This window comes from Aulonocara stuartgranti (genome assembly GCF_965226115.1).
Source record: "Aulonocara stuartgranti genome assembly, chromosome: 7".
Taxonomy (NCBI): domain Eukaryota; kingdom Metazoa; phylum Chordata; class Actinopteri; order Cichliformes; family Cichlidae; genus Aulonocara; species Aulonocara stuartgranti.
In genome coordinates, this window is record NC_138945.1 from 37,023,533 (window position 1) to 37,085,165 (window position 61,633).

Consider the following 61,633-nt stretch of genomic DNA (forward strand, 5'->3'; position numbering starts at 1 on the left):
CCAACTACTCTGGATCATACGGCCAGTTGGCAGGAATGTTGCTGCAGGAAAACATCCCTGGAGATCACCATCATTGTCAGACTGACTGTGCCTCCTCTGTGCAGTGTCAAGATCCTCTCTAAATGAGTGTGTAAGTTAACATTTTCATTATTTTATTCCCTTTGACAAGACAAGTATCACTGATATTTACATTTACAACTACATATGTTCCCGTTTTCTGCTCTTCTTTTAAAGTCCTCAGCTATCCTGCTTCTGTGCTGCTTGCCACACATCAAACACTGGCCGGATGACAGGGAGGATCCACTCTGAAGTCACTGGACGTGATGAGGATCATATGGGACTTCATAGTTTCACAGAAACATTGTGCTCTGTGATTACAGGTTTTAAATGGACATAATGACTGCCTCTCTCTGATCAACAGGCTAAAGGATTGTTTTCATTGTTAGTGCTCTGTACAATGTATGCTTATTTAATATTTCATCACAGAGCAAACCTTTATTTATTTAACATTTTTTTTATTTTGTTTTAATGTTGAATTAACTGTGGGGATTTTTTTAAGTGGGCACTTGGGATGTCATATGACCAGAAATGTGGTAACTGGAATTCAACAGTATGGAAGAAAAAATCTGCTGAGAACGAAACACATACAAAAACCCCCAAGAAAATTCAAATTCATTCCATGTAATCCAATCTAAAACATTTTAAACTGCTGAACAGCAACACAAACAGTGTTAAAAAACAGTGTTAACAGAATGATTATGATGATTTTGTACCAAAGTTTCAGGTCACATGGCACACCTAGTGTGTAGTGTGGGGTATCAGCTGGTAAGTATAGGTTTTTTCATATTTGTGTACTTAGAGTTTAGATAGATAAAGCCTTGTGTATAATAATTAGTCATAACCACAACTCAAAGTCAGGGACTAACTAAATTTGGGACTTTGTGTCTGAGCCCAGGTTAAAACAATGTGTAAAAAAGCATTTAGTGGCATGGCTGAACAATGCTGTATTGATACTTATTTATCCATGTTCACAAAAAGGACTAATGTGTTTATTTGATTATTTGCATGTGTTAAACTGTGTCACCACCTTAGGCTTTCATTTGAGTTTACTCACAAATCTCTATACAGTTCTCTTTTACCACTGTGTGGACTCTGTTTACATTAAAACATAAAAAAGAATGAGTAATAAAAAGATGTGTAGACAGATCAGAAGATTAAGTAGACCGATAGAAAAAGCTGTTCAGCCATGTTCTAAGAAACCAACACAATTTAAAGGTTCAGGATTGTGGTTTTAAAAGTTGAATTTTCATGTATTTCATATGTTGCTCATTATTTTTTATTTAGTTATTTAATTTAGTTATTTTTCTTTATTCTACCAGTCCTTTTCAGAAAGAAGCTGTAAAATATGACTTAAGATTTTTATGTTATTTTCTATGACATACAAAACAAATTGATGTATGTAATACTATTAAACATGATATACACATGTGTATATGTCTGAAAAACATCATGCTGTATATTAAAGTTTGTATTTTCTGCAGAATGTTTGTTCATCTTTTAAGTTCATTTCAATTAGAAGAATATGAACTTTTAATATTCATTCAGATGTTTTCTGACTCTAAATTTTCTTTTCTCATTACTTAGGTTTTTCTAATTTACATTTAAAACATTTTCAGCTATTTTCCAACTTCTTCTGTGTGGATATCAGCTTTTAGCAGTTCAGCACTTTTGTTTTCAGGTGAAAATTTCTGTATTTTTCATCTCATTCAAAATTTATAACTTAAATTCAGCAATTAATTCATTTCAGTGCATACATTCAGATTCAAGCATTCACACTGCAGTTTCTTCAGAAAATGCACTTTCTAGTTATATTTTATTTTTCCGTACGTTTTTTGAAAGCCTACTCCTTCAAAACCGTTCAACTTAGAAAAACCATTCAAACATCGTTAGATTCCTATTATTTTGGACAACATTGCTTCTATTTTTCTCATTTTTAACATTTATATTTTTAATTTCATTCAACTTTATTCAACAAAAATTTCCCATGTATTTCAATGGGGAGACCCTTCAAATTCTCATTCAACTTACTCATTTTTAAACTCTTACTACTTCAACATACGTTCACATAGAGCCACCATTCAAACTTTAAAACGAAGACAAGACATTCAACTATTCAAGTTGTATTTATCTTTTCAATATCTATTATACTTTTTCTTCAGTGCCAGTTTAAGTTTCATGATGTTTTTTCACCCGTTTCAGAGTTTATAATGGGTGTGTATGGGACGGAATGTTGGGGCTAGAGTGAGAGAGCTCAACTGCTAGAGTGAGAGGAGCAAAAAAATTAATCTTAAAATATTTTTTAAAACTGCTGCTGTGTCCACAGCGTTTGCTCTACAGCCACCATTTTACCCTCAAAACGTAGCCATCGCTGTCCTCTTTCATCCAATGTGTTTACTATTGTCCTAGGTGTTATGGTTCTTTCATAAATGTCACCAATGCACAGCCTCCTCCCTCCAACTCTTCCATAGACTCTAATGTTAAAATGGCTCAGAAGGTTCTTTTGAAAATCAGAAGAGCATGGTGTCTTTCCACTGTCACCACGTCCATATAATAAACTCCACAGGCATGAAAACTGAGAATTCAGTAGACTAGACATTGCTGTCGCTCACGGTGAAAGAATTTTGTCAATACGACTTGTACTTTTCATATGGGAACGATTTGTTTCGGCCTGACTTTTCTGTTCATTTTAAGCAGCAAAAGTGAGGTGCATGTCTGTGTCCGTGTGTATGGAGCCATTGGGTGCGGTCACTATAGCAACCAGGCTCACACCTGCCTGCTTAACGAGCTCTCTCTCTCACTCTGCCAAGATTCATCTTAAACACTTCTCTTTCAACTGCTGCTGTGTCCACAGTGTTAAAGCCATCATTTTACCCTCAAAACGTCGCCATCGTTGTTCTCTTTCCAACATCTTGTCTTTCAAAGCTCAGAGATGTAAACTTTTTAAACTGTGTGGATCCAAGTGGAGGGATCACATTTTAGTCATTCAGTGATTCAAAGAATATGACCTTTTAATATTCTTTCAGATGTTTTCTGACTCTAAATGTTCTTTTCTCATTTCTTAGGTTTTTCTAATTTACAATTAAAACATTTTCAGCTTTTTTCCAACTTCTTCTTCTGTGTAACCTTCAGCTTTTAGCAGTTCAGCACTTTTGTTTTCAGGTTAAATTCAGGTTGTTTTTTTTTTTATCTCATTCAAAATTTTTAACTCAAAATTCAGCAATTAATTCATTTCAGTCCATACATTCAGATTCAAGCATTCACACTGCAGTTTCTTCAGAAAATGCACTTTCTAGTTAGTGTGAATGCTTGAAAAGCATTCACAGTATTGTTGTTGTAATCTTTATTATTATATTTTATTGTGTGGATGCTTTAAGCATCCACACTATTGAGTTCCTGTTTCTCTTTATTCTTTATTATTATTATTATTCTAGTTGCTTCCGTACACTTTTTGGCACTTAACTACTTCCACAATTTTCAGCCGATTTTCACCGTTCAAATTTTAAACTATTCTGCTATTTCTGCTAATTTACGCTACGATTTTTGCTATTTTTAACTATTATACTTTTTAAAATATTAAGCTTTTTTCCTTTAATTTGTCCCATTGAAATGAATGGGAAACTTCTGCAATTCTGCTAAAATTTGCTTGTTTTTGAAACTTAACTACTTCCTCATATTTTCACCTAGAACAACCATTCAAACTTTAAAATGTTCACAAATTATTGGGCTATTCAGGTATGATTCAGCTTTTTCAAATGTTTTACTGTTTCACTTTTATGCCTCTTAAAGTTTTGAGTTGCAAAATTGTGATTTTTCACAAAATACATGCGTTGTTATGGTTGCTATGCTCTTGGCTTCCAGTGTGCCACTGAAGGTTTTGCAATTTTCACTTCATGTCCGAACAACTTCTTGCTACTTGCTCAATTTTCACTCAACTTCCACAAATTATACATCAAAACGTAGGTATTTTTGCTGGCTTTCAGAAAATGTCACTATCATTGTTGTGGGATTTATAGAATTTTTGCAAATCTCCTCAGACCAACACAAGGTCTCAAAACTCTCCATATAAAGTCAATGGAGAGCTTGTTCAAAATCATCGCTGGATTTCTGTAATGAGAGGCATATTCGAATCGTCATATCTCCTTAACGAAGCGACTTTAAGACATGAGGCTTGTCCCCGAATATCTTCAGACACCCCTGACGCTCACAATTCAAGAATTTCTTTCTCACCTATTACCGTTCTGAAATGAGTTGGACTTGTTTGAGGGTAGGAAATTCGTCCTTCGCTCAGATTTCTTCAGATTTAAAACTCTGGAAATGAACCACTTTTTTCTCTCGTCATAATTTTTTTTTGGATTTCCACAGAGACCTGAAAATTTCCATGACTGTTCACCAAAGCCTGCTGTCTCTTACGGTGAAAGAATGATATCGATACTCCAAATAGATTTCGAGTTAGAAAGCGTTGTTTGAGGGCAAGTCAAGGCAGTTTTTGCTTCGCTCTACTCAGTTATGGTGCATTACAAGTCAAATATCTTTAATAATTCATATTTTAATGATAAATTGTAAACACTGGAAGATTCCCCCATCTCTTCTGAACAAAACGGTGTAAGAATGACCGCTCTAGCCCCTACGGTTTGGGAATTATGGTCATTTGTTTGAGGGGAGTCCTCACTATGAGAAATAGGCTGCAATAATCCTGTGCCTCTCTGTGCTGCGTGTGTAAAAAGAGGCACATGTTTTGGCGGGAAAAAGTACACAGGCTCTCTGATTGGTGGATTCAAATTCAGCAGCTCCCAGGCTGACCTAGAAACTTACTTCTCTCTCCCTGTGCATTTTTTTGCTGATTTTTTCATTTAACAAGTATATTTGAGGGACCCTCAGCATGTTCAGCATTTTTTCAGCTGTCCATTTTGCTTTTCCAATTTTTCTGTTTAACTGATTACTATTGTGCTAAATCATACTATTTCTGCTATTTTATAAGATTTGTGCCTAATATAGTATTTCTGCTAAATTACAGTATTTCTGCTTTTTATACTATTTGTGCTAAAACATAGTATTTCTACTAAATGTAGTATTTATGCTTAATCATACTATTTCTGCTTTTTATGGGATTTGTGCCTAATATAGTATTTCTGCTTTTTATAGGATTTTTGCTCAAACATAATATTTCTACTAAATGTAGTGTTTATGCTTAATCATCCTATTTCTGCTTTTTATAGGATTTGTGCTTAATATAGTATTTCTGCTAAATTATAGTATTTCTGCTTTTTATAGTATTTGTGCTAAAACATAGTATTTCTACTAAATGTAGTATTTATGCTTAATCATAGTATTTCTATATATTTCTATATATTTCTGCCAGGTCCCCAGGCAGCCAATCCTCTGTGAGGACTGAGAAATTCAAATTTTCAAATCAGGGCCTGCACGGTTTCCCAGCCAATCATATATGTGTCCTGAGGCATTCAAATTTGCATATTGGGGCCTTCATGGCTTCTAAGCCAGCCAATCATATCTGAGGGCTGAGGAATTCAAATCCACAAATCAGGGCCTGCACAGCTTCCCAGCCAGCCAATCATGTATGTGGGCTCCAGGTATTCAAATTTGCATATTGGGGAATTCGTGGCTTCTAAGTCAACAAGTCATCCATGTCATATATCTCTAAAAATTCATATTTTAATGATAAATTGTCAACACTTGAAGATTCCCCCATCTCTTCTGAACAAAACGGTGTAAGAATGACCGCTCTAGCCCCTATAGTTAGGAAATTATGGTCATTTGTTTGAGGGGAATCCTCACTATGTGAAATAAACTGAAAGAAGCAGGTCTATGTCTCTGTGCTGCGTGTGTAAAAAGATGCACCTGTTTTGGCGGGAAAACGTAAACAGCCTCTCTGATTGGTGGATTCAAATTCAGCAGCTCCCAGGCTGACCTAGAAACTTAGTCCTCTCTCCCTGTGTGTGTGTGTGTGTGTGTGTGTGTGTGTGTGTGTGTGTGTGTGTGTGTGTGTGTGTGTGTTTAGTGGGAGAGAGAGGACCCTGCCCTTATTTGGCAGCATGTCATTGTAGGATTTAAATTGAACATAGTTAGACTGGTTGACTGGATTAGAGCCTGTGTTTGTGTGTCCCTCTGTGCATTTGTGTTTCAATAAGTTATTACTATTCTGCTAAATCATAGTATTTCTGGTACTTTTCGGTACTTGTGCTAAATACAGTATTTCTGCTAAATCATAATATTTCTGCTTTTCATAGGATTTATGCCTAATATAGTATTTCTGCTAAATTATAGTATTTCTGCTTTTTATAGGATTTGTGCCTAACATAGTATTTCTGCTAAATTATAGTATTTCTGCTTTTTATAGGATTTGTGCCTAACATAGTATTTCTGCTAAATTATAGTATTTCTGCTTTTTATACTATTTGTTCTAAATTATAGTATTTCTGCTTTTTATAGGATTTGTGCTTAATATAGTATTTCTGCTAAATTATAGTTTTTCTTCTTTTTATAGTATTTGTGCTAAAACATAGTATTTCTACTAAATGTAGTATTTATGCTTAATAATAGTATTTCTATATATTTCTGCCAGGTCCCCAGGCAGCCAATCCTCTGTGAGGACTGAGACATTCAAATTTTCAAATCAGGGCCTGCACAGTTTCCCAGCCAATCAAATAAGTGTCCTGAGGCATTCAAATTTGCATATTGGGGCCTTCGTGGCTTCTAAGCCAGCCAATCATATCTGAGGGCTGAGGAATTCAAATCCACAAATCAGGGCCTGCACGGCTTCCCAGCCAGCCAATCACATATGTGGTCTCAGGCATTCAAATTTGCATATTGGGGAATTCGTGGCTTCTAAGTCAACAAGTCATCCATGTCATATATCTCTAAAAATTCATATTTTAATATTAAATTGTCAACACTTGAAGATTCCCCCATCTCTTCTGAACAAAACGGTGTAAGAATGACCGTTCTAGCCCCTACGGTTAGGAAATTACGGTCATTTGTTTGAGGGGAGTCGTCACTATGAGAAATAGACTGCAAAAATCCTGTGTCTCTCTGTGCTGCTGCGTGTGTAAACAGATGCACCTGTTTTGGTGGGGAAAAGTGCACAGCCTCTCTGATTGGTGGATTCAAATTCACCAGCTCCCAGGCTGACCTAGAAACTTACTTCTCTCTCCCTGTGTGTGTGTGTGTGTGTGTGTGTGTGTGTGTGTGTGTGTGTGTGTGTGTGTGTGTGTGTGACAGAGAGAGAGAGAGAGAGAAAGCCTTTTAATGGGATGATCCCATTGTAAGATTCAAATTCAATATATTTAGACTGGTTGACTGAATTGGATCTTGTGTGTGTGTCTCTCTGTGCATGTGTGTTTCCTCATGTGTACATATTTGTAATTGTGTGGCAGTCATAAATTTTTTTGCTGATTTTTGTCATTTAACAAGTATATTTGAGGGAACCTCAGCATGTTCAGCATTTTTTCAGCTGTCCATTTTGCTTTTCCAATTTTTCTGTTTAACTTATTACTATTGTGCTAAATCACACTATTTCTGCTATTTTATAAGATTTGTGCTTAATATACTATTTCTGCTTTTATAGGATTTGTGCTTAATATAGTATTTCTGCTTTTTATAAGATTTGTGCTTAATATAGTATTTCTGCTAAATGTAGTATTTATGCTTAATCATACTATTTCTGCTTTTCATAGTATTTGTGCTTAATATAGTATTTCTGCTAAATTTAGTATTTCTGATTAATTATAGTTTTTCTACTAAATCATAGTACAGTATTTCTGCTTTTTATGGGATTTGTGCTAAAACAAAGTATTTCTACTAAATGTAGTATTTGTGCTTAATCATACCATTTCTGCTTTTTATAGGATTTGTGCTTAATATAGTATTTCTGCTAAATTATAGTATTTCTGCCAAATTATAATATTTGTGCTAAAACATAGTCTCAATTTAAAATTACAATATTCATAGTTCATCACAGTGTCTCTGGTAAATCACATTATTTCTGCTCTGTTGTACTATTTTTCTAAATCATAGTGTTTCTGTAATGTTTAAGTATTTTTGGCTAAATATATTCTTTCTGTTATCTTATACTATTTCTCCTAAATTCTTGTATTTTTGAGAAGTTATCATGTTTCTGGTAAGTTACAATATTTCTGCTAAATTCTGCTATGCTATTGTATCTCTGCCAAGTATTATGTTTCCTCTAAGATATTGCAGTTCTGCTAAGTTATTCCATTTTAGCAAACTTCTTTTGCTTCTGCAAAGTTTTTACAATTTCTGCAACTTTTCAGCTTTTTCAGCTAGTTTTTGCATACAGCTTCAGCTTTAAAGCATCCACACTGCATTTTCGCAGGAAATGCAAATTTTTCTAGTTATTATTATTATCTATTCCGTACGTTTTTTGAAAGCCTACTCCTTCAAAACCGTTCAACTTAGAAAAACCATTCAAACACCATTAGATTCCTATTCTTTTGGACAACATTGCTTCTATTTTTTCTCATTTTTAACATTTATATTTTTAATTTTATTCAACTTTTTTCAACAAAAATTTATAATGTATTTCAATGGGGAGACCCTTCAAATTCTCATTCAACTTCCTCCTCTTTAAACTGTATCTACTTCCACATACATTGACATAGAGCCACCATTCAAACTTTAAAACGAAGACAAGACATTCAACTATTCAACTTGTATTTATCTTTTCAATATCTATTATACTTTTTCTTCAGTTCCAGTTTAAGTTTCATGATGTTTTTTCACCCGTTTCAGAGTTTATAATGGGTGTGTATGGGACGGAATGTTGGGGCTAGAGTGAGGCAGCTCAACTGCTAGAGTGAGAGGAGCAAAAAAATTAATCTTAAAATCTTTTTTAAAACTGCTGCTGTGTCCACAGCGTTTGCTCTACAGGTATGATTTTACCCTCAAAACGTAGCCATGGCTGTCCTCTTTCATCCAATGTGTTTACTATTGTCCTAGGTGTTACGGTTCTTTCATAAATGTCACCAATGCACAGCCTCCTCCCTCCAACTCTTCCATAGACTCTAATGTTAAAACGGCTCAGAAGGTTGGTTTGAAAATCAGAAGAGCATGGTGTTTTTACACTGTCACCACGTCCATATAATAAACTCCACAGGCATGAAAACTGAGAATTAGGTAGAGTGGACATTGCTGCCGCTCACGGTGAAAGAATTTCGTCAATACGACCTATACTTTTCATTTGGGAGCGATTTGTTTCGGCCTGACTTTTCTGTTCATTTTAAGCAGCAAAAGTGAGGCGCATGTCTGTGTACGTGTGTATGGAGCCATTGGGTGCAGTCACTATAGCAACCAGGCTCACACCTGCCTGCTTAACGAGCTCTGCCTGCCACTGTCCCAAGATTCATCTTAAGCACTTCTCTTTCAACTGCTGCTGTGTCCACAGTGTTACAGCCATCATTTTACCCTCAAATTGTGCCATTATTGTTCTCTTTCCAACATCTTGTCTTTCAAAGCTCAGGCATTTAAACTTTTTAAACTGTGTGGATCAAAGTGGAGGGATCACATTTGAGTCATTCAGTGATTCAAAGAATATGACCTTTTAATATTCTTTCAGATGTTTTCTGACTCTAAATGTTCTTTTCTCATTTCTTAGGTTTTTCTAATTTACAATTAAAACATTTTCAGCTTTTTTCCAACTTCTTCTTCTGTGTAACCTTCAGCTTTTAGCAGTTCAGCACTTTTGGTTTCACGTTAAATTCGGGATTTTTTTTTTTCTCGTTCAAAATTTTTAACTCAAAATTCAGCAATTAATGCATTTCAGTGCATACATTCAGATTCAAGCATTCACACTGCAGTTTCTTCAGAAAATGCACTTTCTAGTTAGTGTGAATGCTTGAAAAGCATTCACAGTATTGTTCTTCTAATCTTTATTATTATATTTTCTTATTCCGTACGTTTTTTGAAAGCCTACTCCTTCAAAACCGTTCAACTTAGAAAAACCATTCAAACACCATTAGATTCCTATTATTTTGGACATGACTGCTTCTACTTTTCTCATTTTTAACATTTATATTTTTAATTTTATTCAACTTTATTCAACAAAAATTTCCCATGTATTTCAATGGGGAGACCCTTCAAATTCTCATTCAACTTACTCATTTTTAAACTCTTACTACTTCCACATACATTGACATAGAGCCACCATTCAAACTTTAAAACGAAGACAAGACATTCAACTATTCAACTTGTATTTATCTTTTCAATATCTATTATACTTTTTCTTCAGTTCCAGTTTAAGTTTCATGATGTTTTTTCACCTGTTTCAGAGTTTATAATGGGTGTGTATGGGACGGAATGTTGGGGCTAGAGTGAGGCAGCTCAACTGCTAGAGTGAGAGGAGCAAAAAAATTAATCTTAAAATCTTTTTTAAAACTGCTGCTGTGTCCGCAGCGTTTGCTCTACAGGTATGATTTTACCCTCAAAACGTAGCCATGGCTGTCCTCTTTCATCCAATGTGTTTACTATTGTCCTAGGTGTTATGGTTCTTTCGTAAATGTCACCAATGCACAGCCTCCTCCCTCCAACTCTTCCATAGACTCTAATGTTAAAATGGCTCAGAAGGTTCGTTTGAAAATCAGAAGAGCATGGTGTCTTTCCACTGTCACCACGTCCATATAATAAGCTCCACAGGCATGAAAACTGAGAATTAGGTAGAGTAGACATTGCTGTCGCTCACGGTGAAAGAATTTTGTCAATACGACTTTTACTTTTCATTTGGGAACGATTTGTTTCGGCCTGACTTTTCTGTTCATTTTAAGCAGCAAAAGTGAGGCGCATGTCTGTGTACGTGTGTATGGAGCCCTTGGGTGCAGTCACTATAGCAACCAGGCTCACACCTGCCTGCTTAACGAGCTCTGCCTGCCACTGTACCAAGATTCATCTTAAGCACTTCTCTTTCAACTGCTGCTGTGTCCACAGTGTTACAGCCATCATTTTACCCTCAAATTGTCGCCATTATTGTTCTCTTTCCAACACCGTATCTTTCAAAGCTCAGGCATTTAAACTTTTTAAACTGTGTGGATCAAAGTGGAGGGATCACATTTGAGTCATTCAGTGATTCAAAGAATATGACCTTTTAATATTCATTCAGATGTTTTCTGACTCTACATGTTCTTTTCTCATTTCTTAGGGTTTTCTAATTTACATTTAAAACATTTTCAGTTTTTTTCCAACTCCTTCTTCTGTGTAACCTTCAGCTTTTAGCAGTTCAGCACCTTTGTTTTCAGGTTAAATTCGGGGTTTTTTTTTTGTTTTTTTTTTAAATCTCATTCAATATTTTTAACTCAAAATTCAGCAATTAATTCATTTCAGTGCATACATTCAGATTCAAGCATTCACACTGCAGTTTCTTCAGAAAATGCACTTTCTAGTTAGTGTGAATGCTTGAAAAGCATTCACAGTATTGTTCTTCTAATCTTTATTATTATATTTTATCTATTCCGTACGTTTTTTGAAAGCCTACTCCTTCAAAACCGTTCAACTTAGAAAAACCATTCAAACATCGTTAGATTCCTATTCTTTTGGACAACATTGCTTCTATTTTTCTCATTTTTAACATTTATATTTTTAATTTTATTCAACTTTATTCAACAAAAATTTCCCATGTATTTCAATGGGGAGACCCTTCAAATTCTCATTCAAATTCCTACTCTTTAAACTATATCTACTTCCACATACATTGACATAGAGCCACCATTCAAACTTTAAAACGAAGACAAGACATTCAACTATTCAACTTGTATTTATCTTTTCAATATCTATTATACTTTTCCTTCAGTTCCAGTTTAAGTTTCATGATGTTTTTTCACCCGTTTCAGAGTTTATAATGGGTGTGTATGGGACGGAATGTTGGGGCTAGAGTGAGGCAGCTCAACTGCTAGAGTGAGAGGAGCAAAAAAATTTATCTTAAAATCTTTTTTAAAACTGCTGCTGTGTCCGCAGCGTTTGCTCTACAGGTATGATTTTACCCTCAAAACGTAGCCATGGCTGTCCTCTTTCATCCAATGTGTTTACTATTGTACTAGGTGTTATGGTTCTTTCATAAATGTCACCAATGCACAGCCTCCTCCCTCCAACTCTTCCATAGACTCTAATGTTAAAATGGCTCAGAAGGTTCGTTTGAAAATCAGAAGAGCATGGTGTCTTTACACTGTCACCACGTCCATATAATAAACTCCACAGGCATGAAAACTGAGAATTTGGTAGACTAGACATGGCTGTCGCTCACGGTGAAAGAATTTTGTCAGTACGACATGTACTTTTCATTTGGGAACGATTTGTTTCGGCCTGACTTTTCTGTTCATTTTAAGCAGCAAAAGTGAGGTGCATGTCTGTGTCGTGTGTATGGAGCCATTGGGTGCAGTCACTATAGCAACCAGGCTCACACCTGCCTGCTTAACGAGCTCTCTCTGCCACTCTGCCAAAATTAATCTTAAACACTTCTCTTTCAACTGCTGCTGTGTCCACAGTGTTAAAGCCATCATTTTACCCTCAAAACGTCGCCATCGTTGTTCTCTTTCCAACATCTTGTCTTTCAAAGCTCAGAGATGTCAACTTTTTAAACTGTGTGGATCCAAGTGGAGGGATCACATTTGAGTCATTCAGTGATTCAAAGAATATGACCTTTTAATATTCTTTCAGATGTTTTCTGACTCTAAATGTTCTTTTCTCATTTCTTAGGTTTTTCTAATTTACAATTAAAACATTTTCAGCTTTTTTCCAACTTCTTCTTCTGTGTAACCTTCAGCTTTTAGCAGTTCAGCACTGTTGTTTTCAGGTTAAATTCAGGTTGTTTTTTTTGTTTTTTTATCTCATTCAAAATTTTTAACTCAAAATTCAGCAATTAATTCATTTCAGTCCACATGTCTGTGTCCGTGTGTATGGAGCCCTTGGGTGCAGTCACTATAGCAACCAGGCTCACACCTGCCTGCTTAACGAGCTCTGTCTCTCACTCTGCCAAGATTAAATCAAAAATGTGTGTTACATCTAAGCAGTTGTAGTAAGATTAACTTTTTCAATAGGTACAATAAGACAGGTTTGACAGGCTTTTGCCACAGATTAACAGTATGTCAGTAGTTAATATAGGCTAACTGAATAGAGCCCTGAATTATTGCCCTGTTAAATTCAAGTTGATTGTGTATTGGTGGACTTGTCTTCTCCACACAGGTTTTTCATACCTCGGCAGTTTTAGTCAGTTGATGACTTTAAAATAATCTTTTCTGACTGGATAATTAAAGCTCACAGCATCTACCTGTCTGTAGTGTATTTTCCCACATTTTAAATAATCGAATCTCATTTAATGTCTCTGTTTTTAGTCTGTATAGTTTATCTCCCCACGAATACGCTCAAAGTAGTCTTAAAATAAAATCCATAAAACAGTTCAAGATGACATACTTTTTATTTGCTAATTTAATGCCAGTTGCCCTCTTTCCTGAGTATAAGCGAATGAGTGACATAAAGAGAAAAAGTACCAATTTGTATGCTGGTGAGTCTTGTGTATTTTTTTCTCTGTCTCTCTATGACAGAGAAATATATATGCTCATTATTGATGTTCAAACTGATGCTCAAATTTCCAAGCACCACCTGAACGCCTCATCAGTCTTTAACTAATCACTGCACCAACTGCCGTCATTCCGCTTTGCTCTCTGCTGTGGTAAGTACAATACACTCAGTACAGCACGGTTTTAATTTTATGATGGTAAAAATACATGTTTGACATTTAAACTCACATATCAAGTCTTTTTAAAGTTCAACAGAGTTCAAAGAATAAAGAAAGCAAAAAAAGAATAACCTTTGCTACCATTTATATAGGTTTATGACTTTTGCTGTTAGCAGCAGTGCTAACGCTAGCTTCAATGCTAATGCTAGCTATAGTGCTAACACTAGCCTTAGCAGTTGTTAACTGACAAAAAGAATATTCTTGTGATATTCCTGTGATATTTATTGGCGGTCAGTGAGACAAAAGTAACAAATGAGATTTATTATTGCCATTGTGCCTCAGTTTTAACAGTAAGAGTACTTTATGACTTTTGCTGTTAGTAGCAGTGCTAATGCTAGCTTCGATGCTAATGCTAGCATCAATGCTAACGCTAGCTATAGTGCCAACACTAGCCTTAGCAGTTTTTAACTGACAAAAAGAATATTCCTGTGATATTCCTGTGATATTTATTGGCGGTCAGTGAGACAAAAGTAACAAATGAGCTTTATTATTGCCATTGTGCCTCAGTTTTAACAGTAAGAGTGCTAGTTCTACCAGCAGTGCTAACACTAACTGAAGTGCTAACGCTAGCAGGAATGCTAGCGTTAGCAGTGATGCTAAGGCTAGTAACAGTCTAACAGTAGCCTTATATAAGTACTTAAATAAATACTTCAGTTAATTAGTTTGAATTATAAAATGGCTGCTGTATCAGCTGGTGTGCTATATTACTCTATAATTACCCTGCTGACTATAAGTTCAGTGTATCATGTCGTGTGGGCTTTGTTTTTTTGTTAGTCTGATAACACTGTACAGACAACTAACATGTTATTTCTTGTCTTACACTTTCAGGAACTTGACTCACATCTGTGCTTTGCCTGGTAGGTGTGCACATACTGTTAGAGAAGTACACCAAATTTTTAAAAAAAGAGTCTGACTAATATAAGCTTTAAAGTGATGGGTTCAAACTTTGTGCTAGACCTTTTAAACACATTTTTATAATAAATACACATAAGTTCAGCTTAACAATTGGGCTAAAATATTTTTTTCGTACATTTTTGCACATTACATGTGATTAGTTAACAATTCACTCAATCATATTTGTATTTAAAAATATTATTGCTGAATTTAATTAAATATTTATTCTTTTAAAAAGTGCCAAATTGTGCAACTTTTTGCACATGGCAGCCGACAACAGTTTAGCTTGAATATTTGTTTTGTCCTTTTTCAGTAGTCACAATTAGTTCATACAATTACCATGTGATATAATTTTATTAAAATTATTTTTTTTCTTGTTTTTTGTTCACAGTGTGCAGAAGAAGAACAAGGACCAGATCTCCAGTCTTCTATCTCACATCCCAACCCCCCAACCCCTCTATCTTCTGTCCTACTCCACCTGTTGTCTCTGCCTTCTTTCCATCTGTATTTCACCCTGTGGTTTGTGAGAAATTTTGCCAAACCAAGAATCTTATTGCGGTTTGATTTAAAGCCGCGTCTCTCCTGCTCTGTCTGTTCTCTCTGCTAAATTTTCTCTCTACCTGTTTTTCACTCTTTGGCTTGCTGCTGAAAAATGCACAAGCCAATAAAACAATAAAGAGTGCATATTTTGCCTCAACCTGAGAACAAACTGAACAAACAAAGAAAACTCTGCGGTTTGATTTAAAGCCGTGTCTCTCCTGCTCTGTCTGTTCTCTCTGCTAAATTTTCTCTCTACCTGTTTTTCACTCTTGGCTTGCTGCTGAAAAATGCCAAGCCATTAAAGCAATAAAGAGTGCATATTGCCTCTACCTGAGAACAAACTGAACAAATAAAGAAAACTCTAATTCACGGTTTGATTGTGATTTCCCAGCCGTGTTTCTCCTGCTCTGTCTGTTCTCTCTTCTAAATTTTCTCTCTAGCTGTTTTTCACTTTGCGCTTGCTGCTAAGTTGTGCCAAGCCAATAAAGAGAGTGCATATTATTCTCTCGACTGACAAACTGTCAAACAAACAAAGACATCTGTTTCTGAGAAATAAAAACTGAAATATAAAGACAAAGAAAACATCTCCTGCTCTGTGCCACTCTTATTTTATAAACATATTTTCTAAAGACTAAGAGAAACACTTGTGTAAAAATGCCAAGGAAGCAGAAAAAGTCACAAGCTGCAAAACAACGCTGGAAGAAGTTCCATGAGTTTCATGAAGTACCAACATGTGAACAAGCTGAGTGTGATTTTCCTCAGAGCTCTGCAGAAGACTTTGTGTCTGCAAAGACCAATGCTGATGGTGTCAAACAGGCAGGTCAACATGTTCCTGCACATGTACAACAGGTATCCTATGCAGATGCTGTAAAGATTGGATTGCAGCATGAATTTAATGATCATCAGGTAAACCATAGAGACCAACCTGAGGTGTCAAGTGCCCCACAGGTGGGTTATGCTGATATTGTAAAAAGAGGCCGTCACAGTGATGTGGCAGGACCATCTCATGCAGAAAGAGTGAACTTTGAAAACCAGCCCTCTGTTACACATATCTGTGCATCTCACAGCCAGGCTCATCCCAAATATGGAGACTCCAGAAACAAGCAGTGCACATGTAACTCACTCACATTTCTTGCTTTCCTTCATGAGAATGATAACATGACTACAGCTGACCTTAATCTGGTCTTGGATAAAGGTGATGTGATGTACAAAGAGGCCAAGAAAAGATTTCCTAAAAATATTCATTTGGCAACCGATGAGCTGCCAGACAAAGTTGATGCTCGCTGGTCTATGTATGATGTCGACATGACACAGCCTTCCCGGTATGGGACATTTGAAGAACCTCCAGAGGAAGCAGTAGATACCTTTCTCAGCTTAGAAGCAGGACTGAGCTGCCTGTTGTCAGATGTGCAGTATGCCTTATTGATTATGAGTGGATTGTGTATTGCAGTGTTCAGATCCACATCAGGCAAATATGGTTTCTTTGATCCACACTCCAGAACACCCAGTGGTCTTCCTCTACTACTACAGTCACGTAATCGTGGTACAGCAGTGATGCTGAAATTCACACTCCTCAGTGACATGATTAAGAGGATCCAAGATTCTTATGAAATGATGGAGATATCACCCTCTTGTAACTATGAACTGAAGCCTGTGCAGTTCTACAGTATGAGCACAGTCAACCTGAGTGATACTATCACAGACACAGTCTGCAGACCAACAGCTGCCACTGCTGTGGCATCTACTCACTCTGATACAACTGTTGATGAAGCAAACCCCTCTACTCCAAGGAGAAACACAACGACTGATCTGACTGAGAACATCTTTTGTCAAATGTCCATTTGTATGCCACCGGTGAAACAAAAAGAAGTCCACGTGACTCAGTTCACATCATATGAAGATCAGAATGAACCTCCTAATATACCAACTGAAGAACTATGCAGTGAATTAAGTTTCCTTCCATCAAGTGATGCTTTTTCATGTCAATCAAATGCTGCCATAACAAATGTTGCTGCCTGTGACCTTTCTGATATAGTTTTACAAAAAGTGAAAAAAGTTAATAAACAACAAAGGCAAAAAATGAGAAGAAGATTAATGGCATCAGAGAAACCCAGAAATCAGAGAAAAGAAAACCAAAAAAGGAAAGAACGACAAAAGTATGCTTCAAACAAAGAGTACAAAGAAAAGAAAAAGTCTTGCACAAGCGAGGCATTTAAAAAGAACCCTGAAGTTAAACGGAAGCAACAACAGTATATGAAAAGACGTTACTGTGAGAATGATGAATTCAGAAAGAAACAAAAACAATATGTTAAAAAACGTTTTTCTGAGAATGCTACAGTTAGAAAGAAACAACAACAATATATTAAAAGACGCTACTGTGAGAACGATGAATTCAGACAAAAACAAAAAAACTATATAACTAAAAGGTATCAAGAAAACCCTGAATTCAGAGAGAGACAGAGATCTCGAGTGACTCAGCGTTATGCACGTGACAATGCATTCAGAGTAAGACACAGACAACTAATGAAACAACTAATGCGAGACAGGTATCAAAGTAATCTTGCATTCAGGATTATGCACAACATGAGATGTGCAATGAAAATAAAAAGGAAATACAGATGGGTGAACAGACAAACCCAAGAGAGTGACAACAGTGTGATCAACGAGGCCATATCTGTGTTCAAATCACAAATCAAAGCTGGACCATCATACCCATGTACTGTATGCTTCAAGGCTTCATTTCCAAACCAAGTGCGACCCTGCACAAGGTCAAAGTATGTCAAAAACCCACATGTAGTTGCAACATGTTTGACAGGAAAGTTTGTTCATGTTTGTGATGAAAACTGCAGAAATGAGCAGTGCAAAGTGCCTGATGAGAGAAAGAGAGAGTGGATATGTCACACCTGCCACGATCATCTTAAAAATGGATCCATGCCAGCACTTGCTGTTGCCAATAAGTTGGATCTTGCTGATATTCCAGCTGAACTTTCTGATCTCAACATACTGGAGAGACATCTCATAGCCAAGTGCATACCATTTGCCAAGATCATTCCTCTTCCCAAAGGCAGACAAAGAGCAATTAGAGGAAATGTGGTCTGTGTCCCATCAGAGGTACAGGAAACTGTTGAAACACTACCTCGATTGAGAATTAATTCTCAGGTGATCAGAGTAAAGCTGAAGAGACGCTTGTCTTACAAAGGTCATCAGCTGTTTCAGACTGTAAGCTGGTCTAAACTTGTGCAAGCACTGCATAAACTCAAGCAGATTCATCCACAGTATAAGGATGTGAGCATCAGAGATGATGCTGAGCTGTGTGATCCAACTCTTCCTGATGAAGATGATGAGGATGATGATGATGAAAACATGAATGAGGACGATTATGATGAGGCTGATTTAATGGAAATTGACAGCTGTGAGAAAAATGCACTGAGTGAAGCACAAAATATAAATGAACAGGACATTGACATGTTACCCTGTGATGGTGAACAATCGCATGAACAGATGAGAGATGATTCAGAGCAAGCAGATGGACTGACTAATGGTGGTTTTGCACTCGAGTCCTGTTTGCAGCCCCCTGATGTGGCTGAGGAGATATTATGTTTCAGTGAAGGAATCTACTCTGTTGCTCCTGCAGAGAGAAACAATCCAATAAGTTTTTTCAAAACACCTAAACTGGAGGCCATGGCCTTCCCTGTGCAGTTTCCTACAGGCCAAAACACACTTGATGAAAGAAGGCTGATCAAAGTATCCCCCAGTGGGTATTTCAAATCAAGACTTTTCTGCATTGATGATCGTTTTGCCAAAGACACAAACTATTTATTCTTTGCACAGTTTGTGACTGAAATACACTTGGCTACATCCAGCATGACAGTACAGTTAAGGAAGGCAAAGCCTCTGACCAGAGATGGTAGAAAAATAACCTCAGGCATGTTACAAGATAAACATGAGGTGGAGAAACTGGTGCGAAATAAAGATGCAGTGAGATTCATGCAGCCTCTGAGAGGAACCCCAGCCTATTGGGAGAAAACAACAAGAGATCTTTTTGCCATGATCAGACAGTTGGGAACTCCCACGTTCTTTTGCACATTTTCAGCTGCTGAAATGCGCTGGCCTGAAGTGATCGAGGCAATAACAAGGCAGCAAGGTGAACAAGTGAATTTTGAAGGACTCGACTGGTCAGCAAAGTGTGACATCCTGAGAAGCAATCCTGTCACAACAATGCGCATGTTTGACAAGAGAGTTGAAGCATTATTCAGAGATTTACTCTTATCTCCCGCAGAGCCACTTGGCAAAGTCATTGACTACTTTTACAGAGTTGAGTTTCAGCACAGAGGAAGCCCACACATACACTGCCTCCTGTGGGTAGAAGGTGCTCCTGTGTTTGAGGAGGATGATGAGCAAACTGTTGTTGATTTTATAAACAAATACATCACAGCTCAGCTGCCTGATCCACATAAACAACCTGAACTGTACAAAAAAGTAACAGAAGTGCAAAAACACAGTAAGAACCACACAAAGACGTGCTTTAGGAGTTTAAGCTCCGGGTGCCGTTTTGGTTTTCCCAAACCACCCTGCAATGAGACAATGATCACAAGACCCAGTGAGGATGATGCACTGGAAGTAGAAACGGCAAAGAACAAGCTCAGACCACTGAACCAGCTGCTGAATGAACCTGAAACTGCTTCCATGAGTTTAGAGCAGCTCTTGGAAAGATGCAAGTTGACACATGCAGAATATCAGAGATACCTGAATAAAATGAACATGAGGAGTACGATCATACTAAAGCGTGATCCAAAAGACTCTTGGATAAACGGCTATAATCCACATCTGCTTGAAGCCTGGAACAGTAATATTGACATAAGCTTTGTTTTAGATGCTTTTGGTGCTGCAAATTATTTAATGAAATATATATCAAAAAAAGAGGGCGGGCTATCTGAGTACCTGAAAACTGTCATTGAGAACTCCCATAAGGACAGTGTAAATGAGTGCGATGAAATGAGAGCCGTCATGCAGGCATATTCAAAGAAGCGAGAGATCAGTGCACAGGAGTGTGTTGCTCGTGCATGTGGTCTTCACATGAAGCAATGCTCACGTGCTGTAATATTCATTCCAACTGATGATAATCCTGTGAAAATGAGTCGTCCCCTGTCAGTTCTGGACAACACAACACCTGAGTCTTCCAATGTTTGGATGACATCTTTGAATGACAAATACAAAGCCAGACCTGAAACACCAGAGTATGAGGAGATGTGCATGGCAGACTTTGCTGCTACTTGCAGGATTGTCTATGGCCAACAGAAAAAAGGTAAAGATGTTTTGCCCCTTCTCAATGAGATGGGGTTTGTGCAAAGGCGCAAAAACAATAAGCCTGCTATCATCAGATTTCACCGCTGCTCACAAGAAAAACATCCAGAGCAATATTACGGAAGACTGCTTAAACTGTACCTTCCTCATCGTTCAGACCACGAACTGAAAACACCATCGTTGCCAACCTATCAGGCTTTCTATGGTGCTGGCTGTGTACAGCTGCCAGGTACTGACCGTCTTGAGTACGTGCAACACATTGTCAAAAGAAACAGAGAAAAATATGAGAAAAACAGTGAGGAGATCGAGAGCGCTGTTGAGGAATATGAGCAGAACAGAGGTGTGACTGACGAATGGTGTAATCTGGCACCTGAATCAGATCTCGTAAGGTTGCCACTTGTTGAACAAGAAAGAGAGCGAGACAATGAAAATGAACAGGAAGATGTGCCCGACTACAGCCGTCAGGCTGATGCTTCAACAGAAGTCAGAGCCATCAGGGAACCCCCTGCTATTGATCCCACATTGTTACGTCAGATGTTTCAGAATCTGAACAAGAAGCAAGCCTGCATATTTTATGCAGTTAGAGACTGGTGCATTAAAAGAGTCTGTGCTCTAAATCCAGAGCAGTTTTTCTTTTATATTAATGGTGGTGCTGGAACAGGAAAATCACATCTTATCAAATGCATCTACTCAGAAGCATCTAAGATACTGAGCAAAGTGCCCAGATATGCAGACGACGTTGACATATCAAAACCCACTGTCCTGTTAACTGCTTTCACTGGGACTGCAGCTTTTAACATTTCTGGAACAACACTGCATTCTCTTCTCAAGCTGCCTAGAAGCTTAAAACCTCCCATTCAGGGACTTGGCAATCAGCTGGATGAAGTCAGATCAGAACTTTTGAATGCTGAAATAATCGTCATTGACGAAGTGTCTATGGTGTCAAGACATCTGTTTGCATATGTAGATGCAAGACTCAAACAGATCAAAGGGACTCGGAGACCCTTTGGAGGCATGTCAGTCATTGCTGTCGGAGACTTCTATCAGCTACCCCCAGTGCGACAGTCTAAACCTCTCTGTGTGCACGACCCGTCTGAGATCGACCTGTGGCGGGAGCATTTTCAGATGATCACTCTGACTGAGATTATGCGTCAGAAAGATGATGTTGTCTTTGCAGAGATGCTGAACAGAATTCGTGTGAAAGGAAAGTTGGATGAGCTTTGCGAAGCAGATAGAAATTTGTTGTCACAGGCCATAACTGAACCAGCCCATTGTCCAACTGATGCGTTGCACATTTTTGCAACTAATAAAGAAGTGGATGCACACAACTCTGCAACACTGGCTCTGCTCCACACTCATATCATTGACATCCATGCAGATGATTATAGAAAAGATCCTAGAACTGGCAGAATGGCACTTCAAGACAGACCGTTGAAAGGAGGTAAAAACGAGTTACCAGACACACTGAAAGTTGCAGAAGGAGCTCGTGTCATGCTCACCAGAAACATTGACATACAAAATGGTTTGGTTAATGGAGCTTTTGGAATACTACTTAGAGTAGTTCACTCTGAAAACGACCAACACATCATCAAGCTTGGACTTAAAATGGATAATGAGACATCTGGAAAGAATAACCGCACACCAGCAGACGACATGGTGTACATTGAGAGAGCAGAGGAGAATCTGAAGCAGAAAGGAGTGGTACGAAGACAGTTCCCAGTGAAGCTGGCCTTTGCATGTACAATACATAAGGTACAGGGTATGACAACTACATCAGCTGTTGTCTCTCTTAAGAGCATTTTTGAGCCCGGCATGGCCTACGTAGCTGTCAGTAGAGTGACGTCTCTCAGTGGACTGTATCTTCTTGATATGGAAGAGAAAAAAATATTCACCAACCCAGAAATCACTGCAGCGCTTGAGAACATGAGACAAGCCAACCTTGATGACATGATGCCTCTTCTACACGTGAGGCAAACACTGAGCAGGTCAGAGGTTTTCACCATTGTTCATCATAATACAGAGGGACTGCCAGCTCACATTAATGACATCAAAAGTCACCATGAATTGTGTCTAGCAGATGTTTTGTGCCTAACAGAAACACACCTGCGGGGCTCTTTTGTCGCAGAGAGTCTCCACTTGGAAAATTACAATTTGTTCAAACGCAACAGACACCTGTCCTACACAAACTTTCCCCAGATGGCAAACAGAAGTGGTGGTGGAGTTGCTGTTTATGTGAAAAGTGACATTCAAGTGCATGAAAAACAGTACATCCATAATGTAACTGACCTTGAATTTCTGGCTTTAAAGGTTGAAGCACCAGTCAGTGCTCTGATTGCAGTTGTATACAGACCTCCAGACTACACTCTGAGGCCATTCCTGAAAAACCTGGTAAGCCTATTAGACTCATTGGAGATCATGGACTGTCATCCCATCATAGTTTGTGGTGATTTTAATGAGAATGTTTTATCCAGTGCAAACAAACCAATCCTGGAGCTGTTTGAGTCTAGGGGATACGCACAGGTCATCACTGCCCCTACCACAGAGAAGAACACACTGCTTGACCTAATTTTCATTTCTCAGTCAGATCGATGTCTCCATTCTGGAGTCATGAAGACATACCATAGTTACCATGACCCAGTATACTGTGTATTGTCCTGTGATGATTCATGATCTAGATCTTTGAATACAGTAAGTAATTTCTATATTTTTGAATGACTTAAGAAAGTAGAGCGATATTTAAAAGTTGACGCCCTGCATTGCAGTATAATGTTTGAATTGTTTACATAAAATACAATTACATGAATTAAGTAATGATATCAGTAAAAGATGACAATTTTATTTATCACAGAAAATCTAAAATTCACTAACAGTAACCTATAAATGTCAGAAAAATCAAATATAGCAGTTTAAAATGAATAGTGTAGGCATATCCTCTCTGCAGCCAGGCTTCAACATCCTGCCAGGCTGCCCCAGTCTCACTGTGGCTGGGAGGGAGGGAGGGTGGACCAGAGGATTGCCTACACAACACAAATGTTCAACAGCTTCTTCATTGTTTCTGAGAGAACAACAATGACTAAAGGTTGCTTTTTAAAAAAACAAACAAACCTAATTACAGCAATAATGACAGTTAAGCCACTTTATGTGTGCCTCTATTTTGAAATACTATTTACAAAAATGTTATTATTTTGGTTTGTTATAAACTTTAAACTTTTTCAAAAGTATACGATTATATTTTTGGACAAATTTTTCTATGAAACATAAATTTTTATGAGCTTTTATCATGTTTCTGGCCAGTGCAATCATCAGGGTGGGTCTGGGTTGATAACTGCACATTTCTGGCCAGAAATGTTTCAGCAGTGTTACATAAGTAGTACATATGTAACACTTGCTTTCTGTTACCAGCTGATACCCTACATTTGTATAGACATTGGATAGTGTGAGGTTGGGGAGTTGAGTGGGGGGGGGGGGGTTTGGTTTCCTTTTTTCTTTTTCTTTTTTAAGAGAGACACAGTCCTCCTGTGTCTTCTCCAAGCTTCACATGTAAGATCCAACAATGTGAAGCACATAGCAGCTAGAAACTGTAATGCCACAGATCAGAGAGGCTTCATCATCACCATCTTCATCGCCGTACGATCAGAGCGTGAGACTTCACATCTGGAGCACAGGAGACATTCTGTGATAAGTCCTCCTTCTAGCTTGTCCCACAAGCAGTCGGTGAGATTTACTCACAACAAAAAGGGTTAATGACATTATTTCCATGAAAACATGTATTCATTCTTTGTGAAGTGTTTAAATTGTGTTTTCACTTGACCTTAGGAGTGTTAGAGTGTATTGTAATGTCTGTACTCAGGTGTTTCCCTCTGTGATCCATCCCCATCAGAGCTGAGACACTCAGGACTGAACAGACTGCACAGTTTCTGTGACTGAGCCTCCAAAACACCTTCTTTGAAACCACTCATGATAGAAGGGCTTCATATTTGCAGCAGCACTACTACAGGTATTCAGTTTATTACAGGATGTGTTTGTTTCTTAGGACCAGCTCTGAGTGCACACTACCTAACATATACACCTTTCTGTTCATTACAAACCAACTACTCTGGATCATACGGCCAGTTGGCAGGAATGTTGCTGCAGGAAAGCATCCCTGGAGATCACCATCATTGTCAGACTGACTGTGCCTCCTCTGTGCAGTGTCAAGATCCTCTCTAAATGAGTGTGTAAGTTAACATTTTCATTATTTTATTCCCTTTGACAAGACAAGTATCACTGATATTTACATTTACAACTACATATGTTCCCGTTTTCTGCTCTTCTTTTAAAGTCCTCAGCTATCCTGCTTCTGTGCTGCTTGCCACACATCAAACACTGGCCGGATGACAGGGAGGATCCACTCTGAAGTCACTGGACGTGATGAGGATCATATGGGACTTCATAGTTTCACAGAAACATTGTGCTCTGTGATTACAGGTTTTAAATGGACATAATGACTGCCTCTCTCTGATCAACAGGCTAAAGGATTGTTTTCATTGTTAGTGCTCTGTACAATGTATGCTTATTTAATATTTCATCACAGAGCAAACCTTTATTTATTTAACATTTTTTTTATTTTGTTTTAATGTTGAATTAACTGTGGGGATTTTTTTAAGTGGGCACTTGGGATGTCATATGACCAGAAATGTGGTAACTGGAATTCAACAGTATGGAAGAAAAAATCTGCTGAGAACGAAACACATACAAAAACCCCCCAAGAAAATTCAAATTCATTCCATGTAATCCAATCTAAAACATTTTAAACTGCTGAACAGCAACACAAACAGTGTTAAAAAACAGTGTTAACAGAATGATTATGATGATTTTGTACCAAAGTTTCAGGTCACATGGCACACCTAGTGTGTAGTGTGGGGTATCAGCTGGTAAGTATAGGTTTTTTCATATTTGTGTCCTTAGAGTTTAGATAGATAAAGCCTTGTGTATAATAATTAGTCATAACCACAACTCAAAGTCAGGGACTAACTAAATTTGGGACTTTGTGTCTGAGCCCAGGTTAAAACAATGTGTAAAAAAGCATTTAGTGGCATGGCTGAACAATGCTGTATTGATACTTATTTATCCATGTTCACAAAAAGGACTAATGTGTTTATTTGATTATTTGCATGTGTTAAACTGTGTCACCACCTTAGGCTTTCATTTGAGTTTACTCACAAATCTCTATACAGTTCTCTTTTACCACTGTGTGGACTCTGTTTACATTAAAACATAAAAAAGAATGAGTAATAAAAAGATGTGTAGACAGATCAGAAGATTAAGTAGACCGATAGAAAAAGCTGTTCAGCCATGTTCTAAGAAACCAACACAATTTAAAGGTTCAGGATTGTGGTTTTAAAAGTTGAATTTTCATGTATTTCATATGTTGCTCATTATTTTTTATTTAGTTATTTAATTTAGTTATTTTTCTTTATTCTACCAGTCCTTTTCAGAAAGAAGCTGTAAAATATGACTTAAGATTTTTATGTTATTTTCTATGACATACAAAACAAATTGATGTTTGTAATACTATTAAACATGATATACACATGTGTATATGTCTGAAAAACATCATGCTGTATATTAAAGTTTGTATTTTCTGCAGAATGTTTGTTCATCTTTTAAGTTCATTTCAATTAGAAGAATATGAACTTTTAATATTCATTCAGAGGTTTTCTGACTCTAAATTTTCTTTTGTCATTACTCATCTTTTTATTATTTACATTTTAAACATGCTTAGCTTTTTCCAACTTCTTCTGTGTAAACATCAGCTTTCAAAAGTTCTGCACTTTTATTTTCAGGTTAAAAATTCTGTATTTTCCAGCTCATTCAGATTTTTAACTTAACATTCAGCAATTAATTCATTTCAGTGCATACATTCAGATTCAAGCATTCACACTGCAGTTTCTTCAGAAAATGCACTTTCTAGTTATTATTATCTATTCCGTACGTTTTTTGAAAGCCTACTCCTTCAAAACCATTCAACTTAGAAAAACCATTCAAACACCGTTAGATTCCTATTCTTTTGGACATGATTGCTTGTATTTTTCTCATTTTTAACATTTATATTTTTAATTTTATTCAACTTTATTCAACAAAAATTTCCCATGTATTTCAATGGGGAGACCCTTCAAATTCTCATTCAACTTACTCATTTTTAAACTCTTACTACTTCAACATACGTTCACATAGAGCCACCATTCAAACTTTAAAACGAAGACAAGACATTCAACTATTCAACTTGTATTTATCTTTTCAATATCTATTATACTTTTTCTTCAGTTCCAGTTTAAGTTTCATGATGTTTTTTCACCCGTTTCAGAGTTTATAATGGGTGTGTATGGGACGGAATGTTGGGGCTAGAGTGAGGCAGCTCAACTGCTAGAGTGAGAGGAGCAAAAAAAATAATCTTAAAATCTTTTTTAAAACTGCTGCTGTGTCCGCAGCGTTTGCTCTACAGGTATGATTTTACCCTCAAAACGTAGCCATGGCTGTCCTCTTTCATCCAATGTGTTTACTATTGTACTAGATGTTATGGTTCTTTCATAAATGTCACCAATGCACAGCCTCCTCCCTCCAACTCTTCCATAGACTCTAATGTTAAAATGGCTCAGAAGGTTCGTTTGAAAATCAGAAGAGCATGGTGTCTTTCCACTGTCACCACGTCCATATAATAAACTCCACAGACATGAAAACTGAGAATTTGGTAGACTAGACATTGCTGTCGCTCACAGTGAAAGAATTTTGTCAATACGACTTTTACTTTTCATTTGGGAACGATTTGTTTCGGCCTGACTTTTCTGTTCATTTTAAGCAGCAAAAGTGAGGTGCATGTCTGTGTCCGTGTGTATGGAGCCATTGGGTGCGGTCACTATAGCAACCAGGCTCACACCTGCCTGCTTAACGAGCTCTCTCTGCCACTCTGCCAAAATTCATCTTAAACACTTCTCTTTCAACTGCTGCTGTGTCCACAGTGTTAAAGCCATCATTTTACCCTCAAAACGTCGCCATCGTTGTTCTTTTTCCAACATCTTGTCTTTCAAAGCTCAGAGATGTCAACTTTTTAAACTGTGTGGGTCCAAGTGGAGGGATCACATTTTAGTCATTCAGTGATTCAAAGAATATGACCTTTTAATATTCTTTCAGATGTTTTCTGACTCTAAATGTTCTTTTCTCATTTCTTAGGTTTTTCTAATTTACAATTAAAACATTTTCAGCTTTTTTCCAACTTCTTCTTCTGTGTAACCTTCAGCTTTTAGCAGTTCAGCACTTTTGTTTTCAGGTTAAATTCGGGGTTTTTTTTTTTTTATCTCATTCAAAATTTTTAACTTAAATTCAGTAATTATTTCATTTCAATGCATACATTCAGATTCAAGCATTCACACTGCAGTTTCTTCAGAAAATGCACTTTCTAGTTGTTCTCTGTACTCCATTATTAAGTGTCCTTGGGTGTCTTGAAAGGCATTTTTAAATAAAATCTTTTTTATATGAAGCAGTAATTGAGAAACTAAGGAGCTTTAATGTGAGAAAAAAAATCCACTATTGTTAAATAGTAACCAGCATCATAATTCTGTGTTTCTTAGTGATGTCATGAGAATCCAAACTAGGAACACTGCCAATGCAGTAAAGTTTTATTGTCATGTACAGATAAACAGTGTAGCCACATTTACCCGTAATGAAACTCGTGCTCCTCAGCTTTACATGAACATGTAGAAGTATGCAGTTATATTAAAGAAGATAACAATAATAATAATAAAATCATAAAGTATTAAATATTAAGAGAATTTAAGACAATTGTTTAATATTTACAGTTTCGTTTTTTTCGGGGGGTTTTACAGTTGTGCAAAAACCTGTGCAGTGAGGATTTAAAGTGATTTAAAGTGGCAGTGTGTAGAGTCCAGTAGTTGTAGTGAGTGTGTAATGGTGTGTATAGAATGTAAACAGTTCCAAAGCCTGATGGCTTGTGAGTAGAAACTGTCTCTGTGTCTGCTAGTGCTGTCCATATTGATCCTGCACGGCTGGCAGTTCAGTCCTGGTGATGCCCTAGGATCTCACAGGGGGTGTGATCTCACCACCCTGTGCAAAGCTTTGCGGTCCAGAGCGTTACATCTGCCATACCTGGTTGTGATGCAGCCAGTAAGAATACTTTTAATGGTGCATCGGTGGAAGTTTGTAAGTATTCTGGAGTTCATGCTGAATCTTCTCAGGCGCCGCAAGACGAAGAGCTGCTGTCTTGCTGCTTTTGTGTGACCAACGCAGATGGTCGCTGATGTTGATGCCCAGGAATCTGAAGCAGCTGACTCTCTCCACCTCTGCTCCATCGATGTGGATGGGGGTGCGGCCTCCTATCTGCAGTCTCTTGTAATCCACGATGAGCTCCTTGTTTTTGCTGACGTTAAGCAGCAGGTTGTTATCGCAGCAGGTTGTTATCGCAGCACCATGATGTCAGGGTTCTCACCTCTGCCCTGTATGCTATCACATCTCCATCACAATGCAGCTGATGGTGGTGGTGTCATCTGCAAATGTAATGATGGTGTTGGAGCTGTGTGTTGCTTTACAGTCATGGGTGAACAGGGCTGAGCACACATCCCTGGGGGCCGCCTGTGCTGAGTGTGAGTGTGGATGAGGTGATGCTGCTGATCCTAACCACCTGAGGTCTGTCTGTCAGGAAGTCCAGGATCCAGCTGCACAGGGAGGAGCTGATGTTCAGATCACGGAGTTTCATTCTGGATGATATGATGGTGCTGAAGGCGGAGCTATAGTCTATGAACAGCATCCGCACATATGTGTTTTTCTGGTCCAGGTGGCAGAGGGGAGTGTGAAGTGCAATTTCTATTGCATCGTCTGTACATCTGTTTGGCATGTAGGCAAACTGGAGCGGATCAAGTGAGGCAGGGAGTAAGGATGTGATGTGAAGAAGGTGTTCAGCTCCATCAGGTAGAGAAGCAGTTACCTCCCTCAATCTGACGCTGTTTCCCCTTGTAATCTGTGATGGTCTTCAAACCACTCACATGTTCCTGGTGTATAACACAAAATGCAACACCATCATTCATGAATAGCCCTGTTTAAATGCTAACACAGATCACTTTGAGTTTAATGAGTGTGTGCATCTGCTGTATTTTTATTCTGCTAGGAACATAATTACCAAGATGGATAAATACATTCTTTAGAATTCATTTCAAAATGTTAGTTTGCTTTTAAAGTTTTAAATGGCCTGGCTCCTTCTTACCTGTCACATCTTCTACACCGATACACTCCACAAAGGTCTCTCAGGTCAACTGACCAGTCACTCCTTGCTGTCCCCATGTCGAGACTGAAACACTGGGGGGGGACTGAGCTTTTGCTGTTGTTCTGTTCCTTTCTTGAAGAAAGATTAAAAGAAATTGGTTCAAGAGACTTTTAAATGATCTGTTTTGTGCCCATTTTAATGAATCAGTTCTTTTGGCCACTTAGGATCCCATGGGAACATGTGTGACCAACACTTACACATGTGCTTAACAATCATTAATAATCTTCGACTGCTTTTTCATTGCACAAAGATCCTTCACTCAACATAATGTTAAATGTTTAGTGCTTCTGTTTCACAGTAGAATATTTAGATTATTTCAACATAAAGGAAATAAAGACATAAAAAGAGCTTTGTCAGTTCATAGCTGATGAACAATCTTACAACATCTTATTTTCAATTTCACATTTTTTTAAAACTCTGATGTAATGCATAATCTCAGTCTTTCAGGTTTTTTCTTCTTTACATCAGACTTTTCATGCTGACAGTTTCTGTTTAATAGTTTCTACATTTTTCTGTTTCAGGTCTCTTTATTGTTTCTTTGTGTTGTACACTAAGGTTAGAGCAGTAAAGCTAACAATAAAGCATACAGGCACAGTGATGTGATTAGCAGTTACTTATTTGTGTCTGCGTGCCTCAAACAGCCAGCCAGGTTGTAGATTATATTCATTCCTGAACAGGAATGACCTTTAGACATCTATGGATGTAAGTATCATCATCTCATTAAATTATCCTTTTGAAAATTTGTTGAGTATGAATATAATATGAAAAATATGATAAAATATTATACTATGTGAAAATAAAGGAAATAGGCACCCATTTAGAAATGGATTATTTAATACAGCCCTGCCAGAACAAAGCCAAGTTTTTATGAACTCAGCTGTGCGATGTTGGTGAAACTCGATGTCAGACTCAGACATGTAATTTTAGTTTTAGTTTCTCGTTTGTGTGCACAAATAGTGTTCGGGTTAATGATGAAAATTTCTTGTTATGTTTCTAAAATGTAATCGGTTTTAACTTAAAGATAAAAACATTACAATTGACAACTGAATTTCATTTCATTTATTGGGATTCATCTTAACACATTTCAGTGGCAAGTATTTGATTTTTGTTCAGCCAAATGAGAAAAAGACGTCCTCCTTACATTTATTTTTAAAGAGACTAATTTCAGGCATCTTTACACTTTGTTTCAAGATGTTCTCAGGTTTTCAGGGACATCTTCCTGACAGCATAGCCATCATTGGTATTTTTTTCCATGATTCCGTCTGTACTGCAGCACTTGTGATTAGCTGTGGCACTGAACGTTGGGCAGCAGTAAGCAGTCCAAAAGTACTCAGGAACAGTCACCCTGTTATTGATCTTGGGTTCATCTTTCTCATAAGGCATGACTCCAGTGATAACATACATTTTTGGCATGCAGACATTAAACCTTTCTAACATCTTCTCTTCCTGTAGACTCCAGGGGCCATTATTGAACTTTTCCATTTGAGGAACAATATTTGTCAGGGTGAATGTAGCCTCTTTGTCTTCTTCTGTCTGTTGGTGACCACTGGGGGCGAGGTGGCCTCTGGTATAACCAGAGTGTTTATAGTCTTCATTGACTGCCTGGCTGTTCTTCACATTTTGGTCAGGATGTTTTTGGTACTCCATTCCTGTGTTGACTTTGTCTTTGTCACTCAGCTGGTATCAGACAGACTTTTTATGTCTTTAGAAGCTACAAAGATTATTTATCATTCATGTTGTGTGAGCAAATTGTCCTTTACTGCAGGTTTCAGAATCAGAATACTTTATTGATCCCTGGGGGAAATTATTTTTTGTTACAGTGCTCCATTTTAAACCAACATTAAGACAAGACAGACAATACGCTAACTAAGAATAGTACAATATATACATATATATACATACATACATACATACATAAGTCACTTATAAATAAATAGTTGGAAAAGAAACATGTGTAGTTGTAGCAGCAAACAGTGTGTTAAGTGGATGCGTTGTACAGGGAGATGGCCACAGGCAGGAATGATTTCCTGTGTCGTTCAGTGGTGCTTTTCGGTAATCTCAGTCTCTCACTGAACGAGCTCCTGTGACTGACCAACATGTCATGGAGTGGGTGGGAGGTGTTATCCAACATTGTCTTTATCTTGGACAGCATCCGCCTCTCCGACACCACCTTGAGGGAGTCCAGCTCCATCCCCACAACATTGCTGGCCTTACGGATCAGTTTATTAAGTCTGTTGGCATCTGCGACCCTCAGCCTGCTCCCCCAGCATGCAACAGCATAGAGGATCGCACTGGCCACCACAGACTCATAGAAAATCCTCAGCATTTTCTGGCAGATGTTGAAGGACCTCAGTCGCCTCAAAAAATAGAGACGACTCTGGCCCTTCCTGTAAAGTGCTGTGGTGTTTTTAGCCCAGTCCAGTTTATTGTCAATGTGTACTCCAAGGTATTTATAGTCCTCCACAATGTCAACACTGACCCCCTGGATTGAAACAGGGGTCAAGTGTTTCCTGGTCTTCCTGAAGTCCACGATCAGTTCCTTGGTCTTTGCCACGTTGAGCTGCAGATGATTCTGCTCACACCACGTGACAAAGGAGTCGACCACAGCCCGGTACTCTGTCTCATCATCCCTGCTGATGCATCCAACCACCACAGGTTTGTGGGGATGTGTAACATTGAGAGCATACTGTTGGGCTTAGTTGTGTAATATTTAAATGTGAGCAAGCCAGTCAAATCCTACATGCCTTTTTTAATCATCATTTTATTAAAGATCATCTTATTTTGTGTATTTTTTCTTCTTTATCATGTCCTGTTATTTATTCATTTATATTTGGGTTGTTTCAGTTATAGTTATATAGTTCATTATATTCTATTGTAGAGGCTAAGCCTACGCTTGAAGCCACTGAGGTGGTCGTTAACGGGGGTGACGCGATGTCACTGGTATGCATGAATTAAGTTCAGTCCAATAAATCCAGCAGTATGTATCTTGTCCTTTTTGGTCTTTATTCCGTATCGACTTAGCATAACAGCGCAACGGTCACAAACTGTTTGCCTTCTCAATGACACACCTGACGCCGATTACGTGCGTCTACCTTAAATACCTTTACATTACATAATCAAAACAGAAAAAGGTGACCTCTAGTGACCACATAAGGTATTAACCCAAGAATGGCTCCTACACCCCGGCCCCTAATTGAAATGGCTATCAGACATGGCAATTCTAATCACAAAGAAAATAAGGAGCCACTAATACAGTCTACTTTAGACCTATATATTCACATAAATAAACATAAGTAACACACTTTTAACCTTGAAATGGGAAAGCATTTGCAAATCACTGAGCCAACTTTTCCACTTTTGCAACATGGTTTGGGGTATTGGTTCATCCCATCCCAGTTTCCTTTTGCAAAGCTCCTGCTGCACTCCTTTGGCAGGCAGCAGGACTGGTGCAAGAAACCCCAATCGATCGTAAATGGAACTTGATATTGATAACATTCCACGCCTAGTACAGGATTTTTGAGGGATATCCATTTTGAAGTGGAATGTATCAGTTTCCACACACCACTGCAAGCCCAGAGCTCTTTCTACCGGAAGTTTGTCTCTGTCAAGATTTAATTCTTTCAAGTCTTTAGCCCTTTGCTCCTCAGAGATACTTTGCAACAGGGTGCGATTGTTACTGACCCACTTGGTCAGTGTAAATCCTCCCCTTTGACAGAGTGCTGAAAGATCTTTGACCAAATCGACAGCATCTGAGGTGGAGGCCACACTCTTTAAACAGTCGTCCACATAGAAGTTCTCTTTCAGCATTTCACATACCTTGTCTAGGAATTCAGTTTTATTGTCCTCAGCCGTTTTTCTCAAAGCGAAACTGGCGCAGCTCGGGGAAGATACTGCACCGAACAGATGAACAGTCATGCGAAACTCAATTATGTCCTTGCTCAGATCTCCATCTGGCCACCATAAAAAAACGCAGAAAGTCTCTGTCCTCTTTGGCAACTTTAACTTGATAAAACATTGCCTTTATGTCACCCATAAATGCGACAGGATCCTGTCGAAATCCAAGCAAAACCCCAAGCAATGCGCTTGTGAGATTAGGACCTTGTAAGAGCTGCTTGTTTAATGATGTCCCCTGGAATGATGCCCCACAGTCAAATACAATTCTTATAGATCGTTTTCTGGGATGGTAAACTGCGTGATGAGGAATGTACCACTTCTTTCCATTTTCGCAAGACAGCTGCTGTGAAGGTATTTGCTCTGCATATCCATTACTTATTATCTCATCCATAAAGTTTTTATATTCTTTATGCAACTGTTCATTGTTGAGAAGTTTTCGTTGTAGACTTTGCAATCTTTGTTTAACTATGGAGAAATTGTTTGGCATCTTTATGTTATCCTTTTTAAAAGGTAACTTCAAACAGTAGTGTCCATCTTCCATTGTTGCAGATTTTTCCATGATCTTCATGAACTTAAGGTCCTCCCTTGACAAACCCTTTTCCTCTGTAACCCTTTCATTAAAGTCATAGTTATATTGACTTTTCAACATCTCCTCCAGCTTACAAACAGATATCCTATTTACAACTGTTGGTGGGTGCTCGCTGTCCAAGTTGCTTTTACCATCTTCCATGGGCCCATTTATGACCCAGCCCAATGCTGTTCTTATAGCATATGGGCCATTCCCCTGGCTATGAATGACCTCCCATGGTTCCAATAACTTGGGAGTGTTGCATCCAATCAACAGGTCAACATTAGCCATTATGTGGGGAATTTGAACCTTTGACAGATATGGCCACCTGATCAGATCTTCTTCCTTTACAAAGTTATCCGTGGTGACAGGCATCCTTTCCTGTATTAGAATTTCTGGAAGTTCATAGAAGGCATTGCTGCCTAAACCAGAAACTTCAAGACCAGTAAGTGAGTGGGCAGAGACTACCTTTTCTTGACCCATCGTTTGTAACAGGAAGTGAGTTCTTTTGCCCACAAGATTTAGCTTTTGCATGAGGTGCTCTGAACAGAAGCTAGCTGAACTGCCAGGATCTAAAAAAAATAAAATAAAAAAAAAGCATATGTCTGTATGACATGACTACCTTTAACAGACTTTATTTGAATTGGCAGAATGGAAAGCAAACCGCTTTCTCTTCCGGCCCCTGTATGACCACAAGTTTTTACATTCTTTGAAGAGGAGGGCTCTCCATAGCATTCAGGGCTTACACCATCGTTATCAATATGGAGGACAGTGGGATGACCTTTACCACACGTTCTACATATCAAACGCTTAGCACAGTCCTTGCTTATGTGCCCAGCACCTAAGCAACCAAAACACAGCCCTTTCTCCTTTAGAAAAAGCATTTTGTCTCTGTGCTTCTTCCGCTGAAACTGTTGACACTCCTCCAGTGTGTGTCGTTGAGTAGAGCAGACACAAGATGGCTTTACTGTAAAGTCATGGCTTGTTGTAGTAATCAGCCTTTCCGTGCTGTAGGTTTTATTCATGTTCATGGGTGTGACTGTAGCAGCAAAGCTGTTCCCTTTAATTTGTTTGCTTGGTTGTGACTTCAGTCTGTTGTCAACCTTTGAGACAGGGATTGTTGACGTTACATTCTGAATGTCCCCAAACAAAGGATCTGAAAGAATTTTCACCTGCTTTTCAATAAATGCAACCAAATCTTCAAACCGAGCTCTGTGTTTAGAGGTTTCCAATATATCATATGCAAACGCTCTCCATTTCTCTCTCATTTTATATGGCAACTTGCACAAAATGATTTTCATGTTCACTGGCATGTCCAGTTCCTGCATATGTTGCAATGTTTCCATGACATTACAACTCCCACATAAGAAAAGGGAATATGCTTGCAATGATTTCACATCTTCATTTTTAATTGCAGGCCAATATAATGCCTTGTCAATGTAAGCAGTTGCAATTTTATATTCATTTCCGAAGCTGGTTATCTAGATCATACTCACAAACTCTTTCTTCAGGCAAAGTTAATTAAATTCCAGGATCTGGTTAATTACAATACATCCATAATTTTGTATAAAGCTTTTACTAAACTTTTACCGGCAAATTTACAAACTAGATTTGAAATTCGAGAAAAGGTTTATAATGTGAGAGGCTTTGGAGAATTCAAATTACCTAGAACTCGAACAACCCGTAAAGGTTTTTGTGTGTCTGTATGTGGTGTGAAAATCTGGAACAGTCTGAGTTTACAATTGAAACAATGCAAAAATATTCATAGATTTAAATTTCTCTACAAACAGTTGGTCTGGTCACAGTATACTCAATGATGGTTTTAGTGTGCTCTGTAATGTCTGTTCTCTTACCATTGCTGGTATGGATTCCAAAAAAAATAAAATAAAAAATGTGTGCGTATGTATGTATATGTATGTGTGTTTGTTACTTGTAGTTATTACTGCCTGTTACCTGTGGTAATGCAATTTATAATTTATATATTCTGTATTCAGTTATGAAGGCTCTAATTGTTGTTTGCGAGCTGCCGTTTAGATGCTTGTATGTGCCCGGGGCTGTTGATGGGTCTGTATGCAATGATGGGCGTAGCTGCGGGAAGTTTATTGTTTTTTTTTTTTGTTGTTGATGAGTGAGTATAGGGGTGGGATTTAATAAGTTTTCTTCGTCTCACTCCTTTTTCAGGCAATTTTTGTTTTTTTGTTTTGTGTATTTTATGTTCAATATAGGTATTTGTTGTGCCTGAAAATGAACAAATAAATGAATGAATGAAGTGTTCTTTGAGCAGTTGCTTTGCTTGTATATAGCCTTGTCCTGCAGCCATATGTTGACAACTGCGTACCAGCTCTCTCGGCTGTCCTGTTGTAAACTGCTCCAAATAATACAAGCAGTCCCTCTTATTGGCCTTTTCTTCCACTCCTTGTTCAAACGCATTAATGAAAGAGATGTACTGAAGAGGATCACCATCGAATACAGGTATTTTCCTGGATGGTAATGACAATGCACGCTGATGCTGAACAAGGGTTGCAGTTATTTCATTTTGTCTTTGTAAAATGGTACAAATGTCCTCCGACCGTCCTTCTGCCGCTGTAGGAATTGACCTGGGCGATGGAGGATCCACATTGTGAAATTGCATTGTGATGACCGTTTGAGCTTGTGGCTCACTTTCAATTTCCGTTCCTGGCAGGATCATTGCAGATATGTTGCTTTCTGTCTGTACTATTTGCACTGCAGGTTTATCTTCATTGACTGGTGTACTAGGCTTGACTGTGGCTGAAGCAGCTGTTTTCTTGATTTCCCTTTCATAATATGAATTCATAGCATTGGACGATATGTTAGATATACTTTGAACTTCAGCAGCTTGGAGAACAGCTAACTTTGCAGAAGAGGCAGAAAGCAACGCTTCAAGCTCAAGTTGTTCACGTTTCCTCCTTAGCTTTAGCTCTTCCTCCTCCAAAGCATGCTTCTCTTTTAGGACTGCCATACAAGCGAGTAATGCTGCCTTTTCTGCTTTTGCTTTGATTTTGGCAGAAGAAGTTGTGCTCACCTTACCACTAGATGAGCCTTTAGTGACTGAAGATTTACCAACAATATTTGAAACACTGTCCTCTGGCTTAACACCATCATCAACACCATGATCACCCTTTAAATGTAAATGTTCGCAACCTGATAACCATTCTTTCACTTCATAAGTAAACTCATCATAATGCATTATTTTTGCTTTAAACCATGTTTCATGCTTTTCTTTTTCATCATCTGGTAACAAACACATCAATGAACCATGAATTGTTTTTGCTTCATTACACAAACCAACAAAATCATTGAATGATGCTTGAATCATAGAAGTTTCATTTTTTTTCCATTGAGACCCTTATACTCTCTTTTAAATTATTAGCTTTATTTAATTTAGCCTTTCTATCACGTTGCAGTCTGTCTAGTCTCTCTGCAAGTGCCTTAGCAGTCAATTTCACCACTCGTTTTTCCTTTTCTGGATGCGTCTCAGCCTTGCTGGCGTTGCTACCTTGCACAGCTGATTCTGCAGCAGGCTCCGGGGGCCTGTCAGCAGCTTTATTTGTGTCCATAGTTCAAATGTTCCAAAACTCAAATATTTATCAAGGGTTTATGCGCACATGCGAAAGTTTGTTTATAAATCAGTTTTATTTGGGTTGACCACCAATGCATTGGAATTACGTCTTCTTAAATAAGTGTGCACACTTTTATCAATGGCCATTTATTAGTAGCGCTACTCATACCTTGCGTTGGGCGCCGTACTGATTCCGATGAAGAATTCTAAGTCCTCTCCAACATCCACGGAACAATCGCCAAGCATTCCACGTCGTCAGCTGACAGACCGCTAGTCCGGCTGTCCGCTCCTCGTGAAACCTCCACGGTAACTTTTCCAAACGGCATTCAGCTCTCCGCGGCAATCGATCACTCAGACTTTAATTGTCCTGTTTGCGCCGAGTCTCCAAAACACCGCGGCGAAGTTGGCACAAACTTTTCCCCAAAGAAAAGCAGTTTGTGACTCTAGTGTAGAGGCTAAGCCTACGCTTGAAGCCACTGAGGTGGTCGTTAACGGGGGTGACGCGATGTCACTGGTATGTATGAATTAAGTTCAGTCCAATAAATCCAGCAGTATGTATCTTGTCCTTTTTGGTCTTTATTCCGTATCGACTTAGCATAACAGCGCAACGGTCACAAACTGTTTGCCTTCTCAATGACACACCTGACGCCGATTACGTGCGTCTACCTTAAATACCTTTACATTACATAATCAAAACAGAAAAAGGTGACCTCTAGTGACCACATAAGGTATTAACCCAAGAATGGCTCCTACAGTTATTACATTATATTACATTACACATCATTGTAAGATGTGGTCTAAGGCAGGACAGAGAGGTCAGGATTTGTAGAAGGTTCTTAGTCCCTCAAATCGATCGTGTCATCCTTCTGCTGACCTGTCAGTAAAATCAACCAAACACAAGGTTAGCGTGAACACACTGTTAGCTTTAATATTTCCTGCTGTAGACTAACCTATGAAGAAATGTAATGGGAAGCCTCCACACTGCAATATTTAGTAGAAGACTGGTCCAAATGTCAGTTTATCACAGCAAAATCCACCACCAGTGCCAGATAAACTGATGGGATCTCGTGGGACTTTAAACACAACCATCTCCAGGATTTACAGAGAATGATGCTGTCAGCTAAGAACAGGAAACTATTCACGCTCACTGAAAATAGAGCATGAATAGTTTCACGAGACAATCAAATAAAAGTTATTTAAACTAAAATACTGCTTTGAAACAATTTACCTCACGCTCCATGGATGAAATATTCCCCCCAAAACATAATCCACACTAAACAACATCAGCAGACAGGAAGCTGTTTTGGCATCACATGACATTAAGTTTTATTTTTGAGATGTTTTACAATCAAATCTGTTACACATACAATATAGAAATGAATTGAATATTGAAATGAAATGCAAACAAAAATATCCAGGAATTTTGTGATCATCTTCAATTATCAGAAGTCTGTCACAAATCAGAAAAGATTTAAAAATATGCTTTAGTATGTTTAGAGAAATGAAGCTTTATTGTACAAAATGTGCTATTTTCTAAGATTGAACTTGCCAGTTTTTACTACTTACAACTTAGAACATGAAAATGTATAAAACAAAGACATTTTACCTTCAAATAAGTGAGTATCTTGTTTATGAAGCTTCTTTACTTTTTGTTGCATAAGATAATGATTTTATGAATTTTATCGTTTTAACATAAAAGCTCACAGATTTCAGCGCTACCACCGTATACACCGAGCCCAACAAGGAATGAGCAAGTGTTACCGGTAGCGACTCTGTGGAGGAGAGTCATGGTTCGAGTGCTTTCAGAGACGCTGTAGAAGGACAGATAAGTGCAACTATATGAACTCCTTTTAAAATGATTCAGGAACACTCCAATTCTCGAGGACTGTGGACCTTTAATGAAAGTGCTCCAGTTGTTATTTCTGAATGTATAACCGCCACTGAAACACTCCAGCGCCCATGAACCGTTATTGTTTCCAAAAAGACTCTCTCTTCCTGATCTGCTTATGTTTTTGTAAGCTAATGCTATAAAGACATCGTCCCCGCTCCACTCCACCTCCCAGTAAGAAGGTCCTGTGAAAATCTCTCTGCTCAACACCTGAGGCCAGTCAGTGAATCTGTCGGCGTGATCATAGCGCCTGATTGTCTGAGTATGACTATATTTTGCTTTTAAGCCAGGCCCAAGCACAACACGCTGGTGTGCTGTGTTTGGGTTAAATGTGATTTCACATTTATATTTTAGGAATTCAGCTCTGGTCTTGGGCTCTGACTCAAAGTTTGAAACATTACCCTGAGTTTCTTCAACAGCAGTTATGGTCCATTCAACATTGTCCTGCAGTTTCTCTCTGGTCTCTGACACAGCTGCTGCCACATCCTCGGTGTAGCTCTCAGGATGAATATTGATGCTGGCTGAGTCTGGAGCTTCACTGAGACATGACAGCAAGGTGTAGTTGTGTAGAAACTGGGTGGGGTCCTCTGTGTGAGAGAGCTGCTCCAGCTCAGCTTTTCTCCTCCTCAGCTCAGAGATCTCCTGCTGCAGGACCTTCAAGCTTTTCTCTTTCTCTTTAATTTTCCTCTCGATGTCCATCTCTCTCTCTTTGAGCTCTCTCTGCTTCTCGCTCATTTCTGCTGCAGTTGAAACTGTGTCATGGCCTTTATGTTCATCCATGGAGCACAGATAACAGATACACTGCTGATCAGTGCGGCAGAAGATCTTCATCACCTCATTGTGGCGAGGGCACATGATCTCCTGGAGCTTCTGGGAGGGGTCCACCAGCTTGTGTTTCTTTAATGCTGCTACTTCATAGTGAGGCTGGAGGTGCTGCTCACAGTAAGAGACCAGACACTGCAGACAGGACTTGACAGCTTTCAGCTTTGTCTCAGTGCAGAAATCACAGCTCACATCTTCATGTTCAGCATGACAGAGATCAGCTTTAGCAGCTTGGAGTCCAGTCTTCTTTGTTTCCTCCACTAAATCTGCTATCACGGTGTTTCTCACCAGAGCAGGCCTCGGTGTGAAGGTCTGTCTGCACTGAGGACAGCTGTGGGTTTCCTTCTGATCCTCTTCATCCCAGTAGCTTTTAACACACTTCATACAGTAGCTGTGTCCACAGGGAATAGTCACCGGATCCTTCAGGAGATCCAAACAGATCGAGCAGCAGAGTTTGTCTCGGTTCACCTGGTTTTCTTGCTGCGCCATTTCCGGAATAAATTCCATCCAACTCATTTCAAACACTCGATGTCGGTTGGAAGAACACAGGAAAGCTTTATTCCTTTATTCTGCGAGGATAATAAGCAGGTCAAACTCACAAGTCTTCTTGCTGGATGATATAAAACTGGAGAAGTTTGACTGTCTGGAAATCTGAAAGTTAGTTTAAGTAATCCAGCGAGGGTTGGTCTCTTAAAGCAACAGTACGTGGTTAACACAAAGGCCTTTTTACGCCGAGGAAGCGCTAAGTTCCTCCTCTTTATGTGAGCATGAAGAAGGTACAGAAGCGTAGAGCTGCCACCCAGGCAAAAGAAAAATACAAGTGTATCACGTTGTAACGTGAAAAGTTTATTGTTCTAACAAGATACTTTTCACGTTTGAATAACATAATATCACGTTATTACAATATACATAATTATCACGTTCATACAATATAAATATTATATTGTGCGAACGTGATAATTACATTGTTTGAACAAAAAAGTTTTCACGTTATAACATATCTTTTATTGTTCGAGCATGATATATTGCCGTAAAACATCGTGAAGTGGGTGACAGTGCAGATCAGAGTGTGAGAAAATGGCTCGTTTATTGGAATTAATTAAGTTCTATTTTATGCTTGGATTGAGGCATGGGGAGATTTGGCTGTTATTGGGCAGTTTGGACAGTATTGTGATAAGCATGCGGACACTTAGAAGAAACCTAAAACGCATGGGACTGTACAGGAGAAAGAATGAGTCCGATTGAGGTGGCAGGATTTCTTATTGATCAACTGGAGGAACACGGGAGGCTCCATGGATACAAACTACACCACATTCAGGCAGGTTATGTTGTCACGCAGAGTACTGTGAGACATTTACTGAAATATCTTGGCCCTTACGGTGTTGAGCAACGACGCAGAAATCGCCTAATGCGATGTATGTAACACGTATGTAAATCCTGGACCAAATTTTATGTGGCATATTGACTCCTATGACAAACTGAAGCCTTTTGGAATCTGTATAAATGGAGCTATTGATGGCCTAATCAAGAGTTATGATTTGGCTTCATGCCTATTCAACAAACAATGATCCCAAGGTCATTGCTGGCTATTTCATAGCAGAAGTTGAAAAGAGGATGGGAACACCTGCTAGGATTCGCTCTGATTTGGGAACAGAAAATGTCATAATGGCGGAGATGCAACGATTCTTGCGATGGACTATGGATCAGAACGTCAGAAACTGTTTTATTACTGGGTCCAGCCAGGGCCCCGGCCCGTGCCATAGGCCGTATAGGCAAATGCTATGGGCGCCGTCCATCAGGGGGCGCCACGCCAGTGCCACAAATGTTGAAAAAAAAATTGGTACTATTATTTCTAAATACAAAAAATAATCCCACGTTAATTAAAATGCAAAGTAAAGCTTACTTAATAGAAATATTATTTGTTACAACATTACGCCCCCTCAAATGGACCAATATGGCAAGGCCATGATGATCCACTTGGTAAAATAAATCCGCTTGGCATCTTTCTTGGCCTTAAGACAACAATTCTGATGGCTATAGATCCAAACGGGACAAAAACAAACAAACAAACAAACAAAAAAAAACAATAACGAGCGACTGTAAAATGATACCCACTGCAACAGCATAGTAACTTTTTGTATGTGTGTGTGGTTCTGGCTTTGCTGAGGATAGTTACAAGCACAACAGCACTGGATGCTCAGAAATGGCTGTGCACTTCATCCTCTTCTCTCCGACAGAATCGTCTGTTGTATTATTAGGATTTATTCACGTCTTGTTGCTATGCATTGTGTGTTTTTTGTACTGATGTTCACGCTGTGCTTATCTCCTCCTGGTGATAAATACCGGGGTGATGGAGAAATGAGAACACAATGTACCTATCCTTCTCTATTGCCTGTGGTGCTGGAAAAATACAGCTTGGTTAAGTGACCCTTTAATCCAGAAGGGGGCAGCACTACATCGTGTCAAACTGGTTTAATATGAACTTTAGCCAGCCTAAATCCTGTTTGTCTGTGTGAGCATGTGGAAATAACTGGTGTTAAGTTTAAAAGGAGAGAAGTGAAAATAAGATTTAATAATCAATGAAAAAGTGGACTTACATGGTAATGTTAATGAAGTTGTCAGCCCACTGATATGGATGGAAATATTTTGCTTTTAATATAAGGTTTTAAAAGAGAAAGAAAGAAAGAAAGTGGATTCATTTTGTTGTTTTATTGTGTATCAGTATAAGCGTGTGCCAGAAACACACCACAGAATTTATAGTCTTAGCTTATTTGCAAAGGCCCGTGGCCTTTAAAATACATGAAACTCAACCACAAACACAGAGGTAGTACAACACACAGTCTGCACAATACAGCTCACAACTGAACAACAGCAAAGTTGGCAAGTCACAAGAAAACCATTGAATAGAGAGCAGCAGATCATCCATAATTGCATTGCTCAGAGTTTCAGGTGTAAATGATCTCAGTCAAAATCCAGACAAACAGCGGTTTGCCGAAATGGGGATTTACATAGAGCCCTTTATACTCCTCACTGGTTGCTCATCATGTTTCTGAGTACAGTCATCTTAAGGGTAACTAAGCACCTGAGGAGCCTGATCATGTGATAATTTGCATACCCTGCATCCTATTTAAAGCATTAAATTTTGGCTCCTGAGCTTAGCTGTGCAGTATGATTCTCAATGGCATAGATGAAGTTGCTTGAAACATTCCTTAGAGATTTTGCTCCATATTAACATCATAGCAACCACTAATGCAAATCTCCCATTTCACACCATCCCGAGGGTGCTCAGTGGACTGCAATGGTTACTGTGGAGACCACTTGAGTACAATGAGTAAATGGTCTGGTTCTTATATAGCGCTTTTCTACTCTTCTGAGCACTCAAAGCACTTTACACAACTTGTGCATTCACCCATTCGCACAAGCACATTTTTCCTAGGTGCTTTCTAACTGACATTCACACACATTCATACTCCGATGAATGCATCGGAGAGCAATGTCGGGTTAGTATCTTGCCCAAGGATATTTGGCATGCAGACTAGGGGAAGCCAGGAATCGAACCACCAACCTTCCAATCAGTAGATGACCTGCTCTACCACCTGAGCTACAGCCACCCTGTCAGTTTGCTGTCATGTTCAAAAAAAATAGTTACAAATGATCTGACCTTTATGACATAGTGTAATCCTGGTTGAAGCAGCCATCAGACAGTACACAGTACTTTATGACCACAGTGCACTGTGGTCTGTAACAATACTCAGGCGGGCTGTGGTGCTTAAATGATGCTCAGTTGGTATGAAGAGGCCCAAAGTGTTCCCCACCACCATTACAGGGTGACCGTGGCTCAGGGGGTTGGGAATCGCATCTGTAACTGGAAGGTCGCCGGTTCGATCCCTGGGCTCTCTGTCCTGGTCATTGTGTCCTTGGGCAAGACACTTTACCCTACTTGCCTACTGGTGTTGGCCAGAGGGGCCGATGGCGCGATATGGCAGCCTCGCTTCTGTCAGTCTGCCCCAGGGCAGCTGTGGCTACAACTGTAGCTTGCCTCCACCAGTGTGTGAATGTGAGAGTGAATGAATAGTGGTATTGTAAAGCACTTTGGGTGCCTAGAAAAGCGCTATATAAATCCAATCCATTATTATTATTATCAACAAGCTGAACTGTTGATACAAGTTGTTTACACCAAATTGTGACTCTCTTCTGCTGCTGTAGCCACCTGCTTCAAGGTTCAGTGTGATGTGCATTTAGAGATGCTCTTCTGCATACCTTGGTTATAACAAGTGGTTATTTGAGCTACTGTTGTATTCCTATGAGGTCAAAGCCGTCCGTAAAACCTATTCTGAGATTGATATGTGAGGAAAATCCCAGTAGATCAGCAGTTTCTGTAATATTCAGACCAGCTGGTCTGGCAGCAACAACTATTCCATGTTCAGAGTCACTTAAATCACCTTTTTTGCCTATTCTGATGCTCAATTTGAACTGCAACATGCCTAAATGCAGCTCTGTGGCTGATGTTAGAGTCCTAATCTATGCTTTTTTTACACATGACCTTTGAATTTCTTTATTTCCAGATAAAGAGTGGGGTAATGACAGATTAAAAATCAAGATAAAGGCTAATCGATCAGGAAATAAGTGACTAATCATCCAAGATTTAATTTGAAGAAGTTTAACATAAGTTTTAATATAAGAATGAGCGTTATCAAAAAATAAACGAAAAAGAGGCTATGGTTAGAACTGGAGGATCAATTGCTGGAGTAAAATAAAAAGTATATGTAAAAGGACATGGGTACAGTGTCCATTTATCCAACATCAAATGCAATAAATCACAATAAGAAGGCACACCGCGTTGTAAGCACGTGGATGATTTTATTTACAATATTTTCTTGTGCAGCTGCCTTGTCCCATTACAGCACACTGCTCTCCTGTTAGACCCCAGCATCCTACTGAAGCAGGGAAGGCGTGACCAGGTAATGGGGAACAGCTGTGTGGGTCAGCCTGCTCTAACACCACACCCTGAACTAGCTGCTCCACCCCTTCCCCTAGAGCTGAGCTACAAACCACACCCCACCACAGTGGGTCCATATAGTAGAATAAACAACCATGACAAATATACCAGTTAAGGTTAATTTACCCATAAGTTCCATTCCAAACAGTTCAACAGGCTCAGTTGCCTATCTGGGGGAAGAGGACAGTGTTGCATTACTATTAATGTATTTGAAAACTGTTCCAAGTGTTTGATTTCCTTCTATTGGAATAGATCTTTTCTCCTCAATTCACCTCAATCCACTAATGTTGACACTGAGCTCTCAGCTTATCTCTTGATTGCAAACCTTTCCCTGCTGACTGTCTGGTCAGAATAGCAGATTTGTTTAAACTCAAGAAGATCCCACAAAGTTTCTGGAGAACCCCTAGCCACTTATCTAAGAGTTAGTGCAACGTGACTGTATCACCAAATGTCTGGAAATCTAATTGTACTTTACAAAGCTTCACTTGTCCTTACTTTTACATTTTAGAGATGCCTTTTTGAATGAGAGTGGTTGCTGATCAATGGGCATGAGAATTTGCATAATTATGATGAATAAACTGGCTTCTCAGCCCATTGTTCCTTCAGTGGGCTGGTTTCAGTCATTATGCAAATCTCCAAAAGTTGATTCTGTTCATCTGGACGTAGCGTTTTGTGGGAGAAACGTTTCGTCACTCATCCAAGTGACTTCTTCGGTCTCAGCTGACTGCAGGTTTCCCCAATCTTATAAACAGTACATTTGCATAATGACTGAAACCAGCCCACTGAAGGAACAAAGGGCTGGGAGGTCGACCGTTTAAATATTTTGTTACTCTGAAAATATGGCAGTATGAAGCTAAACCTTTAGCTTGACGGCTAAAGCAATGCTAAGATTTCCACGGAAACGATCAGCGGACATCGTTAAAGTACTATTGGTCTACATTCTTCTTCTATGGTAGCAGCCTGGGCAGAGTAACAGCCAACTTTAAACTGCGCCATCTGTTGGCACAAATTACAATAGAAAACATTATTGCGACAACACGTTTTTGGGGAAAATAACAGAGATTGAAACTTTATTGATAATTTGTCCAAGTTGAAAAATGCCCTCCTCCAAAAATATCACGTGACAACCTCATTGCCTTACAGAATTATGACGTCACACACATGTAGAATCTTACCACCATTCTGATCCTTTGATCCTTTGATCCAAAAACCTATAAATAGCGGTGAAGAGCAACGACTTTTAGTCCGTTTCTCGCAGCATTGATGTGTGCAGCATTGAACCGTTCGCCAAAAAAGCCTTTTGAAATATTTGGATCCTTTGCAATTCTAACTGTATCCAGACACAACATGTCTCAAACAAATCCAAAGGGACAAGAAGTTGACCCCTACACTCTTCCCTGGGATGAGCCACTAGACTCTTCCCTTTCCTCTCTTCCTTGGTGTGACCAAGTGGAACTAGAGGAAAAGCGTTTGGAAGAAATGGAGGATGAAGCGCTCAGAAACACAGAGAAGATGAAGTTCTTGATGGAGGAAAATGAGCAAAAGAGCGCTCAACTAAAAAAGTTGTCATGCCAGCTTCAAGAAAAGGAAGCTATTATTGAGGAGAAACAACAAGATCTCCATGACATGGACAAAAAGAACCAGGAGCTCCAAGGAAAGCTTGATGAAGCCCTGCAACAAAATAAAAAACTTGTCCAAGAGAAGAAACAAGACGCCACGAAGAAGAGAGGGCTGCACAGCAATCTCCAAGAAATGGAGCTAATGTACAGTGTATACAAAAAAAAGCTTGATCACACACTGCAAGAAAATGAAAAGCTTCTGCAAGAGAAAAGGCAACAGGAGTTAAAAGAGAGAGAAATGCATTCCAAGCTTCAGAGTATCAAGCAACACAATGAAAGCTTGCAAGGAAAGCTTCATGAAGCTCTGCAACAAAATAGAAAACTCCTCCAAGAGAAGAAAGAAGATGGCATGAAGAAGAGAGGGCTGCACTCCAATCTCCGAGACATGGAGCTAATGTACAGTGTTGACAAAAAAAGGCTTGATCGCACAGAGCAAGCAAATGAGAAGCTCCTCGAAGAGAAAAGGGAACAAGAAATCAAACAAAAAGAAATGGATTCCAATCTGCAGAGCATCAAGCAACAAAATGAAAGCTTGCAAGGAAAGCTCGATGAAGCTCTGCGACAAAATAAAGCAATCCTTCAAGAGAAAGAGCAGCTGGACAGAAAGCAGGGAGACATGGAGTGCCAACTCCAGCTCATGGAGGGAAACGACAGGATGCTGCAGGTAAAGTTGGATGAGACACTGCACAAATATCAAGACCTGCTTCAAGAGAGAGAACAGCTGGTCAGTAAGCAGAGAGAAGAAAAACTTCTTCTCCAGGAGTTTGAGAAGAAAAACCTAAACCTGCAAGAACTTTACAACAAAATGAAGTTCAAAGCATCTGAGCTGGAAGGAGAAAATGAAAAACTACAAAAACAGGAGGCAACATCTAAAGTGCTGAAAGAAAGGTTGGAAGAAAAACAAGCCGAAAAAGAAGAAGTGGTGAAAAAATGCAACAAGCTGCAGAAGCAAAACACTGAAAAAATCGAGGAGCTGATCCTCATCCTCGAGAAAAAGCAGAAAAAGAAAAAACGCTTCTTCTGGAGGAAGAACACTCCTTCTTTCACTACTGCCAATGTCACCTCTTCTTCCCCCACCTCTATTCCAGCTTAATTCCCCCCCCCCCCCTTAACTACTAACACCTCTCCCATCTCCCCCATCTCCCTCCCCTCTCTTCACAGTCACCCCCCAACCAGTCCCGACAGTTGACTGCCCCCTCTAGAGCCTGGTTCTGTCATAGGTTTCTTCCTTTAAAGGGAGTTTTTCCTATCCACTGTCGCCTCGTGCTTGCTCAGAGGGGATTGTTGGGGTTTTCTCTCCTCTCTCCCTTTACATCCCACCCACCCCCACCTTTTCTTTTTTCTTAATAATTGAACAATAAAAACAATTGGCCGCTAATTAAATGTGTCAAATCAATGTCTTTATTCAAGAATACAAGAAATGGGTAATAGCTGCATGTGTGTTTGTGTGTGTGCATAATATGCATACTTTACGTGTTGGATCCAAATCCCACAAGGAATTAAATAAAACAAGAAGACAAACAAAAACAAATATTTCTCTCCCTTCCCAGGTCAGGAATCAGGATGAGGAAGAAATGAGGTCAGATCAGTGCAGGTTTTTGCACTACTGACATAAAGTTTCTGCTGATTAAAAAAAAGTATGTCGATATTTCTGAAATACATTTGCAAACAAATAACTTTGACAACTTGTGTTTTTTCATAAAAGAAAAATCAGAGAGCAGAGCTGGTAAAACAGCTTAGCTCCGCAGGTTACAGGAGATCAGATGCCAAATACTTTTCATGACAGTCTTCGTTATTGCATAAATCTCCCCTTTTATCATTGATCAGTAAATCACTGCATATACATTCATCTAACCGTTATAATTTCATGAGGAAAGATTCTCAGATGACTGAATGGCGGTTTTAGTAAATGTTGAACTTTATTGTGATTTCTATTTTTAGAATCAATAGCACACATTTTGATTTAGTTTTGCAAGCTGCTGATTTCACACAGATCCACTGCCCAAACGTGCCTTTGAGTTTTTCATCATTTAACAAGAATAGGCTCAGGCAATCATTGTGTAATTAGGCTTTGGGAAGGTCTGGGGACAGGTATGATGGTGGTGGTTTTAAAGCACTGTGGCACAACCGCTTGACTCAGGGAGATGTTAAAGATGCCTGCTAGGACATCAGTCAGCTGGTCAGCACGGGCTCTGAGCACGCGTCCAGGTATATTGTCTGGTCCAGCAGCTTTGTGTGGGTTGACTTTAGTGAGAGTCCTTCTCACACTGGCCGTGGACAGGGACAGCACTTGGTTGTCTGGCAAGGGGGTGGCCCTCTATAGTCCGTCTTGCGTCCCATTTAAACAAGTGCGTGTTCACACTGCCCCTGGATGTCCTGGCCTCTGAGGTTAAGGTGTACGGCTCCTGGTTGTCAACTGACCAATTTATCATGGCAAAGCCTGTGGTGGACAAAAGATAAGAGGCTGATGATAAAAATGATCCATGCACGCCTTATGACCTACAGCATGTGCAGTTAACACAGCTAAATGGCTGTGAAATTGTAAAATTACTTTTGAAATAAAGCTATTCAAAGTCAATTAACTGTGACTATAATAATAGCAATGTTAGCCAGCAAACACAACGTTAGCACTAATTAAAATAAGCTGCTAGGTGATGTTACTGTTTCAAGTTCTCTCATTGTTTGACATGTAGGGCAGATATTTTGGTGACACTGAGATTAACCAGACACTAAACAGCAGTGTAATATCAACGCTAGATTAGATGTTTTCTAATCCGATAAAATGACATTATTCCTGTTTATAGAAGATGTTTGTCGTCTGTTTGTTTGACTGACAGGAACAGGAAATAGTGGTTGGAAATTACTGTTGGTGTTACATGAGGGTAAAGAAGGGCTTTAAGCACCTGGGTAAAAACTGGACCCATGATGAAACACTACAACAAGTACAACATATTCTCCAGTTTTAATATGTGACCATACTGTGCAGACTGCTGATGAGTTACACGGTTACATTTCATTAATCATTGTTAAACTAAAGTGGTAAGCAGTTACTTTATCCTTTCACTTAAAACTTCCAGGAAAAACACTACCTTGGCTACTTTTGTGCTTACATTTGATCTATGCTGGGTCACTACTTTTGCACTATAATGCTGCTGCTGACACCTTGGTTCACACTGACAATTAGAAAAAAGCTGATAGGAAAAGAAGGATGGAAAATGCCTGGAATTTAGTTACACTTGCAAATACTGCTTCCTCCAAACTGCAAGCATCAATAAAATGTTACAGTATTGTTTTCTATATCTGTGCATATATCCTTATTGGTAGTTTTCTCGAAATAGAAGATCTTCATTTAAAAAAAAAAAAAATCTCTGATAACATTGCTGAAGCTAGCGCCCACCCCTACTGCACGTACTGCAAATATAAAACTGATATATACTTACATCATGAAGCAGTTGATGTCTTGTTTCTGACAAATACAGTAAAGAGGTGCGTTCTCCCCCTCCATACCAGTGTTCTCAGGCACTGGTACATGGTCAGTGTCAGACACTTCACTGTCCTACAACATACCACATAGGACCACATTAGAAATGACATGTATGTAGACATGCTAATTATACCTGGCTAAATGGATGCAGTAACAAAATGTTACTTAACTACTCTAGTTATTAGTTTCCAGATGTGTGCAGTTGCTCCAGTCTTACTGACAGTATACTGTTTCAAACACCAGTGCCAACATTTTATTTTTTAAATCTTAGTATGATTCTGCACCAAGACTTGTGGCCTGTTGCTCGGTAACTTATTGTCTGACTACATTAACTACAGTTCATAAACATCATTCATTTTCTCCTACTTATTTTATTCAGGTTGTATTCCAGCTGTCATAGGGCAAAAGTACACCCTGGACAGGTCGCCAGTCTGTTGGAGGGTTATTAGAGAGACTCAGACAACCACTCACACCAACAGCCAACTAACCTAACCCCGCGCATGTCTTTGGAGTTCAACACCAGACTGGCCGAATCACAGATAAGCAGGGTGTCTGTGCTGCAGAGCACAGCTGTGTCAGAGACTCTCGACATCAATGTAGCGTTAAGGATGCGGAGCGATGGGTGCACTAACGTAATGAAATTATGAGAGTGATCGTCATTGTCTCTATGCTGTTGCGCTCTTATTCGTATTACTGAAACCATATATCTATTCTAGCTCACCCTAAAACTGTGGAGAAAATTGATCTGTTAATAAACGTGGTCAATTATTTGGGAATGTTCTGGCAAGAACGTCGCATTCTTCCGGTGGGGAAACTAATCATAATACATAATAATTATAATAATAATAATAATAATAATAATGACAACAATAATAAATATAATCACCGGTAAAGTCAGTTAGCGAACACTACTGGCATGTAATGCCAATGACGACCATTTCACAAACTGTCGAAAATGCTCAAAATGTTGTCGGCACCAAAAGTGAAGGGCTGACAGTTGTGTTTATATACGAACCGTAAGCGCTAATGTTGGTTAGCATCAGCTAAAGCGAGGAAGTTTGACACTTGCAGAGGCAGTGAACACAGAGAGAGCTTAAAAACGCATTGTGGGGTTTTTTAGTCTTTGCTTCGTTGCTTTGGGATTTTTTTTTTTTTTTTTTTTTTTTTGCATTAAGACGTTGCCCACAAAATTACAGATATAACGGTGATTTAGCTGCTCGTTGGATAAACCCATGGACCTTAGAAAAGATCAACACTACTCGGATGTAAGCACCCGTGTATAACACAATAGGCAAAATTACGCTTGCTAACCTTTCCACATCACAGGCTTCACATTAAATAAACATTTTTCAAATACTCACCATGATCTGAGACCGTTTAAATATTTTGTTACTCTGAAAATATGGCAGTATGAAGCTAAACCTTTAGCTTGACGGCTAAAGCAATGCTAAGATTTCCACGGAAACGATCAGCGGACATCGTTAAAGTACTATTGGTCTACATTCTTCTTCTATGGTAGCAGCCTGGGCAGAGTAACAGCCAACTTTAAACTGCGCCATCTGTTGGCACAAATTACAATAGAAAACATTATTGCGACAACACGTTTTTGGGGAAAATAACAGAGATTGAAACTTTATTGATAATTTGTCCAAGTTGAAAAATGCCCTCCTCCAAAAATATCATGTGACAACCTCATTGCCTTACAGAATTATGACGTCACACACATGTAGAATCTTACCACCATTCTGATCCTTTGATCCTTTGATCCAAAAATCTATAAATAGCGGTGAAGAGCAACGACTTTTAGTCCGTTTCTCGCAGCATTGATGTGTGCAGCATTGAACCGTTCGCCAAAAAAGCCTTTTGAAATATTTGGATCCTTTGCAATTCTAACTGTATCCAGACCCAACATGTCTCAAACAAATCTAAAGGGACAAGAAGTTGACCCCTACACTCTTCCCTGGGATGAGCCACTAGACTCTTCCCTTTCCTCCCTTCCTTGGTGTGACCAAGTGGAACTAGAGGAAAAGCGTTTGGAAGAAATGGAGGCTGAAGCGCTCAGAAACACAGAGAAGATGAAGTTCTTGATGGAGGAAAATGAGCAAAAGAGCGCTCAACTAAAAAAGTTGTCATGCCAGCTTCAAGAAAAGGAAGCTATTATTGAGGAGAAACAACAAGATCTCCATGACATGGACAAAAAGAACCAGGAGCTCCAAGGAAAGCTTGATGAAGCCCTGCAACAAAATAAAAAACTTGTCCAAGAGAAGAAACAAGACGCCACGAAGAAGAGAGGGCTGCACAGCAATCTCCAAGAAATGGAGCTAATGTACAGTGTATACAAAAAAAAGCTTGATCACACACTGCAAGAAAATGAAAAGCTTCTGCAAGAGAAAAGGCAACAGGAGTTAAAAGAGAGAGAAATGCATTCCAAGCTTCAGAGTATCAAGCAACACAATGAAAGCTTGCAAGGAAAGCTTCATGAAGCTCTGCAACAAAATAGAAAACTCCTCCAAGAGAAGAAAGAAGATGGCATGAAGAAGAGAGGGCTGCACTCCAATCTCCGAGACATGGAGCTAATGTACAGTGTTGACAAAAAAAGGCTTGATCGCACAGAGCAAGCAAATGAGAAGCTCCTCGAAGAGAAAAGGGAACAAGAAATCAAACAAAAAGAAATGGATTCCAATCTGCAGAGCATCAAGCAACAAAATGAAAGCTTGCAAGGAAAGCTTGATGAAGCTCTGCTACAAAATAAAGAAATCCTGCAAGAGAAAGAGCAGCTGGACAGAAAGCAGGGAGACATGGAGTGCCAACTCCAGCTCATGGAGGGAAACGACAGGATGCTGCAGGTAAAGTTGGATGAGACACTGCACAAATATCAAGACCTGCTTCAAGAGAGAGAACAGCTGGTCAGTAAGCAGAGAGAAGAAAAACTTCTTCTCCAGGAGTTTGAGAAGAAAAAACAAAACCTGCAAGAACTTTACAACAAAATGAAGTTCAAAGCATCTGAGCTGGAAGGAGAAAATGAAAAACTACAAAAACAGGAGGCAACATCTAAAGTGCTGAAAGAAAGGTTGGAAGAAAAACAAGCCGAAAAAGAAGAAGTGGTGAAAAAATGCAACAAGCTGCAGAAGCAAAACACTGAAAAAATCGAGGAGCTGATCCTCATCCTCGAGAAAAAGCAGAAAAAGAAAAAACGCTTCTTCTGGAGGAAGAACACTCCTTCTTTCACTACTGCCAATGTCACCTCTTCTTCCCCCACCTCTATTCCAGCTTAATTCCCCCCCCCCCCCCTTAACTACTAACACCTCTCCCATCTCCCCCATCTCCCTCCCCTCTCTTCACAGTCACCCCCCAACCAGTCCCGACAGTTGACTGCCCCCTCTAGAGCCTGGTTCTGTCATAGGTTTCTTCCTTTAAAGGGAGTTTTTCCTATCCACTGTCGCCTCGTGCTTGCTCAGAGGGGATTGTTGGGGTTTTCTCTCCTCTCTCCCTTTACATCCCACCCACCCCCACCTTTTCTTTTTTCTTAATAATTGAACAATAAAAACAATTGGCCGCTAATTAAATGTGTCAAATCAATGTCTTTATTCAAGAATACAAGAAATGGGTAATAGCTGCATGTGTGTTTGTGTGTGTGCATAATATGCATACTTTACGTGTTGGATCCAAATCCCACAAGGAATTAAATAAAACAAGAAGACAAACAAAAACAAATATTTCTCTCCCTTCCCAGGTCAGGAATCAGGATGAGGAAGAAATGAGGTCAGATCAGTGCAGGTTTTTGCACTACTGACATAAAGTTTCTGCTGATTAAAAAAAAGTATGTCGATATTTCTGAAATACATTTGCAAACAAATAACTTTGACAACTTGTGTTTTTTCATAAAAGAAAAATCAGAGAGCAGAGCTGGTAAAACAGCTTAGCTCCGCAGGTTACAGGAGATCAGATGCCAAATACTTTTCATGACAGTCTTCGTTATTGCATAAATCTCCCCTTTTATCATTGATCAGTAAATCACTGCATATACATTCATCTAACCGTTATAATTTCATGAGGAAAGATTCTCAGATGACTGAATGGCGGTTTTAGTAAATGTTGAACTTTATTGTGATTTCTATTTTTAGAATCAATAGCACACATTTTGATTTAGTTTTGCAAGCTGCTGATTTCACACAGATCCACTGCCCAAACGTGCCTTTGAGTTTTTCATCATTTAACAAGAATAGGCTCAGGCAATCATTGTGTAATTAGGCTTTGGGAAGGTCTGGGGACAGGTATGATGGTGGTGGTTTTAAAGCACTGTGGCACAACCGCTTGACTCAGGGAGATGTTAAAGATGCCTGCTAGGACATCAGTCAGCTGGTCAGCACGGGCTCTGAGCACGCGTCCAGGTATATTGTCTGGTCCAGCAGCTTTGTGTGGGTTGACTTTAGTGAGAGTCCTTCTCACACTGGCCGTGGACAGGGACAGCACTTGGTTGTCTGGCAAGGGGGTGGCCCTCTATAGTCCGTCTTGCGTCCCATTTAAACAAGTGCGTGTTCACACTGCCCCTGGATGTCCTGGCCTCTGAGGTTAAGGTGTACGGCTCCTGGTTGTCAACTGACCAATTTATCATGGCAAAGCCTGTGGTGGACAAAAGATAAGAGGCTGATGATAAAAATGATCCATGCACGCCTTATGACCTACAGCATGTGCAGTTAACACAGCTAAATGGCTGTGAAATTGTAAAATTACTTTTGAAATAAAGCTATTCAAAGTCAATTAACTGTGACTATAATAATAGCAATGTTAGCCAGCAAACACAACGTTAGCACTAATTAAAATAAGCTGCTAGGTGATGTTACTGTTTCAAGTTCTCTCATTGTTTGACATGTAGGGCAGATATTTTGGTGACACTGAGATTAGCCAGACACTAAACAGCAGTGTAATATCAACGCTAGATTAGATGTTTTCTAATCCGATAAAATGACATTATTCCTGTTTATAGAAGATGTTTGTCGTCTGTTTGTTTGACTGACAGGAACAGGAAATAGTGGTTGGAAATTACTGTTGGTGTTACATGAGGGTAAAGAAGGGCTTTAAGCACCTGGGTAAAAACTGGACCCATGATGAAACACTACAACAAGTACAACATATTCTCCAGTTTTAATATGTGACCATACTGTGCAGACTGCTGATGAGTTACACGGTTACATTTCATTAATCATTGTTAAACTAAAGTGGTAAGCAGTTACTTTATCCTTTCACTTAAAACTTCCAGGAAAAACACTACCTTGGCTACTTTTGTGCTTACATTTGATCTATGCTGGGTCACTACTTTTGCACTATAATGCTGCTGCTGACACCTTGGTTCACACTGACAATTAGAAAAAAGCTGATAGGAAAAGAAGGATGGAAAATGCCTGGAATTTAGTTACACTTGCAAATACTGCTTCCTCCAAACTGCAAGCATCAATAAAATGTTACAGTATTGTTTTCTATATCTGTGCATATATCCTTATTGGTAGTTTTCTCGAAATAGAAGATCTTCATTTAAAAAAAAAAAAAATCTCTGATAACATTGCTGAAGCTAGCGCCCACCCCTACTGCACGTACTGCAAATATAAAACTGATATATACTTACATCATGAAGCAGTTGATGTCTTGTTTCTGACAAATACAGTAAAGAGGTGCGTTCTCCCCCTCCATACCAGTGTTCTCAGGCACTGGTACATGGTCAGTGTCAGACACTTCACTGTCCTACAACATACCACATAGGACCACATTAGAAATGACATGTATGTAGACATGCTAATTATACCTGGCTAAATGGATGCAGTAACAAAATGTTACTTAACTACTCTAGTTATTAGTTTCCAGATGTGTGCAGTTGCTCCAGTCTTACTGACAGTATACTGTTTCAAACACCAGTGCCAACATTTTATTTTTTAAATCTTAGTATGATTCTGCACCAAGACTTGTGGCCTGTTGCTCGGTAACTTATTGTCTGACTACATTAACTACAGTTCATAAACATCATTCATTTTCTCCTACTTATTTTATTCAGGTTGTATTCCAGCTGTCATAGGGCAAAAGTACACCCTGGACAGGTCGCCAGTCTGTTGGAGGGTTATTAGAGAGACTCAGACAACCACTCACACCAACAGCCAACTAACCTAACCCCGCGCATGTCTTTGGAGTTCAACACCAGACTGGCCGAATCACAGATAAGCAGGGTGTCTGTGCTGCAGAGCACAGCTGTGTCAGAGACTCTCGACATCAATGTAGCGTTAAGGATGCGGAGCGATGGGTGCACTAACGTAATGAAATTATGAGAGTGATCGTCATTGTCTCTATGCTGTTGCGCTCTTATTCGTATTACTGAAACCATATATCTATTCTAGCTCACCCTAAAACTGTGGAGAAAATTGATCTGTTAATAAACGTGGTCAATTATTTGGGAATGTTCTGGCAAGAACGTCGCATTCTTCCGGTGGGGAAACTAATCATAATACATAATAATTATAATAATAATAATAATAATAATAATAATGACAACAATAATAAATATAATCACCGGTAAAGTCAGTTAGCGAACACTACTGGCATGTAATGCCAATGACGACCATTTCACAAACTGTCGAAAATGCTCAAAATGTTGTCGGCACCAAAAGTGAAGGGCTGACAGTTGTGTTTATATACGAACCGTAAGCGCTAATGTTGGTTAGCATCAGCTAAAGCGAGGAAGTTTGACACTTGCAGAGGCAGTGAACACAGAGAGAGCTTAAAAACGCATTGTGGGGTTTTTTAGTCTTTGCTTCGTTGCTTTGGGATTTTTTTTTTTTTTTTTTTTTTTTTTTGCATTAAGACGTTGCCCACAAAATTACAGATATAACGGTGATTTAGCTGCTCGTTGGATAAACCCATGGACCTTAGAAAAGATCAACACTACTCGGATGTAAGCACCCGTGTATAACACAATAGGCAAAATTACGCTTGCTAACCTTTCCACATCACAGGCTTCACATTAAATAAACATTTTTCAAATACTCACCATGATCTGAGACCGTTTAAATATTTTGTTACTCTGAAAATATGGCAGTATGAAGCTAAACCTTTAGCTTGACGGCTAAAGCAATGCTAAGATTTCCACGGAAACGATCAGCGGACATCGTTAAAGTACTATTGGTCTACATTCTTCTTCTATGGTAGCAGCCTGGGCAGAGTAACAGCCAACTTTAAACTGCGCCATCTGTTGGCACAAATTACAATAGAAAACATTATTGCGACAACACGTTTTTGGGGAAAATAACAGAGATTGAAACTTTATTGATAATTTGTCCAAGTTGAAAAATGCCCTCCTCCAAAAATATCATGTGACAACCTCATTGCCTTACAGAATTATGACGTCACACACATGTAGAATCTTACCACCATTCTGATCCTTTGATCCTTTGATCCAAAAATCTATAAATAGCGGTGAAGAGCAACGACTTTTAGTCCGTTTCTCGCAGCATTGATGTGTGCAGCATTGAACCGTTCGCCAAAAAAGCCTTTTGAAATATTTGGATCCTTTGCAATTCTAACTGTATCCAGACCCAACATGTCTCAAACAAATCTAAAGGGACAAGAAGTTGACCCCTACACTCTTCCCTGGGATGAGCCACTAGACTCTTCCCTTTCCTCCCTTCCTTGGTGTGACCAAGTGGAACTAGAGGAAAAGCGTTTGGAAGAAATGGAGGCTGAAGCGCTCAGAAACACAGAGAAGATGAAGTTCTTGATGGAGGAAAATGAGCAAAAGAGCGCTCAACTAAAAAAGTTGTCATGCCAGCTTCAAGAAAAGGAAGCTATTATTGAGGAGAAACAACAAGATCTCCATGACATGGACAAAAAGAACCAGGAGCTCCAAGGAAAGCTTGATGAAGCCCTGCAACAAAATAAAAAACTTGTCCAAGAGAAGAAACAAGACGCCACGAAGAAGAGAGGGCTGCACAGCAATCTCCAAGAAATGGAGCTAATGTACAGTGTATACAAAAAAAAGCTTGATCACACACTGCAAGAAAATGAAAAGCTTCTGCAAGAGAAAAGGCAACAGGAGTTAAAAGAGAGAGAAATGCATTCCAAGCTTCAGAGTATCAAGCAACACAATGAAAGCTTGCAAGGAAAGCTTCATGAAGCTCTGCAACAAAATAGAAAACTCCTCCAAGAGAAGAAAGAAGATGGCATGAAGAAGAGAGGGCTGCACTCCAATCTCCGAGACATGGAGCTAATGTACAGTGTTGACAAAAAAAGGCTTGATCGCACAGAGCAAGCAAATGAGAAGCTCCTCGAAGAGAAAAGGGAACAAGAAATCAAACAAAAAGAAATGGATTCCAATCTGCAGAGCATCAAGCAACAAAATGAAAGCTTGCAAGGAAAGCTTGATGAAGCTCTGCTACAAAATAAAGAAATCCTGCAAGAGAAAGAGCAGCTGGACAGAAAGCAGGGAGACATGGAGTGCCAACTCCAGCTCATGGAGGGAAACGACAGGATGCTGCAGGTAAAGTTGGATGAGACACTGCACAAATATCAAGACCTGCTTCAAGAGAGAGAACAGCTGGTCAGTAAGCAGAGAGAAGAAAAACTTCTTCTCCAGGAGTTTGAGAAGAAAAAACAAAACCTGCAAGAACTTTACAACAAAATGAAGTTCAAAGCATCTGAGCTGGAAGGAGAAAATGAAAAACTACAAAAACAGGAGGCAACATCTAAAGTGCTGAAAGAAAGGTTGGAAGAAAAACAAGCCGAAAAAGAAGAAGTGGTGAAAAAATGCAACAAGCTGCAGAAGCAAAACACTGAAAAAATCGAGGAGCTGATCCTCATCCTCGAGAAAAAGCAGAAAAAGAAAAAACGCTTCTTCTGGAGGAAGAACACTCCTTCTTTCACTACTGCCAATGTCACCTCTTCTTCCCCCACCTCTATTCCAGCTTAATTCCCCCCCCCCCCCCCCTTAACTACTAACACCTCTCCCATCTCCCCCATCTCCCTCCCCTCTCTTCACAGTCACCCCCCAACCAGTCCCGACAGTTGACTGCCCCCTCTAGAGCCTGGTTCTGTCATAGGTTTCTTCCTTTAAAGGGAGTTTTTCCTATCCACTGTCGCCTCGTGCTTGCTCAGAGGGGATTGTTGGGGTTTTCTCTCCTCTCTCCCTTTACATCCCACCCACCCCCACCTTTTCTTTTTTCTTAATAATTGAACAATAAAAACAATTGGCCGCTAATTAAATGTGTCAAATCAATGTCTTTATTCAAGAATACAAGAAATGGGTAATAGCTGCATGTGTGTTTGTGTGTGTGCATAATATGCATACTTTACGTGTTGGATCCAAATCCCACAAGGAATTAAATAAAACAAGAAGACAAACAAAAACAAATATTTCTCTCCCTTCCCAGGTCAGGAATCAGGATGAGGAAGAAATGAGGTCAGATCAGTGCAGGTTTTTGCACTACTGACATAAAGTTTCTGCTGATTAAAAAAAAGTATGTCGATATTTCTGAAATACATTTGCAAACAAATAACTTTGACAACTTGTGTTTTTTCATAAAAGAAAAATCAGAGAGCAGAGCTGGTAAAACAGCTTAGCTCCGCAGGTTACAGGAGATCAGATGCCAAATACTTTTCATGACAGTCTTCGTTATTGCATAAATCTCCCCTTTTATCATTGATCAGTAAATCACTGCATATACATTCATCTAACCGTTATAATTTCATGAGGAAAGATTCTCAGATGACTGAATGGCGGTTTTAGTAAATGTTGAACTTTATTGTGATTTCTATTTTTAGAATCAATAGCACACATTTTGATTTAGTTTTGCAAGCTGCTGATTTCACACAGATCCACTGCCCAAACGTGCCTTTGAGTTTTTCATCATTTAACAAGAATAGGCTCAGGCAATCATTGTGTAATTAGGCTTTGGGAAGGTCTGGGGACAGGTATGATGGTGGTGGTTTTAAAGCACTGTGGCACAACCGCTTGACTCAGGGAGATGTTAAAGATGCCTGCTAGGACATCAGTCAGCTGGTCAGCACGGGCTCTGAGCACGCGTCCAGGTATATTGTCTGGTCCAGCAGCTTTGTGTGGGTTGACTTTAGTGAGAGTCCTTCTCACACTGGCCGTGGACAGGGACAGCACTTGGTTGTCTGGCAAGGGGGTGGCCCTCTATAGTCCGTCTTGCGTCCCATTTAAACAAGTGCGTGTTCACACTGCCCCTGGATGTCCTGGCCTCTGAGGTTAAGGTGTACGGCTCCTGGTTGTCAACTGACCAATTTATCATGGCAAAGCCTGTGGTGGACAAAAGATAAGAGGCTGATGATAAAAATGATCCATGCACGCCTTATGACCTACAGCATGTGCAGTTAACACAGCTAAATGGCTGTGAAATTGTAAAATTACTTTTGAAATAAAGCTATTCAAAGTCAATTAACTGTGACTATAATAATAGCAATGTTAGCCAGCAAACACAACGTTAGCACTAATTAAAATAAGCTGCTAGGTGATGTTACTGTTTCAAGTCCTCTCATTGTTTGACATGTAGGGCAGATATTTTGGTGACACTGAGATTAGCCAGACACTAAACAGCAGTGTAATATCAACGCTAGATTAGATGTTTTCTAATCCGATAAAATGACATTATTCCTGTTTATAGAAGATGTTTGTCGTCTGTTTGTTTGACTGACAGGAACAGGAAATAGTGGTTGGAAATTACTGTTGGTGTTACATGAGGGTAAAGAAGGGCTTTAAGCACCTGGGTAAAAACTGGACCCATGATGAAACACTACAACAAGTACAACATATTCTCCAGTTTTAATATGTGACTCCTTCTTTCACTACTTCCAATGTCACCTCTTCTTCCCCCACCTCTATTTCAGCTTAATTCCCCCCTTAACTACTAACACCTCT

The 61,633-nt window shown here is 39.2% G+C and overlaps 1 protein-coding gene and 6 long non-coding RNA genes across 7 annotated transcripts in view; 4 read left to right on the forward strand and 3 right to left on the reverse strand.

Moving 5' to 3' along the window:
* LOC309709630 overlaps positions 1–844 on the forward strand; it is a 1,433-nt gene extending 589 nt beyond the window's left edge. The window contains exons 2-3 of the long non-coding RNA XR_014277555.1: positions 27–130; positions 235–844. This is a non-coding gene — a long non-coding RNA (uncharacterized lncRNA). The remainder of the gene's footprint in view (positions 1–26; positions 131–234) is intronic.
* Positions 845–13,564: 12,720 nt separating this feature from the next.
* Positions 13,565–15,831, forward strand: LOC309709625. The gene is made up of 4 exons (XR_014277547.1): positions 13,565–13,579; positions 13,672–13,747; positions 14,642–14,670; positions 15,099–15,831. It is a non-coding gene; the product is annotated as an uncharacterized lncRNA (long non-coding RNA).
* An 8,293-nt stretch (positions 15,832–24,124) lies between these two features.
* Positions 24,125–24,701, forward strand: LOC309709633. Its single transcript, XR_014277559.1, has 3 exons — positions 24,125–24,265; positions 24,432–24,548; positions 24,665–24,701. It is a non-coding gene; the product is annotated as an uncharacterized lncRNA (long non-coding RNA).
* A 3,295-nt stretch (positions 24,702–27,996) lies between these two features.
* On the forward strand, positions 27,997–34,936 carry LOC309709634. The gene is made up of 2 exons (XR_014277560.1): positions 27,997–31,629; positions 32,520–34,936. It is a non-coding gene; the product is annotated as an uncharacterized lncRNA (long non-coding RNA).
* A 4,271-nt stretch (positions 34,937–39,207) lies between these two features.
* LOC309709600 (tripartite motif-containing protein 16-like) lies at positions 39,208–41,427 on the reverse strand. Its single transcript, XM_082538332.1, has one exon. It carries the CDS (start codon positions 41,130–41,132, stop codon positions 39,594–39,596), a length of 1,539 nt encoding a protein of 512 aa, XP_082394458.1. The 5' UTR covers positions 41,133–41,427; the 3' UTR covers positions 39,208–39,593.
* A 7,185-nt stretch (positions 41,428–48,612) lies between these two features.
* On the reverse strand, positions 48,613–52,276 carry LOC309710364. Its single transcript, XR_014277704.1, has 3 exons — positions 52,080–52,276; positions 50,675–50,790; positions 48,613–49,674 (listed from the first exon to the last, which is right to left on the reverse strand). It is a non-coding gene; the product is annotated as an uncharacterized lncRNA (long non-coding RNA).
* Positions 52,277–54,279: 2,003 nt separating this feature from the next.
* On the reverse strand, positions 54,280–57,948 carry LOC309711046. Its single transcript, XR_014277873.1, has 3 exons — positions 57,752–57,948; positions 56,342–56,457; positions 54,280–55,341 (listed from the first exon to the last, which is right to left on the reverse strand). It is a non-coding gene; the product is annotated as an uncharacterized lncRNA (long non-coding RNA).
* Between the last annotated feature and the right edge of the window lie 3,685 nt (positions 57,949–61,633).

Excerpts from the sequence above, each read along its gene's own strand:
- LOC309709600 (XM_082538332.1), bottom strand. The coding sequence starts at position 41,132 with ATGAGTTGGATGGAATTTATTCCGGAAATGGCGCAGCAAGAAAACCAG.